Source organism: Hordeum vulgare, chromosome 4H, assembly GCF_904849725.1.
Source record: "Hordeum vulgare subsp. vulgare chromosome 4H, MorexV3_pseudomolecules_assembly, whole genome shotgun sequence".
NCBI lineage: Eukaryota > Viridiplantae > Streptophyta > Magnoliopsida > Poales > Poaceae > Hordeum > Hordeum vulgare.
The window spans coordinates 1,965,402-2,037,490 of NC_058521.1; the positions used below are offsets into that span (position 1 = coordinate 1,965,402).

At 43.6% G+C, this 72,089-nt stretch overlaps 3 protein-coding genes and 1 pseudogene across 3 annotated transcripts; all 4 read right to left on the reverse strand.

Annotated features, from left to right (window-relative positions):
- Nucleotides 1–7,620: 7,620 nt before the first annotated feature.
- On the reverse strand, nt 7,621–11,838 carry LOC123446833 (probable leucine-rich repeat receptor-like protein kinase At1g35710). Its single transcript, XM_045123373.1, has 2 exons — nt 8,287–11,838; nt 7,621–8,135 (listed from the first exon to the last, which is right to left on the reverse strand). The coding sequence occupies exons 1-2, from the start codon at nt 11,792–11,794 to the stop codon at nt 7,789–7,791; spliced, it is 3,855 nt and encodes a 1,284-aa protein (XP_044979308.1). The 5' UTR covers nt 11,795–11,838; the 3' UTR covers nt 7,621–7,788.
- A 10,144-nt stretch (nt 11,839–21,982) lies between these two features.
- Nucleotides 21,983–25,862, reverse strand: LOC123446834 (annotated as a pseudogene).
- Nucleotides 25,863–34,147: 8,285 nt separating this feature from the next.
- On the reverse strand, nt 34,148–38,111 carry LOC123446835 (probable leucine-rich repeat receptor-like protein kinase At1g35710). The gene is made up of 2 exons (XM_045123374.1): nt 34,831–38,111; nt 34,148–34,681 (listed from the first exon to the last, which is right to left on the reverse strand). The coding sequence occupies exons 1-2, from the start codon at nt 38,057–38,059 to the stop codon at nt 34,329–34,331; spliced, it is 3,582 nt and encodes a 1,193-aa protein (XP_044979309.1). The 5' UTR covers nt 38,060–38,111; the 3' UTR covers nt 34,148–34,328.
- Nucleotides 38,112–40,598: 2,487 nt separating this feature from the next.
- Nucleotides 40,599–45,142, reverse strand: LOC123446836 (uncharacterized protein At2g27730, mitochondrial). The gene is made up of 3 exons (XM_045123375.1): nt 44,868–45,142; nt 42,165–42,203; nt 40,599–41,057 (listed from the first exon to the last, which is right to left on the reverse strand). Exons 1-3 carry the CDS (start codon nt 45,009–45,011, stop codon nt 40,839–40,841), a joined length of 402 nt encoding a protein of 133 aa, XP_044979310.1. The 5' UTR covers nt 45,012–45,142; the 3' UTR covers nt 40,599–40,838.
- Nucleotides 45,143–72,089: the final 26,947 nt, after the last annotated feature.

A 72,089-nucleotide genomic window follows, 5' to 3' on the forward strand; every position in this document is an offset into this window, starting at 1 on the left:
ATCATAACCTTTTTATTCATTACCACAGGTTTTCTCTTCTTGGGGAAGTGGAATATTTTTCAAATAGGGTATTCGTCATATTAGGACATCATTTTCTTCTTTTCATAGTTCGCCATATTACACTGTGCAGCAGTATGTGGCTCCCCCTTATGTAGAAATTATACATCATTATCATCATTTTTGCATCATCTTAATCTGTCACTTTAGATTTCCGTTCGTCCAAAACTGAAATGAATTTATATCGTATCGTCAACAGATAACAGTAGCATTTCGAACATTTCATTATTACAGGATAGTTTTTGTTGCGTTATGTACCTCAAACAACAACGGACATGTGGAAATCGAACAATTTATAATATGTTTTGTACCATTTCGAACCATCATGGCATATTTTTCACTTTTGTGAAACTGAAAATTTGTTTAAGTAGCGAAATTGAGATATGCTATCAGTCCTGCTTCATTTGTTGCTCTCAAAGTTGTCTCTGCGGCACTATGTAGCTCCTCCAAAAACTTATTTGTACAAATGATATAATTTTAGCACATTTTCATAACCTTTTCATTCATTACTTTAAACTTCCCTACCGTGTAAACTGAAACATTTTTCAAATAGAATAGAAGTCATATTACAACAACCTTTCCATCATTTCATTCTTCGGGTTTAGTCTCTGCCGGCTCCTCTTATATAGGAATCATACATCTTTAGCACCATTTTCGCACCCTCTTGATTCACTCTAGATTTTCACTTCATCTGAAAATGAAAACTTATTTATATATCATCTCGACATATTCCACTCGCCTTTCCATCAATTCAATTTTCAAGAGTAGTTACCCTTGCATTATATAACTCACACAATGACTTACATGTGGAAATCGGACAATTTGTAATATTATTCGTATTGTTTCAGTCCATCATGGTATATTTTTTCCTTATGTGAAAATAAAAAGTTGTTTACATAGACAAATCGACATATGCTGGTAGTCCCACTTCATTTCTTGCTTCCAAATTGTCTCTACAGCAATATGTAGCTCCTCCAACAACTTATATGTGGAAATGATATAATTTCAACACTTTTCTCGGGCATAGATCATAATTTCCAAGCTTATTCTCAAGATTAACATCATTTTAACAACATTGATGTAATATTAAAAATGATACCATTGTTAACGGATGATACAAATTTTGATTGCACATATAAATTCCTAAATAAATTTCAATGTTATTTATCCAACAAACTTAAATATTACTGTATTAGTCATGGAATTGTTTTTTTGAACATAGTGCAAACATATACGCTCATACATACGCACACACACTCATTCCCTATGAATGCTCGGGCATGCACATCCTATCCATTGAACGCATATCGCCGAAAGGTCTGAAATAAATCCACGACTTGAACCCTCGTGAGTTGGCTCCATCGCAAAGAACCTAGCCGTCTGAGCTACGCTCAGTTCACTTAATAACAAAATATTGGGCATTTTTCTATATAAAAGTGCACATAATACCAAAATGCCTATTGGAGCTCGGGCTCCATGGCACCGTGTTTTTGAAAACCCCAAAACTCATCAAAATTTATATTTTTACATTTAAAAAAATCTAAAAAATACGAATATACATGGAGACATAACACATGTGTGCACATTTTTAGAACAAAATACGTTGAAACGAGGTCTGTGTAAAAAACACAAATTTGTGGCTTTTTACACACATGATACTATTCATCCCAAAAGTTCATGAATTTGTTCTTTTTACACAGATTGCATCTTAAGGCATTTCATCCTGAATTTTTGCACACATATACATTTCATCCTTGTATACCTGTATTTTTTTAGAATTTTTTGAAACCGAAAAATTGGAATTTTGAAAATTTCAAAAATAAAGGGTGGCATGGAGCCCGAGCTCCAAAATGCCCTACTCCACAAATTATTATCATACTGAAACCTTTGAAGGCAGAGAAAACTTTTTTTAAAACTAAAAGACACATTTGGCTCAAAGACCATCCGAAAGCACTCATATCATTATATTATTATTTTCTGTACATAAGTAACTAACGATAAATTATGCAATTTTTTATCGAATTTAGAACAATGCATGGAATAGCAAAATACTCTAAATAAAAAAAACATGGTGAAATTAGCAAAGCGTCCAAAATTCCATTCTGGTAATCTGGTCCAATTGCAGGCCTCGGCCATGAGAACGGCATCTTGGGCTTAGCCGGTCGAGCAGACCGAAGCCTAGATCTCGTTCTCTGGCCCGATTCTCCAGGCACATGTGGCGTGAGAGGCGATGACGGCTAGCCTGGAACCATGGCGGCACGGCTGACCTCTTCGTTGGTGCGCGCGTGCCTCGATGGCTCAATGCGTGCGGATCCGTCAAACTCGCCCGACCGCGTCGCCACCATGCCCCAGAGGGTGGCGAGGAGGATGCAGTTGATGGCTTCGTACAGAGGATCGACGGCCCCGCGCCCGGTGAGCCCGAGGCCATCGGGGACGGTGCACCAGCCTGGAGCGCGAGGAGGAGCAATAGCCGCTTTATTATTGGGTATATATAGATTTTTATGGTTATGCTTTTTTCTTTCCTTTTTTTTTACTTCTTGAAACAAATTCTCAGTTCGTTAACTGTTTTGAAATATGGAATACAATTGTAAATTCTTGATTTTTTTGGAATACAGGAACAATATATGAAATTCAGAACATTTTTTCAGATTTGTGAACATTATTTGAAATTCACAACATATGTTAGATCCGTTAACATTTTTTTAGATTGCTGAAAATTTTATGAAATTTTGAACATTTTACAAGTACAAATATTTACAATTTGTTTTCAAAGCTTCATGAAGGTTAAGTTAACTTATATTTGAACAATGACGATTGGGAACATTGGTTCAAGTGATAGCCAACATTGAGAACAACCCAGTGGTTGGCGTTAGAGTTATAATACAACTCATGTACCCTTTTGTATTTATCCCAATATATAAGGGGTTTTCCTGCATATAGTCCATAACATGTACATGTATATATATTGGCCTATGGCCTCATGGGAATACTAAGTTGCTTATTCCTAACATGGTATTAGAGCCTTAGGTTATTTTTTCGCACGCGCAACTCGTGCTGATCCAATCCCACGCCGCCGCTCAGATCGAGCTCCTCCCTCCCGCTCGGTTCATCCTGCCCTCTGCAGGCCCCGCTCGATCTCCAGCCTGCCCCCCTCACTGCGTCGGCTGCCCTCTGCAGGCCCCGCTCGATCTCCAGCCCGCCCCCCTCGCTGCGTCGGCTGCGCCCCGTCACGCCGCCTCGTCTCCCGTCGCTGGTCAGGGCGCCCCGGCCCGCCCCGATCCCAGCGGCTCCAGGCGACGTCCCGACTCGAGGCCGCCGCCTCCTCCTGACGCGACCCGCCACGATCCCGTTGCGGTGCTGGATCTTGCCGCCTCGGCCTGTCCCGATCCCAGCGGTTCCAGGCTGTTAGAGGCACAGGCGGCTTCCACCAGCAGAGGCGGCCGCGTCCCATCTCCTCAGATTGCGCCGCCCCTGGCCCTCGACTCCATCCGCGCCAGATCGCGTCCTGTTGTCTGACGCGTTTCGTTGACCAAAAAAAATAAAAAAATGTCTGCTGCATCCGGCTACGTTGCTGTTCCTCGTTGTCCAGTGATTTTTGATGGCACTAACTACACCGAGTTCACTGGCTTCATGCGCATTCACATGCGTGGCATCCGCCTATGGGGCTTTCTTTCTGGCGAGGTCTCTTGTCCGCCATGTCCGGTTCCTCCCATGGCTCCCACCCCGCCGATCCCACCGGCTCTTCCCGCGGATGCTTCTCAGGCCGCAAAGGATACGACTCAGCTTGCTGATGAGGCCGCTGTGAGTGCTTATGATGAGAAGGTCTTGGCTTATGAGGAGGCTCTTCAGGTGTATCGTGATGCTCTGTCCGGTTACACCCAGTGGCTTGATGATGATGCTCGTGCTGCCGCTGTTCTCACTGCTAGTGTTCTGCCTCAGTTTGCTTCTGAGTTTCTGGGCCTTCCTACTGTCTTTGAGATGTGGACCCGCCTTCGTCAGCGCTATGAGCCCTCTGGTGATGCCTTATACCTCTCCGTGGTCCATCAGGAGCATGCTCTTCATCAGGGTGACTCTACTGTGGATGACTTCTATGCACAGAGTTCTGCTATCTGGCGCCAGCTTGATTCTCTCCGCAGTGCTGGTTGTCGTACTTGCCCCTGTTGCCAGGCTGTACAGGCCGACTTGGAGTTTCATCGCGTCTACGAGTTCCTGTCTCGGCTTCGTAAGGAGTTTGAGCCCCGGCGTGCTCAGTTGTTTGCTCGTGGCCGTATTTCTCTCATGGAGGCGCTTTCTGAGATTCGCGCTGAGGAGACTCGCTTACGTGGTGCTGGTTTGCTGGAGGTTCCCTCGGCGCTCGCTGTCCGGACTTTTTCTACACTACCTGCTGCACCGACCCCTTCTCGCTCGACTGCTCCGCCGCTCTTGCCTACTCCTTCTGGCGGCTCAGGTCGCCCCCGTCCACATTGTAACTACTGCAACAATGATGGTCATATTGAGCCGAACTGCTACACGAAGAAGAAACACTTGCGCAAGGCGCGATCACCATCTCCAGCGACTTCGTCATCTACCTCGACAGCTTCAGCCATCGCCTTGACTGAGCAGGATATTCTGAGACTTAAGCGTCTGCTCGCTGCTTCAGGTTCTTCCTCAACGGGTACTGCTGGTTCTGTGACTGAGGCTTCCCGCACTGAGCAACCACCTTCTACACAGTCAGGTACATCCCCATGGGTTCTGGACTCTGGAGCTTCCTTTCATATGACTTCTAATTCTTCCACTCTGTCCTCTCTTCGTTCGCTTGATTCTCCTGTTCATGTCCTCACCGCTGATGGTACTCCCCTTCCTGTCGTTAGTAGAGGCACTCTTACCACTCCTTCTTATTTTGTTCCTGATGTTGCTCATGTTCCTCGACTTACCATGAATTTGTTTTCCGCTGCTCAACTCGTTGATTCTGGTTGTCGTGTCATCCTTGATCTTGACTCTTGTTCTGTCCAGGACCGTCGCACGCACACTCTGGTTGGGGCTGGCCCTTGCCGCCGTGATTCTGAGGGCCTTTGGGAGGTGGACTGGCTTCATGTTCCTTCCTCCGCCCATTCTCTCGCCAGTTCTTCCGCTTTGGTCGCCTCGGCTACTGGCTCTTTCCAGCAGTGGCATCATCGCCTTGGTCATCTGTGTGGTTCTCATTTGTCGTCGTTAGTTCGTCGAGGTCTTCCGGGGTCTGTCTCAGGAGATGCCTCCTTAGAGTGTCAGGGTTGTCGTCTTGGCAAGCAGATTCAGTTACCATATCCATATAGTGAGTCAGTGTCTAAGCGTCCTTTTGATTTAGTCCATTCCGATGTATGGGGTCCGGCTCCCTTCGATTCGAAAGGGGGTCATAAATACTATATTATTTTCATAGATGACTTCTCTCGTTACACATGGCTTTATTTCATGACTTCTCGTAGTGAGGTGTTGTCCATTTATAAGCGTTTTGCTGCCATGGTTCATACTCAGTTCTCTTCTCCCATTTGTGTGTTTCGTGCTGACTCCGCTGGCGAGTATATCTCTAAGATGTTGCGTGGTGTTCTTGCTGAGCAAGGGACTCTCTCTCAATTCTCTTGTCCTGGTGTTCATGCTCAGAATGGCGTGGCTGAGCGCAAGCATCGTCATCTTCTTGAGACGGCTCGTGCATTGATGATTGCTGCCTCTCTCCCGCCGCATTTTTGGGCTGAGGCCGTCTCCACCTCCACCTATCTCATCAATTTCCAGCCTTCCGCTGCTCTACAGGGTGGTGTTCCTTTCGAGTGTCTTTTTGATCGGTCTCCCGATTATTCGACGCTTCGCTTGTTTGGTTGTGTTTGCTATGTTCTTCTTGCCCCCCGCAAACGCACCAAACTGACCGCTCAGTCTGTTGAGTGTGTCTTCTTAGGCTATAGTGATGAGCATAAGGGTTATCGTTGTTGGGATCCTATCGGTCGTCGGATACGTATCTCTCGGGATGTGACTTTTGATGAGTCTCGTCCCTTCTACCCACGCATACTAAGTTGCTTATTCCTAACAGTTGGATGATTAGGAAGTCAGTAATACCCCCAACCCACCAGCCACCAGGGATCAGATCTCAGGTTGGGCGCTTTGGTTTTTCATAAATGCAGATTGTCGATTCAGTGGAAAACGATGTTTCCATGGATAGTGAGGCGCCCGCGCTCACTTATTCAATTTCGAAGCTCCACTACCTCGACCCGATCTTTGAGTAGGTATTGTATAAGCAGCGGTGGAGGCAGACCCGGCTAGTTTCCTTTGTGTACTGTAAACACGGTAGCTACAGTGCACAAAATGTTGTCTGGGATGGCCTGGGGCTTCACCTAATCCTAATGCCGCCACTGTTTGTGAGTACGTGCATGTGTTGTGGTGTGCGTCTATGTTGTAATCGATGTTTCTAAGAAAACATTAGCATAAACAATGGGAAGTGCATGCATTTCAATGCGTAGGAGACAATGGATTCCTGGCAAATTAATAGACCTTTTGGTATTAAATTTGGGCACTAGAGTTATCCTTAACAATAATATCAGTACTAAGATTGGCCAAAATTATAATTTTTATTGTCATTCGAATTGACATCAATAAGAAGAATGACAGCCACATTGGAAAAGACATTAATATTAACATGAATATATCGTCAAATTTTCCTAAATAATGAACTTTAGATGGCAAAATAACATCAAAATTCTCCAAGTAATATTTTTGTACCAAACCTATCAAATATTAATATTGTCATAAAAATGAGAATTACATGTTGGTCATAATCTCATTAGCATTATTTAGGGCACCCCCTCCCCAATTTAAGCATCAGGCTACATTATTACTCTCTCTGTCCTGTAATTTAACAGTGTTTTTTTACACTGGTGTAGTGTCAAAAACAATCTTATATTATGGGACGAAGGGAATATTAAGCATCAATGATACTTGCCAAACGTACGGCCAAAACCTTATTTTCACATCTGGCCACACATATCTACCGTGCGAAGCGGTGTTGAAAGCCGAAAACATGGGCACCCAAGAATCATAAAAAATATATGGGATCGTTCCGTGAAAATAAATCTGTCAAATAGGATGCCTCAAAACTTGCCCCCCCCCCCGGGGGGGGGGGTCAAGATCCATCGCTTTTCTTGTGTGTATATGAATATTTACAAAATACATGTTCAAGTTTGCTTCAAAAAAATTAGTGAGCACTTTTCCAATATAGGGCGAACAATTTTCTAGATTTGTTCATGCAATTTTTAATAAATATTTACACATTTTAAAAAGTGATATTATATTTTTAGAAATATTCATTCTTTTAAAAATCTCCATATAATTAGAAACTGTTTACGTATTCTTATTATGCTCCTCTCTCTGAAGGTGAAGGAGGAAAATAACCATGGAGATAACTGATTTATCCATGACCAAATTACTCAAAGACTACCCGTCAGTGGAAACTTGTTTTGCACTAGTGCATTAGTTGTCTCTTCATACAATTGTTGAAAGTAAACCATATACACCATCAGATGTTACAGTAGTACCACATTTTTGCTTGTTCCATAATCCATATACACCAAATTAAAGTGGTTTATAATGATACAATAGTAGCACATTTTTTCTTGTTCCATAATCCATACACACCATCAGATGTTACCTTTCTTATCAGTTACAGAGAAAACCACACTTTTTAACCAAGTAGCTAGGTAGGTAGCTGAGCAGAAAGCATAGCCACAGGAGCTACATCGCAGGAAAGGTAATGCCGGTGTGCAAATAATCAACATGATCTTCACAAGATTTACTTGTAGATAGCTCGTCGCGTCTTGCCGTTGGCCTGCGGGATGGACTCGGCTCCAGACACCGAACTGCAACGCTGAGCATGCGGTATATTTCTCTAGCGGTCTCAGCATCCGGCAGCACGAGCCTGGTGTCCAGCAGATCGTGCAGGCGCACAACATTGTTCTTGATGGCCAATGATAGGGACGAGAGCAGATCGCCTGGATGAGATCCCATAAATAGCTCCAAAACAAGCACTCCCAAGCTGTATACATCACATTTTTCCGTCACATTTTCTGTATATGCTAGCTCTGCAATTAGTACAAATTAATTAGTGTATATGTTGCAGCCATAAAGTTCGAAGTTCATAAAGATTATTAGATTACATCAAACTCTACATCTACGTACATATTCATTGCCAAAACGGCGAAACTACTAGTTAAGGTTTTATTTTTTGTTTACCTGGGGCAAGATAGCCTTTTGTTCCAGCAAGCTTTGTGAAATTCTGGCCACAAATATTGAGAATTTTAGCCGTACCGAAGTCAGAGATGCAAGCTCGGAATTCTAGATCAAGCAATATGTTGTTGCTTGTTATATCTCTATGGACTATTGGTGAAGAACAATCATGATGCATGTATGCCAAAGCATGAACCACTTCCAACACAATATGTATCCGCCTTCTCCAATCTAACTCAATCGCCCTTTCATTGTCCTTCAGTGTTTTTGCCAAGTCTCCTCTCTCCATATATTCATATATAAGAAACCTGCCTTGGCTAGAGGAACAATACCCATGTAGCCTTACAATGTTTCGATGACGAATCTGCACCAATGCCCTGATTTCACGATTGAACAATAGCTCGTTCACAGAACACTCGTCTTCTATCATGTGTATCTTCTTCACTGCAAATATTTCGCATGTTGCAAGTCCAGCTTTGTAGACAGATCCATATCCCCCAGTTCCTATGCAATGCATCTCGCTAAAATCATTGGTTGCTTCAACGATTTGCTTGAACACATTTGCCCCGTCAAAACTCCAAATAGAGAATACTTTTGCTTGTGTTACTTTATCGTTGCCAGTTGCCCTGATTTTGTTTCTTTTATGCCGAAACATCAATATCAGCACAATAAGGACAAGACATATGAAAGGTAGAACAGTGGCTAGTACAAGTATTTTGTATCCTTTCCTCTTGCCTTTGCTCTGAGTTACACTATTACAAGGGGGTAATCCATTCACCACACCACATAGCATCTTATTATGCTTGAACCACTGGTTTGGAGATCGTTGGAAGACCTTACTCTCCGGGACCGGCCCTTCCAATTCATTATAAGATACATCAATGGATGTCAAGCTTTCCATATTCTGAAATGATGATGGGATGGAACCATTTAGTTCGTTGTGTGAAAGATTCAGAGTATCTAGCATGATCAAACCACTAAGTTGGCCAGGTATTGCCCCAATAAATGAATTTTCACTTAAATCCAGTTCATGTAAATTGCCCAATAAGCCTAGCTCGGCATGGATGTTTCCTACGAAGTTATTGTGATTCAACTTCAAAAGGCGAAGCTTCAAACAATGCTCAACTGAATCTTGTACCGAACCATTTAGGTTATTTGGTGACAAATCCAGTAACTCCAGACTTGATAGTGCTCCGATTTCTTGTGGAATGCTTCCGTGGAAAAAATTGTCCGCGAGGCTCAAGTTGAACAATTTTTTTAGATTGCCTAGTGCACTTGGGAGCACTCCTTCAAGCTTGTTTGATGAAAGGTCAAGTAACCCTAGTTGAGATAGTTGCCCCATACTTGTGGGTATTTCCCCTGTAAGGTTGTTGTTTGAGATTCTTAGCATCTGAAGATTATGGCAACCCCCCCAGTGATAAGATAACTGACCAAATAAATTGTTTGAGCTCATATCTATGTAGACAAGGTTTGGATAGACCCCCATCTCAGAAATATCTCCTTCTATTTGGTTCCTTTCAAGACGAACACGGACAAGGCTTCTGCAGTTTACCAAACTTGATGGCAAAGGGCCATTGAGATTGTTGTCAAATGCGGTTAATGTCTTGAGCATGCCGCCAACACACAAGTTAGGTGGCAATTGACCAGAGAGATTGTTACTATCAAGTTGTACATATTGGAGATCCATTAAGGTACCAATTTCTTGTGGAACATGTCCGGAGAATTGATTATCATCAAGGTATAAGGTATTGAGCTTGGTCATATTTCCAAAGGTATTGGGGATGGAACCCTTGAGTTTGTTTTTGTCAAGTTCCAGGTCTTCTAGATTCACCAAGTAACCGAGTTCTCGAGGAATGCCCCCTGAAAGTTGGTTTTGCCCTAGGTTCAAGGTAGTGAGCTTGGTCAAGTTTCCCAAGGCATCGGGGATGGAACCCAAGAGTTTGTTTTTGTGAAGTTCCAAATCTTCTAGATTCACCAAGGACCCTAGTTCTCGGGGAACATGCCCGGAAAGTTGGTTATCATATAGGTACAAGGTAGTGAGCCTGGTCAAATTTCCAAAGGTATTGGGGATGGAACCCAATAGTTTGTTTCTGTGAAGTGTCAAGTCTTCTAGGTTCACTAGGGAACCTAATTCTTGAGGAACATCTCCGGAGAGTAAGTTACGGTGAAGGTACAAGGTAGTGAGCTTGTTCAAATTTCCAAAGGTATCGGGGATGGAGCCCGTGAGTTGGTTGTTTTGAAGCAACAGGTGTTTGAAATTCAGCAAGGAACCTAGTTCTCGAGGAACAAGTCCAGAGAGTTGGTTATCATATAGGTACAAGGTAGTGAGATTGGTCAAATTTACAAAGGTATTGGGGATGGATCCCGTGAGTGTGTTGTTGCTAAGAGCAAACAATTCTAGATTTACTAGGGAACCTAGTTCTTGTGGAATATGCCCGGAGAATTGGTTATCATGTAAGTACAAGGTAGTGAGATTGGTCATATTTCCAAAGGTGTTGGGGATGGAACCGGTTAATTGGTTGTTGTGAAGCGACAACACTTGCAAATTCACAAGGGAACCTAGTTCTCGAGGAGCATGTCCAGAGAATTGATTACCATGGAGATACAATGTAGTGAGCTTTGTGAAATTTCCAAAGGAACGTGGGATAGAACCCGTGATTCTGTTTTTGGAAAGTTCCAAGTCTTTCAGATTCACCAAGGAACTAAGTTGTCGAGGAACATGTCCAGATAGTTGGTTATCCCATAGGTACAATCCGGTGAGGTTAATCAAACTCCCAAAGGTATCGGGGATGGAACCCATGAGATTGTTGTTGCTAAGTGCTAACTCATGTAGTTTCACCATGTAACCTAGTTCTCGAGGAAGGTATCCGGATAACTGATTACCATCAAGGTACAAGATAGTGAGCCTAGTGCAATTCCCTAGGCTTGTTGGAACGGAACCCGTGAGGTTGTTGGTGGAAAAATCTAACCTGGTGAGCTTCTTTAGGTAACCTAGTTCAGTGGGTATAGGACCAGACAAGTGGTTGTTTGACAAGTCCAATCCAACGAGACTCTCTAGTTGTTTTATTTGCGTGGGTATTTCACCGGAGAGTTCATTCCCCTGGAGCAGCAGGTGCCGCAGGTTTGGCAAGGATGATGCTAAAGCGGGTGGAAAGGGGCCCCTTATCTGATTGTAGGGTAGTCGGATGCTCGTGAGAGTATGCAACACCGTGAAGTTGAGGGCGTCCAGCTCCGATCTCAGTCGCAACCCCCTTAGAGTGATCTCGGTGATGCTTGCTTGATGCTCGCCACACCTGATGCCATACCAGCCGCATGGCCGTGTTGTGGTGTTTCCCCAGGACCGCAGCTGGGCCGGGGGGCTCTCTATGGTGGCTTTCCAGGCGAGGAGGGCTCCTGCCTGTTCTTCTAGGAGGCGTGGGGGTGGTGCCGCCATGGCCCCGGGACCGGGAGACGAGGCTAGGAGGAGGAGGGCGAGCCAGACAAGCTTTAGGTGAGGGGAGGTCTCCATGTCCATGGCGGCTGGAGTAGCTAGCTAGGTTATTGGTTCTGTGCCAGCTGTTAAACTGAACTGATCCGTGGGAGTGTTGATCTTATGTAGGTGCACCTCTCATCGATCATGCTTAGGTGAGAGAGACTAGCACGGTAGCACCCAGTCGTTCCAACAAGACGGCAACAAGAATGCTGTACGTACGCTGACTGGTCTATGGCGTCTATGGCTGGAATTCTGTTACTCTCTCTCAACTAAACTGCTCAAGTATCAAAAAAATGTGTCCACGCAAAAATGGATCCTGGAATTAATTTTTGTCTGTGGGCTGCGGCGTAGATTTATTGGCCTATCGCTGTTAGTGGAGAATCGAGAAATTAAGTCGCTGGTTGATTCCCTGCTGAAAAATACACTGCCGATTTATTGGACTACTTGTGAGTGATATGGTTGGACTCTGACTCGAGGCTACAACACTTGGACAGCAGATGTTGTGCTTCCGGCAGCATGCAAAGGGAATATATATATATATATATATATATATATATATATATATATATATATATATATATATATATATATATACAACAACATGCCGACATGCATGTTTCTCGATCGAGTTTAATTTACAAGTAATGTATACGATTGTGTTGTACTACCACGTAATCTGTCATCTGTGTGCTTGAAGAATGTTACTATTTATTATTACTAGATGATGCCCCGCGCGTTGCCGCGGGAATTTTGTAGCACATGATGTTAAGAAATAAATGCAAAACTATTAAGTTGAATAATACTGGATGATGGTATTGGATACAAAATAAACTTCTGACGTCTCACTCGATATCACATTTCTCTAGGTTTACAAAGTATATATAAACCGTCTAACAAACCACTTGTATTACCCTAATGATGTCCAACATGATGTAAATCAAGGCATGCTAATGAAAAATTGGATATACTGCTTGATAATTGAAGCGCCTCCTAGGTGATATTTTATAGTGACATAACTGCCTTATTGTAGCCAACGCTTGCTATTTTGAACTATATTTATAGTGACATAACTGCCTTACTGTTAATAATTTTCGTTTATGTGTCATAACACTTCTTAACTGGATTATATGGGTATGTAGAGTAGAGATGGCCAAAGTATTTTCCATCTGAGCATATATGGCAAATCAAGACATGTTTGCATCTTTTCTGCACCTTTCTGTAGACATCCATGAGCGTGTATGGCAAATGTGAGATATATGTATTTAAATGTGGGATACCAACTGTCCGGAGGAATAATAGAGGAAACTCTCTCATACATGAACACTGCAATGCAATTTGAGAATACACAAAATTAATGCAAAATCAAACAGAATATTGTTGATCAAAATCTATAGAAAATTTGTCCTATATGCCTTTGTTGAAGTAAATAAGTTAACTAACCTGCAAAGGAAAAAAATAAGGATACACAAAATGGATGCTAAAGCAAACTGAATACTGTTGGTCAAAATCTATGGTAAAATTGGTCTATGTCTTCGTCGAAGTAAATAAGTTAACTGACCATTCACAATCTCCTTAGTAGCGTCATCTTGGTAAACTGTAACTGTGCACATCATATACTGAACCATACTATGATGGGTGATGTGTAAAACAATTATTCAGTATATATCAAGTATATAGATGAGTATTGTACTTGATTCTTGGTTCTATTAATCCTGGGGAAAATTTAAATGGTATTCTTTCCCGTCCACATCCTCTGAAATAACAATGAAGGGTTAAATAAATAGAACCTTAGTCCAGTTATTTTGTGTGTAGAGGTCATCGCTATTATATGAACCAAGTGAGTAAGCAAACACGATTACTTTGTTTCCTGAAATTTTATTTACAGCCCACAACATGCCAATGTCATGGCAAAAATTCTGAACGGAACACATCTTCAGAAGAAAAAAAGAAAGATCAGGATCTCTCACCTTGTCATATGCCAATGCTCACAATTCCATCAATTTTGGACGACAGAATAGAAACCCACAACATGAGGGGAAATAAATAGGAAAAAAGCAGAAATGCATTTTTTAGAGGAAATAGATGGTACTTTCTCTATTCTGTTGAAGAAAACGAAGAGGGAATGAGCAGGGATCTGGGCGCCGCCGGGCTGAAAAGCTAGTGATGTTTACCTTGGTTCCCAGATCTGACCGCCGTGAATAAAACGAAACTCGCCTGTCAAATAGGTCTCAGATTGTTATCTCCTTGATCTCCTCATGGATTCTTCGTCCTTGTGAAAGCCAGGAACATTGTTTGGGAATGGGAGTGATGCACATGTGGTGGGGCTTTAATAAAAATAACGATCCGAAATCAATGGATAGTACTCCTTTTGGCCCTAAACACCTGAATTGTGTGAGAGTTGAGACTTCAGAAGTTAGAACATTGCTTGAACATCTTTGTAGAAGAAAGTAACACTGAAAAAGAAAAGATAATAAGGCAGATCTAGCTACTTGTTCGGTGCGTGTAGTAGCAGCTAGCAACGTATGACATAACTAATCTCAAGTCCAAATAAGAAATCATCTAAATTCGGAGAAAGACGTATAAGTAATTAAGGGAAGAAAACGCCATGGCCACCACTACCAAATAATTCAATTTGAAAACGCAAGCATGTGTTCAGATGCGAGCAGCCAAAGACCTGATGTTGCAACCTCACAATGATGTAGTTGACGTACCGGAGTGAAAGCTAGGAGATTGACATTCATAGTAGAATTCACCGGCGGTAGGCAGAATGCGGGAACAAAAGTGGACGAAGACTTGTGCAAAGGGAACGCTATGAAGCATGTGCGCATTGGTGGTGAATGGTTGATGAACCGATGGGCGGCCGATCGACTGCCTCGTTGCTTTAATGTGTGTGGGAGCATAGGAGGATGAAACGGCTGGAGTGGGTCGGGCGATAAATGAAACGATGGAAACTTACAGCATCGTGAAAAAAGGACGGAGTTTTCCCAAAAAAAATATGATGACATCATCTGATGATGTGGCTTCACCAAAACGCAGGAAAATTACATAGTGGGAGGCATCTATTTAGGAATAGAGGATAAGAAAAATAAAATACGATTATATATTATGGACGTTTCGAAGGGTGCCTGTATCTAGGTCTGCTCAGGAAAAATATCTAGGTTTGCTTTAATTATGTGCTTGAAGCTTTTCTACCCACGCTAACTATTTTTTTTCCTCTACAGAAACAAAATTTTGATCTGCGATGATAATAATGTGATACAAACCACTCGAGTCCAATCATTTTTCTCTACGCCAAATATTCCAGGCGAAAGGAAAATTCTTGGGTTCTAAACCGTCTGTTTTGATGGGGTCAAATCACTATGTTCCATCTTGTTCCAATACATTCCGTAAAAGTTTATTTATGTAGGTAATTGTTACAACCTTCTGCATGATGTTTTTTTCGATAAAGGATATTTCATTGAATAGATATATTGAGGTGATACAATCGCATCGAAAGAAAGATCGGCATCTGCATAGCTTGATGCACACAGCCAAAAAGTCCAAACTACCCAAAAAGAAAATTCGCTTTACACCTAAGAAAATAAATCAAGTCCAGCCTAAGGTGTGGCAGATCCTGTCCGGAGATCACACCGTCATCCATGGGGGTAGAAAACCTCCCTGACCGTACGCTCCAGCCATGTAGACGCCATCATAAAAAGGTCCTTGTCCTCCGGCCTCTGCAGGATAGACCAAGTACGGAGCCATTGTGTACATACGTGAATAACCTGCATTGGAGATGAGACACGTTTACTATTAAAAATCACATTATTCCTGGTAAGCCACAATGTCCAGCATAAGGCAGCTGCCCCACAAGAATATGTGCAGAATATTGTTTATCAATACCCCACAACCAGTTGCCGAACATGTTACGTGCACTACGTGGTGGGTATAAATTTGAAGCTACTTGAACTATGGCCCAAACTGCCCGAGCAAACTTACACTCAAAAAATAAGTGTTTAATAGACTCGTCATGTTGGCAAAAAACACATATCTTGTTACCATGCTATGCTGCGTCGTGCTATATTATCTCTAGTTAAGATGACTCCTTTATTTAGAAACCAGAGGAATATCTTCACTCTTAGAGGAATTTTGAGCTTCCACAATTTCCTGTTATCTATCGGAACATCACAATGAACCATTGCATCATACATGGATTTGACTAAAAATTTTCCATTCTGATGCCACGCGAGGACCTAAAAGATCCCTACGAAAAGAAATATCAGGGTTTTATTTTCCCAAAACTTGTTTGATCGTGAGAAATTTATATCTGATGATCCTATACAAGCTCGGGTATTGCACCATGAGTGGGTTGGTCCCGAGCCAGGTGCCTTCCCAGAATCGAACATGAGAACCGTCCCTAACCGAGAAGGTTCCAAATTGGAAAAAGAGTTCCTTGGCCTTCATCACGCGACACCAAAAATGTGAATCCCCGGGTTTCCAATGAACTTGAGAAATGGCTTTGGATCCCACATACTTGTTACGAATGATTTCCTGCCACACCCCATTCTGAGTGAGTAGTTTGTAAACCCATCTGTTGATAAGAGCAATGTTTTTAATCTCAAGGTCTTGAATTCCCAGTCCCCCTTGACCAAGGCACTGAAGAACCCCTTTCGGGAGGTGGAAGAATGGCAACATGTATAAAGCCTTGTTGCCGAGAACAGAATTGATCAAGATCAATCGCCCCCGTAAGACAATAGTTTGGCCTTCCAGCTGGCTAGTCGTTTCTCAAGTCTCTCTTCCACATGCCTACACTAAGCGATAGTTAAATGTCGATAGTGTATGGGAATAACCAGATATTGAATCGAGAACTGCCCGAGCTGGCATCCAAAAATCTCAGCATACACAGGTGCTAATTCTGGATCATCTCCAAAGCAAAAAACTTTGCTCTTATGAAAATTAATTTTGAGACCAGAAAGTTCCTCAAAAGCACATAAAAGCAACCTGAGATTTCTTACTTTATCTAGATCATGATCCATGAAAAGTATAGTGGCATCCGCATATTGTAGAATAGATAGACCATCTTCTACCAAATGTGGAATGACACCGCTAACTTGACTGGCCAGCTTAGCCCGCTCAACAAGGGTAGCTAGCATGTCGGCCACAATGTTAAACAAATTAGGGGATGCGGGGTCCCCTTGGCGAAGCCCCTTCCTTGTCTAAACATAGTTGCCAACATCATCGTTAACTTTGATAGCCACACTACCTCCAGAAACAAAGTTCTCGACCAAGCGACACCATTTTGGCGAAAGCCCCTTCATGCGTGTAAAGTTTTCAACAGAAAGGGCCACTTAACTTTATCATAGGCTTTTTAAAAATCTATTTTAAAGATGACTCCATTCAACTTTTTATGGTGAAGCTCATGTACAGTTTCATTCAGTTTCATGCAGCACAACAACTCCATCTAATATGTTGCGGCCCTGCATTAATGTTGTTTGAGTGGGTTTGATGAAATGGCCAGTCACCCCGTTCAACCGATTAGTTGCGACCTTTGTAAAGATTTTAAAACTTACATTTAGAAGACAAATCGGACGATATTGTTGAATACGACTAGCCTCCTTAATCTTAGGCAAAAGGATAATTTCCCCATAGTTTAAATGAGAAATATCAAGGTCTTCAGTATGCAGTTGGTTAAACAACTGAACCAAGGATGCCTTAATCACGTCCCAAAAACATTGATAAAACTCTACCTGAAAGCCATTCGGTCCCGGAGCCTTGTTGTGTTCCATTCGGAACACCGCGGTTCGAATTTCCTCCTCAGAGAACGGAGAGGTTAAGAATTCATTTTTCACTTCCGAAACTTGAGGAATGTCATCATTTAGACTCGTCCAGCTGAAAAGTTGTTTCAGCTGAAGGTCCAAAAAGCTCTTTGTAATACTTAGTAATAAAATTTCTGAGTCGTGCATCCCCCTCGATTCAGCCTTCCTCCTGGTCAAGAGAGAATATACGTTTCTTTCTGTGTCTGCCATTGGGTTCTGGATGATGTGATCACAACCTAATCTATCACGTTGTTCTTAAACCGATATAGGTGACATATGTGGTTTCAAGCAACATTTTAGTAAAGATTTCATTTCTCCAATGATGGTGTGCGCGCCGTCGGCGCTAATGAGGGGCTGGCAAAAAGAAATATTAATCTGAAATGGGTCTTTTGAAATAATTGGAATCTACCTTTTGAAATTGTTCTTGTCAATAAATTATAATCAGTCTTTTGAAACAAATAGAAATCTACCTTTTGAAATCAGTCTTTCCATAAATCCGGGCACGCTCATTAGCTACTCCAAGAGAAAGGTGTGATAGCTCCCGGGTGCCTAGGCACCCTCTATGAACAGTAAAATTAAAAAAATCTGAAACTTTCCAGCATTAACGATGATCAAACTTTGTAGGTTCCTACAAGTTTTCATGTCAAAATATCATGTAGAGAAAGATGTACAAACAAGTTTCAGATTACAGCTAAAAAGTGCTCAAAACTTCAAGCATTGAAATATTTTCCGTGTGTAGAGCTCCTCGAATAGTTTTTTGGCATGAAAACTTGCAAACACCTACAAACTTTCATCATCTTTGATGCAGCAAAGTTTCAGATTTTTCCTATTTTGTTTTCTATTTCTTTTGATTTTACTGTTCATAGAGGGTGCCTAGGCATCCGGGAGCTGAAAATCCACTCTCGCTACTCCAATGACCCGGAGCCTCTCCATGCTTATACCGAGCAGGAGTCTCCTGAATACAACGGCCTTCTCAAAGGACACCGGGGCTGTGCCGAACTCCTCTACAGCCATCAGCGCGCCGATAACCTCCTCGGCCAGCGACATCAGCCACCCGCTCATCCCGAACTTGACGTTGCCGTGGTGGAAAAATGTCCACCTCGGCGGCGAGGGGAAACGTACTCGTCTTTCGTCGTGGGATCTCCGATGGTGTGACAATAATGGAAGAGGAGAGGAGGGGCAGCGACGGTTCTAGATTGGGCGACAGGGGCGGCATGCTGGGAGAGGAATATGAGAGGCGGCGAGGGGGAAATGATGGACTAATTTTCCCTTGACTTAAGAGAATGACTTGCACAAATTCCAGCACAGACTCCATCGATATTAGTAGCGAGTACTTATGAAGTAGAACAACCAAGTACTAACAATTTTATCACCTTTAGATCAACGTCAACAAACGAACGAAAAAAATGCCAACCACTGTAAAACTTGTAATTTAAGGTGCCTGCACGGAAATTACTCCATCCCTCATCCGGGAAGGAGGCTCAAGTTGAACTGTTCATTGAGAAAGTCTTTATTGGTACAAGTCATGTGCACTGATCTGATGGTCATACTTTGGTTAATGTCTCATTTAATTCATGTGCTTTCATTGTGTCACTATATGCTCGAGTGTCCTAATCGCACGAAATTACAGCCATAACTTTTGTATAAGAAAAGTATGGGCTCCAGGTGAGAAGGTTCAATTTGAACCATTCCTTGAGCGAGTCTTCGGTAGAAGTCATGGTGCGCTGATATAATGGTTATTCCTTGATTGATTCCTCACTTAATTTCACTACTTTGATTGTATCGTTGTCACTGTTTTCACTTTCAGTGTAATTTTGTTGAATTTCATTAATTTTGGTACATACTGCAATAATTGTCTTTCGGTCGAATTCAAATATGTGTTAAGTTATTTTCAGCATTTTCAAAATATTTGATTGGATTCAGTCAAATTCAATTGGATAAGTCATATTCAGTCAAATTCAAATATGTGTTAAGTTCAATACATTTTTGAAAATTCATGAACAAATTTTTGACATTCAGAGGATTTTTTGATATCCCAAACTTTGTTTTTCAAATTTCAGAATCATGAACAATTCTCGAAGAAAAAAATCCAAATATAAACAGAATAGAAAACATTAAAGAAGAAAAAAAAATCCCTCACATGGGTCGGCCCAAAATGCACGCAGGGACGCAAATGGGTTCACAGTTTGGGAAATGAGAAGAGTGGGTTGGAGAAATGTAGGTTTCTAAGGCACAATGTTGTTCATTGATGATGCTGAATAGAGGTTAGCACCTTTGTGAGCATCATAATAAACATCCGGCATGAATACACTTGCAATTGTCAGAATAAATACATGCTTAATTGTTATTCTACCACTATAGACAAAGATGAAAATGAAGATTTGTAATTACATTATAGACTAATAAGTAATGTTGTTTCGAGTATCATCATATGACATAAGAATATATGCTCATTATTTCCCTAATCAAAGCTTCATGAAGGTTAAATTAACTTAAATTTGAACAATGACCATTGGGAACATTGGTTCAAGTGATAGCCAACATTGAGAACAGTCCACTGGTTGGATGGTTAGGAAGTCACTGATACCCTCAACCCATCAGGGATCAGATCTCAGGTCGGGCGCTTTGTTTTTTCATAAATGCAGATTGTTCTTTCAGTGAAAGACGATGTTTCCATGGATAGCGAGGCGCTCGCGCTGACTTCTTCAGTTTCAAAGCTCCACTCCTTCGACCCCATTTTTGTGTAGGTATTGTGTGAACAGCAGTGGAGGCAAACCTGTCTAGTTTCCTTTGTGTATTGTAAACACTGTAGCTACAATGCACAAAGGCTGTCTGGGATGGCCTTGGGCTTCGCCTAATCCTAGAGCCGCCACTATTTGTGAGTACGTGTGTGTGTGTGTGGTGGTGCGGGTCTGTTTTTTTTAGAAAAGGAGGATGACCCCGGGCCTCTGCATCTGGAAGATGCATGCGGCCATTTTATTGATTATTCTCGAGGACCTTACAAAGTAGAACAACAATATGTCTGAGTCCGCCATCTTGGCAACATCTGCCGCTACCCTATCCATATGATGAAGGGGTGCAAGTCGGGCCATATACCCAGACCGAGCCATCTACCGGGAAGTGGTGGGAGTCTGTGTATGTGTCTATGTTGTAATCAATGTTTCTAAAAAACATTAGCATAAACAATATGGGAAGTGCATGCATTTCAATGTGTAGGAGACAATTGATTCCTGGCAAATTAATAGACCTTTTGGCATTAAATTTGGGCACAAGAGTTATCCTTAATAATAATATCAGTAATAAGATTTGCCAAAATTATAATTTTCATTGTCATTGGAATTGACATCAATAATAAGAATGACAGTCACATTGGAAAAGACGTTAATATCTTCAAATTTTCCTAAATAATGAACTTTGAATGGCAAAATAACATCAAAATTTCCAAGTAATATTTTTGTACCAAACGTATCAAATATTTGACATGAAAATGATAATTGTCAAATGCACTGCCAAAACCTTATTTTCCCATGTGGCCACACATATCTACCACGCGGAGCAGTGTTGGAAGCCGAAGACATGGCCAGTGAAAAATCTTAAAAAATATATGGCGTCGTTCAGTGAAAATAAATCTGTCAAACAGGATGCCTCAAGACTTGAGGGGGCATCATTTTCGAAAGTATTCTCAAGATCCATCATTTTACGATTTTAATATGATACTAAAAAGTGATGATCATTTAAGAAATGTCATAAAAACTGACAACAAAACTAATACTCCTTTCCGCCTAAATTAAATGATGCAGACTTAGTACGTACATACTAACTTTGTACTAACTCCGCGGAAATTAATATGGATCAGAGACAGTACCACATAAATAAAAAAAATTACTAATTCATGTTTGTCGTTTACTTAAATATTAGTAATCACAGATTTTTCGGGCGCTTACATGGCTTAAAAATTTATTAAACATAGCCATAAATCCTTACTTTCTAGAGGGGAACCATAAATGCTTTTTTTTCTAGAGGGGAACCATAGATTTGAAGGAAGAGAAAAGTGTTTAAAATTCAGGAAAGCCCAAAAATGACTCTTTTATAGACTCTTTTCTGGTCCACGATGGCCACGGGCCGAACAGAATCGGCGAGCCGTACAAAGCCTAGCCCATTCTCTCACCTCCCAATGATTCTTCCGGCGTCCGAGAGGAGAGAATGGATGTTCGCCACAAGCCTGTTCGCCAGGTATATATGCATGTATGCTAGGCAATCCTCTTTCAGGTATATATGCATGTATGCTAGCAGGTTAGCAAGTACGAGTATATATGCTCCTCTCTGAAGGAGTGAAATAACCATGGAGATAACTGATTTATCTATATATCCACGACCAAATTACTTATGGATCCGTCGGCGCAGACTTGTTTTGCAGTAGTGGATTGTCTCAATGTCAAGAGCAAACCAAAGCGGTTTATAACGATACAGTAGTACTACATGTTTGCTAGTTCCATATACACCATCACATCTTCACTTTACTTACTGACCGCTTACAGAGAAACCAACTACGTTTAAACCACTAAGTAGGTAGGTATCAGAGAAGAAACCACATGGTACGATTTCATCCTCCATAGCAGGGAATAGGAACTACAATGCAGGGAAGGTGATGTTGGCGTGCAAATAATCGACATGATCTTCACAAGCTTTAATCCAGGATAACTCATCACTCGCACGTCGTGCCGTTGGCCTGTGTGATGGACTCGGTTCCAGGCACCGAACTGCAACACTGAGAATGTAGTATATTTGTCTAGCGGTTTCAGCATCTGGGAGCACGAGCCTGAAGTCCAGCAGATCATGCAGGCACACGACATTGTTCTTGGTGGCCAGCGAGAGGGATGAGAGCAGATTGCCTGGATGAGATCCCATAAATAACTCCAAAACAAGCACTCCGAAGCTGTATACATCACATTTCTCTGTCACGTTTTCTGTATATGCTAGCTCTGCAAATAATACAAAATAATTAGTGTATATATTGCAACTAAACGGATCATCATAGTTATGAGATTACATCATCTACATACATGTGTACTGCTTAAACTAGTAACTGAGCTTATATTTGTTTTTACCTGGGGCAAGATAGCCTTTCGTCCCAACAAGCCTAGTGAGATTCTCGCCATAAATATTGAGAACTTTAGCTGTACCGAAGTCAGAGATGCAAGCTCTAAATTCTTGATCAAGCAAAATGTTGTTGCTTGTTATGTCTCTATGGACTATTGGTGACGAACAATCATGATGCATGTAGGCCAAAGCATGAATCACATCCAACACAATACATATCCGCCTTCTCCAATCCAATTCAATTGCCCTTTCGTTATCCTTCAGCGTTTTTGCCAAGTCTCCTCTCTCCATATATTCATATATAAGGAACCTGCCTTGGCTAGAGAAACAATACCCAAATAGTTTCACGATGTTTCGATGACGAATCTGCACTAACGCCTCGATTTCACGAATGAACACATGTTCGTTCATGCAACAGTCATCTTCTATCATGTGTATCTTTTTCACTGCAAATATTTCGCATGTTGCAAGTCTAGCTTTGTAGACAGATCCATATCCCCCGGTTCCTATGCAATGCATCTCGCTAAAATTGTTGGTTGCTTCAACGATTTGCTTGAACACATTTGCCCCATCAAAACTCCAAATAGAGAAGAATTTTGGTTGTGTTACATTATCGTTGTTAGTTGCCTTGGTTTTCTTCCTTCCATGCCAGAACATCAATATCACCGCAACAAGAACAAGAGATATCGTAGCAGGAACAATGGCTAATACAAGTATTTTGTATCCTTTCCTTTTCCCTCTGCTCTGAGTTGCACTACTACAAGGGGGCAATCCTTTAACCACACCGCATAACATCTTATTATGCATGAACCGCTGGACTGAAGCTCCTTGGAAGAGCTTACTCTCTGGGACTGGCCCTTCCAATTCATTGTAAGATACATCAATGGATGTCAAGCTTTCCATGCTCTGAAATGATGACTGGATGGAGCCAGTAAGTTCATTGTGTGAAAGATTCAGAGTATCTAGCATGCCAAGACCAACTAGTTGGCTTGGTATTGCCCCGGTAAATGAATTGTCACTTAAATCCAATAGGTCATTTAAGCTTCGCAATAACCCTAGCTCGATAGGGATGTTTCCTTTGAAGTTATTGTGATTCAATTTCAAAAGGCGAAGCTTGAAACAATGCTCGATTGAATCTTGTATCAAACCATTTAGGTTATTTGATGACAAATCAAGCAACTCCAAATTGGATAGTTCTCCAATTTCCCGTGGAATGCTTCCATGAAATAAATTGTCAGCAAGGCTCAGGTTGAACAATTTTTTTAGATTGCCTAGTGCACTTGGAAGCTCTCCTTCAAGCTTGTTTGATGAAAGATCAAGCCACCCTAATTGAGATAACTGCCCCATACTTGCGGGAATGCCACCCGTGAGGTTGTTGTTTGAGATGCGTAGCATCATAAGTTTCTGGCAAACCCTCCAGTGAAAAGATATTTGACCAAACAAATTATTTGATCCCATATCCATGTATACCAGATTAGGATAAACCCCCATCTTAGAAATATCACCTTCCAGTTGATTCCTTTCAAGACGAACTCTGACAAGGCTTCGGCAGTTCACCAAACTTGATGGAATATGTCCATTGAGATTGTTGTCATATGCGGTTAAGTTCATCAGCATGCCTCCGAGGCACAATTCAGGTGGCAAGGGACCAGAGAGATTGTTACTTTCAAGTGAAAGATGTTTGAGATCCATTAATGTGCCGACTTCTCGTGGAACATGTCCAGATAATTGATTATCACCGAGGTCTAAGGTAATGAGCTTGGTCAAATTTCCAAAGGTATTGGGAATGGAACCCATGAGTTTGTTTCCGCTAAGGCCCAAGCTTTCCAGATTCACGAAAGAACATAGTTCTTGAGGAATAAGCCCTGAGAGTTGGTTATCCCATAGGTACAAGGTAGTGAGTTTGGTCAAATTTCCTAAGCTATTGGGCATGGAACCCATGAGTTGGTTTATGTTAAGTTGCAAGTCTTCTAGGTTCACCAGGCTACCTAGTTCTCGAGGAATGTTTTCGGAGAGTTGGTTGTCCCATAAGTACAAGAGAATGAGCTCGGTCAAATTTCCAAAGGTATTGGGAATGCAACCCATGAGTTTGTTTACGCTAAGGTCCAAGCTTTCCAGATTCACCAAATAACCTATTTCTTGAGGAATAAGCCCTGAGAGTTGGTTATTCGATAGGTACAAGGTAGTGAGTTTGGCAATATTTCCAAAGCTATTGGGCATGGAACCCATGAGTTGGTTTTTGTTAAGTTGCAAGTCTTCTAGGTTCACCAGGTTACCTAGTTCTTGAGGAATGTTTCCGGAGAGTTGGTTGTCCCATAAGTACAGGTGAATGAGCTTGGTCAAATTTTCAAAGGAACTGGGGATGGGACCCTTGAGTTTGTTTTTGCTAAGGTCCAAGCTTTCCAGATTCACCAAATAACCTATTTCTCGAGGAATAAGTCCTGTTAGGTTGTTAACCCATAGGTACAAGGTAGTGAGCTTGGTCATATTTCCAAAGGTATTGGGAATGGTACCCATGAGTTGGTTTTTGTCAAGTTGCAAGTCTTCTAGGTTCACCAAGGAACCTAGTTCTGGAGGAATGTTTCCAGATAAGTGATTTTCTCTAAGGTATAGGGTAGTGAGTTTAGTACAATTCCCTAGAATTCTTGGAATGGGGCCTGTGAGGTCGTTGCTTGAAAAATCTAACCTGGTGAGCTTCTTTAGGTGGCCCACTTCTCGTGGGATGGGACCATACAAGTGGTTGTTTGAGAAGCTCAGCCCCACTAGACTCTCTAGTTTTCCTATTTGGCTCGGTATTTTACCGGAGATGTTATTGCCTTGAAGCATCAGGTGCCGTAGGTTTGGCAAGGACGATGCTAAAGCAGGTGGAAAGGGCCCTCTTATCTGATTGTAGGGTAGCCGGACACTCGTGAGTGTATGCAACGATGTGAAGTTGAGGGCCTCCAGCTTCGCTCTCAGCCGCAATCCCCGGAGAAAGATCTCGGTGATGCTTGCTTGATGCTCGCCGCACTTGATGCCGTACCAGCTACATGGCCGTGTTGTGGTGTTTCCCCAGGACCGCAGCTCGGCTGGGGGTCTCTGTATGGTAGCTTTCCAGGTGAGGAGGCCATTGCCTGTTCTTCCAGGAGGGAGGGAGGTGGTGCTGGCATGGCTTGGGGAAACGAGGCAAGCAAGAGGGCGAGCGAGACGAGTTTTAGGTGAGGGGAAGTCTCCATGGCTAGTCGCATGGCAGGAGTAGTAGCTAGCTTCTTGGTTTTGTTTGTCCCTGTGAAACCTCATAGAGTCTTATATAGCTGGTGCACTCACATATACCTCTCACCATGGGACCGGAGGTGAGATTAGGTTTTGTTGGACTCGTCGTGTACACAATTTGATTTTAAGAAAAATACGTATTTGTTAAACAAGAGATGACAGGTCGTGCGTCCACTGATAAGGTGATAGGTCACCCAGACAGGCAGGCAGATATCTCTGTAGACATGATCTGGGAAGGAGGCTCAAGTTGAACTGTTCCTTGAGCAAGTCATTGGTACAAGTCACGGCGCACTGATCTGATGGTTATTCCGTGATTGATGCCTCATTCAATTCCTCTGCTTTCGTTGCATCACCATATGGTTGTGTGTCCTAATCTCAAGAAATTACAGCCATAACTTCTGTATATGAAAAGTATGCGTCCCAAGTCATGGTGCACTGATCTGATGGTTATTCCGTGATTGATGCCTCATTTAATTCCCCTACTTTGATTATAGCATTGTCAGTGTTTTCACTTTTGGTGTAATTTCCTTGCAATTTCATTAATTTTTATACATACTGAAATAATTGCCTTTCGGTTAAATTCAAATATTTGTTTAATTATTTTCAGCATTTTCAAAATATTTGATTGGATTCGGTCAAATTCTATTAGAAATTACAGTCCTTCGGCCGAAATGAAAACCGAAATTGGCAACCTCTGAAATATTTTTGAAACTGGAATTTATAGCCATGATCATTGTATGGTTGGGTGTCCTAGCTAATTGCAAGGAATTTCAGCCATGAATTCTGCATAGGAAAAGTATACATATCCCAAGGAAGGAGGCTCAAGTTGAACTGTTCCTTGAGCAAGTCTTTGAGGCACGCGGCCGTCGTATAGGAGCTCGCTCTCTCGCTCTCGGCATCCGCCGGTGTTAGAGGAGAGAATGGCTGTTCACCACAGACCACAGCGGCACAGCTGACTTGTTCGCTGGCGTGCGCGTGCATCTATTGGACAGTTCGCACAACTCGGTCGAAGTCGCCCGACCATGTTGTCACCATGGTTAGCACTGGCCGGGAGCATGAGGAGCTGATGGCGACTCGCATAGCAAGAAGGCCTGACGCCTTCAGGCAAGTCCCCAGTCCTGTTTGTTTAGGTTTTCAGCAGTAATTCTGGCAAACGGCAGGAAATGCACATATGCTAGTAGCAGGATAGCTGGTATATCCTCCCTCCGTTTCAAAATAAATGTATCAACTTTAATACAAAGTTGTATTAAGCTTGAGACACTTATTTTAAGATGGAGGAAGAATATGCTCCTCTCTCTAAAGGAGGAAAATAACCGTGAAGATTGTTAGACTTAGAGATATATTCTTGTTGTAATCTCAATCTATCTCTATCTCCTCCTTAAACAAGTCCTAGTCTGTATTCCTTTCTTGTAATCCAAGGCAAGGGTTTTGCCCAATATAAATAGACACCGCGGCTCCTCTCGAGGAGTAGGAACGCTTTCATCTGACATGGTATACAGAGCCAACCTCTTCCCATCTATCTAGCCACACCAGAAACCCACCGATCGACAAAACCGATCGCCATGTCCTCTTCTTCGGCCACCGTCGCCCTAAACCTTGGAGCGCCGCCCGCCGAGAAGTTAACCAAGGGGAATTTCCTCCTATGGAAAGCCCAGGTAATGCCAGGCCTGCGAGGAGCGCAGGTCACCGGCCTCCTGGATGGATCCGATGCAGCGCCCGCAGAAACAATGGAGCAGCAGCAGACGGACAAGACAATGATCACGGTGCCTAATCCACTTTATGCACCGTGGCTGGCCAGAGACCAACAAGTTCTCAGCCATCTCCTCAATTCCTTATCAAAGGAAATCCTCGCCCAAGTTGTGAGTAAAGAAAATACCTTTGATCTATGGACTGCCATCATCACCATGTTTGCTTCGCAGTCCCAATCTCGGATTACCAATCTAAGAATTGCCATCGCCACCACCAAGAAGGGCTCCATGTCGAGCACCTCCTACATCGCCAAGATGAAAAGCCTAGGTGATGAACTTGCTGCCGCAGGTCGGCCTGTCTCTGATCCAGAGATGGTGGACTATGTCCTTGCCGGTCTAGATCGTGACTACGACTCGGTTGTGGCGGCGATCGGCGCCGTCAAAACCTCCATCACCGTCGACGAGCTCTTCGCTCGAATCTCCGCCTTTGATCAAAGGGTGGAGATGCTCGGCGATGGACCAGAAGCTGGCTACAACACCTCTGCAAATATGGCGTACAGGGGGCGTGGCCAGTCCTGCGGCAGAGGACGCGGGCGCGGCAGCAGAGGCCGTGGTCGAGGGAGACGCTCACCCTCGTCATCCTCTCCAAATGGCAACGGCAGGAGAGGCGGTCGGTCCCAGCAACAACAGCAGCGTCCACCGCACCGAGACTACCTTGAGTGCCAAATCTGTCTCAAGCATCATCGCGGAGGTGCCTGTGAATGCTGGGATCGCTATGAAGAAGATGAGTATGAGGACAAGGAGGCCAATATCGCCTCAGACTCCTACGGCATCAACACCAACTGGTATGCCGACTCTGGCGCCACCAACCACATCACAGGCGAGCTGGACAAGCTGACGATCAGAGACAAGTATCGCGGTCATGATCAAGTCCACACTGCAAACGGATCTGGTATGAAAACCACTCACGTTGGAAGTTCAGTTGTTAAAACCCCCATGAAAAACCTTCATCTTAACAAAGTCCTATATGTGCCCACAACATCAAAAAACCTTCTTTCTGTTCATAGGTTTACTCTTGATAATCGTGTTCTCATTGAGTTCTATCCTTATTTCTTTTTGGTAAAGGACTTGGACACGAGGAAAATACTTCTTAGGGGCAAATGCGTGGGAGGTCTCTACCCACTCATATCTTCATCAACACCATCCAATAAACAAGCTCTTGCTGCTGTCAAGCCCTCTTCATCAAAGTGGCATAGTAGACTAGGTCATCCCTCCTTAGTTATTGCCAAATTTGTTCTTAACAAGAACAATCTTCCTTATTCTCATGAGTCTAGTGTTGAGTCTGTTTGTGATCCATGTCAGCAAGCTAAAAGTCATCAGCTACCATACCCTATTTCTACTAGTATTTCCACTGCTCCTCTACAACTTGTGTTTTCAGATGTATGGGGGCCAGCCCCCACCTCTGTCGGCAGACACTCATATTATGTTAGCTTTATTGATGATTTTAGCAAATTCACATGGATCTATCTTCTCAAAAACGTTCTGAAGTTTTTCATGTCTTTAAGAACTTTCAGAAGCTTGTTGAGCGCAAGCTAACCACCAAAATCATTGCTATGCAAACAGATTGGGGAGGTGAATACAGAAAATTAAATCTTTTCTTCCAAGAGCTTGGTATATCACATCATGTTGCATGTCCCCATGCACATCAACAAAATGGCTCAACTGAGAGAAAACATCGCCATGTTGTCGAGGTAGGACTAGCTCTTCTTGCCAATGCATCCATGCCACTCAAATTCTGGGATGAAGCTTTTCTAACAGCCACCTACCTGATAAATCTTCTACCTAGCAAAGTCATCAACCTTGAGACACCCATCACTCGCCTTTTTGGCATCTCCCCTGACTACAAGTCACTTCGTGTCTTTGGTTGTGCTTGTTGGCCCAATCTCAGGCCATACAACACACGCAAACTTGCGTTTCGTTCAAAAAAATGTGTCTTTCTTGGCTATAGCCCCATTCATAAGGGAGTCAAATGCCTAGATGTTTCCACTGGCCGAGTTTATATCTCACGAGATGTGGTCTTCGATGAGTCAGTGTTTCCCTTTGCAATTCTCCATCCCAACGCCGGAGCACTTCTAAAACAAGCCATCCTTCTTCTTCCACCACATCTCCAAAATTCCAATCATGGGAGCGACAATTGTACTAATCCAACTGATGATTGTATTACCAGAGAGTTGTCTCCATGTGTGTAGGACCCTACAGGAGAAATCAGGGCAGAAAACGGTGGAGAAAATGATCAAAATTTTGCAGATTTGCCACCTATATTGCATGTGGCAGAAGAAGACGAAGGTGGCGCAGAGCACGAGAAAGATCTGGCGGCGGCGGCAGCACCTGGAACTCCTGTGCGCGCGCGAACCCGTACGCCTATCAGCGCCTCCACCACCCCGCACCAATCAGCGAGCTCCACGTCAGGCGGGAGCACACCGCGTCCCACGTGCAGGCCGACCGTTCCAGTGGCGCGCCTCACGAGCGAGCCGACCGCGCCAGGCACGACAGCGACGGCAGATTTGGTGGGACCCGCGTCGGGATCTCTGCCCCTGCGCGCATGCATGCGGCGGTTGGCAGCGGCGGATCTTCTGCGGCAACTTCGTCAGGGACATCAGCCACACCGCAGGCAACACAATCGTCCTCCGGATCTGCTATGAATGGCGATCTAGACAGGGGCTCGGGATCTTCTGCGAGCGAGACGGCTGCGTCATCTCCCGTACCTCAACCAGCGCAAATACGAAGAAGTAAAATCCAGCCGGCTGCAGCCGCAACTTCTCGTGTCACGACTCGGTCACAAAGAGGTATAAAAAATCCAAAGGTTCAAACTGATGGCACTATTCCATATGGCATGTTATGTGTAGCAGGGGAACCAGCAAATTTGGATGATGCACTCAGAGATCCGAAATGGAAACATGCAATGGATGAAGAGCACTCAGCGCTCATGAGAAACAAGACTTGGCATCTTGTGCCAGAAAAGAGAGGTAAAAATGTCATTGATTGCAAATGGGTTTACAGAATAAAGAGGAAAGCAGATGGCTTCATTGACAGGTATAAAGCTCGTCTAGTTGCAAAAGGTTTTAAACAGAGATATTGTTTGGACTATGAGGATACTTTTAGTCCTGTGGTTAAAGCTGCAACTATCAGACTTGTGTTAGCTATATCTGTATCCAGGGGATGGAGCTTGAGACAGCTAGATGTTCAGAATGCGTTTTTGCATGGTGTTCTGGAAGAGGAGGTTTACATAAGACAACCACCTGGGTATGTTGACAAAAAGGTACCTCATTATGTGTGCAGGCTTGAAAAAGCACTCTATGGTCTGAAGCAAGCACCAAGGGCATGGTACTCAAGGTTAAGTTCACAATTAAAACGTTTAGGCTTTGTTGCATCCAAAGCTGATATTTCTCTGTTCATTTACAACAAGGTAAACACTGTTGGGGAACGTCGCATGGGAAACAAAAAATTTCCTACGCGCACGAAGACCTATCATGGTGATGTCCATCTACGAGAGGGGATGAGTGATCTACGTACCCTTGTAGATCGTACAGCAGAAGCGTTAGTGAACGCGGTTGATGTAGTGGAACGTCCTCACGTCCCTCGATCCGCCCCGCGAACAATCCCGCGATCAGTCCCACGATCTAGTACCAAACGGACGGCACCTCCGCGTTCAGCACACGTACAGCTCGACGATGATCTCGGCCTTCTTGATCCAGCAAGAGAGACGGAGAGGTAGAAGAGTTCTCCGTCAGCGTGACGGTGCTCCGGAGGTTGGTGATGACCTTGTCTCAGCAGGGCTCCGCCCGAGCTCCGCAGAAACGCAATCTAGAGGAAAAACCGTGGAGGTATGTGGTCGGGCTGCCGTGGAAAAGTCATCTCAAATCAGCCCTAAAACCTCCGTATATATAGGTGGGAGGGAGGGGACCTTGCCTTGGGGCTCAAGGAGCCCCAAGGGGGTCGGCCGAGTCCAAGGGGGGAGGACTCCCCCCCCCCCCCCAAACAGAGTTGGACTTGGTTTGGTGGGAGGGAGTCCCCCTTCCTTCCCACCTCCTCCTCTTTTTTTTCTTTTCTCTTGATTTTCTTTTCTTGGCGCATAGAGCCCTTTTGGGCTGTCCCACCAGCCCACTAAGGGCTGGTGTGCCACCCTCAAGGCCTATGGGCTTCCCCGGGGTGGGTTGCCCCCTCCCGGTGAACTCCCGGAACCCATTCGTCATTCCCGGTACATTCCCGGTAACTCCGAAAACCTTCCGGTAATCAAATGAGGTCATCCTATATATCAATCTTCGTTTCCGGACTATTCCGGAAACCCTCGTGACGTCCGTGATCTCATCCGGGACTCCGAACAACATTCGGTAACCAACCATATAACTCAAATACGCATAAAACAACGTCGAACCTTAAGTGTGCAGACCCTGCGGGTTCGAGAACTATGTAGACATGACCCGAGAGACTCCTCGGTCAATATCCAATAGCGGGACCTGGATGCCCATATTGGATCCTACATATTCTACGAAGATCTTATCGTTTGAACCTCAGTGCCAAGGATTCATATAATCCCGTATGTCATTCCCTTTGTCCTTCGGTATGTTACTTGCCCGAGATTCGATCGTCAGTATCCGTATACCTATTTCAATCTCGTTTACCGGCAAGTCTCTTTACTCGTTCCGTAATACAAGATCCCGCAACTTACACTAAGTTACATTGCTTGCAAGGCTTGTGTGTGATGTTGTATTACCGAGTGGGCCCCGAGATACCTCTCCATTCACACGGAGTGACAAATCCCAGTCTTGATCCATACTAACTCAACTAACACCTTCGGAGATACCTGTAGAGCATCTTTATAGTCACCTAGTTACGTTGCGACGTTTGATACACATAAAGCATTCCTCCGGTGTCAGTGAGTTATATGATCTCATGGTCATAGGAATAAATACTTGACACGCAGAAAACAGTAGCAACAAAATGACATGATCAACATGCTATGTCTATTAGTTTGGGTCTAGTCCATCACGTGATTCTCCTAATGACGTGACCCAGTTATCAAGCAACAACACCTTGTTCATAATCAGAAGACACTGACTATCTTTGATCAACTGGTTAGCCAACTAGAGGCTTGCTAGGGACGGTGTTTTGTCTATGTATCCACACATGTAAATGAGTCTTCATTCAATACAATTATAGCATGGATAATAAACGACTATCTTGATACAGGAATTATAATAATAACTATATTTATTATTGCCTCTAGGGCATAATTCCAACAAACACAACTATATTTGTGCTAGTATATGTTGATGATATAATAGTTGCAAGCTCCTCACAAAGTGCCACCAATGCTCTCCTACATGATTTAAGTTCAGAGTTTGCCTTAAAGGATCTTGGTGATCTACATTTTTTCTTAGGCATTGAGGTTAAGAAAATTCAAGATGGCACAGTGTTAAATCAAGAGAAGTATGCCACTGAACTTCTGATTCGAATGGGAATGAAGGACTGTAAGCCTTCATCCACACCTTTATCATCCTCAGAGAAATTATCAGCTTTTGAAGATGAGCCACTGAAAGAAGAAGAGATCACAAAATATAGGAGTGCAGTAGGAGCACTGCAGTACTTGACACTGACAAGACCTGACATTTCTTTTGTTGTTAACAAAGTTTGCCAGTATCTTCATGCACCTACTAGCATACATTGGACTGCAATCAAAAGAATTGTAAGATACCTAAAACATTCTGTGAGCTTGGGTCTTCAGGTAAAGCACTCTAAATCCACTCTTGTTAGTGCATTCTCTGGTGCTGACTGGGCAGGATGCAGTGATGATAGAAGATCAACAGGAGGTTTTGCAGTATTCTTTGGTTCTAGTCTTATATCTTGGAGTGCCAGAAAACAAGCCACAGTGTCCAGGTCAAGTACTGAGGCCGAATACAAGTCATTAGCAAATGCAACTGCTGAGATCATTTGGCTAGAATCATTGTTAAAGGAACTAGGAGTTAAACAGCATCGTGTGTCATGCTTATGGTGTGACAATCTAGGAGCCACATATCTCTCTGCAAATCCAGTGTTTTATGGCAGAACAAAGCACATAGAGATTGACTTTCATTTTGTCAGAGAAAGAGTTGCATAGAAGAAGTTGGATATACGGTTCATTCCCTCCAGAGATCAAGTCGCAGATGGGTTCACTAAAGCCTTGCCAGTTAAACCATTCGAGGAATTCAAGAGGAATCTTAATATAGGATAGTTGAGATTAAGGGAGGGTGTTAGACTTAGAGATATATTCTTGTTGTAATCTCAATCTATCTCTATCTCCTCGTTAAACGAGTCCTAGTCTGTATTCCTTTCTTGTAATCCAAGGCAAGGGTTTTGCCCAATATAAATAGACACCGCGGCTCCTCTCGAGGAGTAGGAACGCTTCCATCTGACAGAGATAACTGATTTATCCACGACCAAATTACTCATGGACATTTCAGTGCAGACATGTTTTGCACTAGTGCATTGTCTCTTTGTACAATGTTAAAAGGAAACCAAAGTTGTTTATAATAATGATATATACTACAGTAGTACAGTTTTGCTAGCTCCATATACACCATCAGATGTTACATTTCTTATCAGTTACGTACAGAGAAAACAACAATTTTTGACCAAGCAGCTAGGTAGGTAGTAGTAGAGAAGAAGCTGCACGGTACGATTTCATCCTCATAGCCATAGGCACTACAGTGCAGAAAAAGTGATGCCAGCCTGCAAATAATCAACCTGATCTTCTCCAGCTTTAGTCGCAGATAGCTCGTCGCTGGCGCGTCGTGCCGTTGGCCTGTGTGATGGACTCGGCTCCAGGCATTGAACTGCAACGCTGATTATGTAGTATATTTCTCTAGCGGTTTCAGCATCCGGGACCACGAGCCTGGAATCCAGCAAATCTTGTAGGCACACAACATTATTCTTGGTGGCAGAGGAGAGCGACGAGAGCAAATCGCCTGGATGAGATCCCATAAATAGCTCCAAAACAAGCACTCCGAAGCTGTATACATCACATTTCTCGGTTACATTTTCTGTATATGCCAGCTCTGCAATTAATACAAACAGATTAGTGCATATGTTACAGCTAAGAAGTTTAAGGTCTATCATAGTCATTAGATTACATCGACTTTACATCTACGTACATATTTATTGCCAAAACTGCAAGAATAAAAGCTAAGATTTTAGTTTTGTTTACCTGGGGCAAGGTAGCCTTTCGTTCCTGCAAGCCTTGTGAGATTCTGGCCACTGATATCGAGAATTTTGGCCGTGCCAAAGTCAGAGATACAAGCTCTGAAGTGTGGATCAAGCAAAATGTTGTTGCTTGTTATATCTCTGTGGACTATTGGTGATGAACAATCATGATGCATGTATGCCAATGCATGAACTACATCCAACACAATATGTATCCGCCTACTCCAGTTCAATTCAATTGCCATTTCATTGACCTTCAGTGTTTTTGCCAAGTCTCCTCTTTCCATGTATTCATACATAAGGAACCTTCCTTGGCTGGAAGAACAATACCCAAACAGTCTTACGATGTTTCGATGACGGATCTGCACCAATGCCTCAATTTCACGACGGAACACTTGCTCATTCACACAACACTCATCTTCTATCTTGTGCATCTTCTTCACTGCAAATATTTCGCATGTTGCAAGTCTAGCTTTGTAGACAGATCCATATCCCCCGGTTCCTATGCAATGCATCCCACTAAAATTGTTGGTTGCTTCAACGATTTGCTTGAACACGTTTGCCCCGTCAAAACTCCAAATAGAGAAGAATTTTGCTTGTACTACTTTATCGTTGTTAGTTGCCTTGGTTTTCTTCCTTTCATGCCAAAACATCATTATCACCGTAACAAGCACAAGAGATATCATAGCAGGAACGATGGTTAATACAAGTACTTTGTATCCTTTCCTTTTCCCTATGCTTTGAGTTGAACTACTACAAGGGGGCAATCCTTTCACCACACCACATAGCATCTTATTATGCATGAATGACTGGATTTGAGCTTCTTGGAAGAGCTTACTCTCTGGGACTGGCCCTTCCAATTCATTGTAAGATACATCAATGAATGTCAAGCTTTTCATACTCTGAAATGATGACGGGATGGATCCATTAAGTTCATTGTGTGAAAGATTTAGAGTATCTAGCATGACAAGACCACTAAGTTGGCTTGGTATTTCTCCAGTAAATGAATTACCACTTAAATCCAATAGGTCTTGTAAGTTGATCAATAACCCTAGCTCGAAAGGGATGTTTCCTTTGAAGTTATTGTGAGTCAACTTCAAAAGGCGTAGCTTCAAACAATGCTCAATTGAGTCTTGTATTGAACCATTTAGGTTATTTGATGACAAATCTAGCAACTCCAGACTCGTCATTTTTCCAATTTCCTGTGGAATGCTTCCATGGAGCAAATTATCCGCGAGGCTTAGGTTGAACAAATTTCTTAGATTGCCCAGTGCACTTGGTAGCTCTCCTTCAAGCTTGTTTGATGAAAGATCAAGTATCCCTAGTCGAGGTAGCTGCCCCATACTTGCGGGTATTTTCCCCGTAAGGTTGTTGTTTGAGATGCGTAGCATCGTGAGGTTTTGGCATCGTCCCCATTGATAAGATAACTGGCCAGACAAATTATTTGAGCTCATATCTATGTAGACCAAATTTGGGTAAACCCCCATCTCAGAAATATCTCCTTCTATTTGGTTCCTTTCAATACGAACTCTAACTAGGCTACTACAGTTTATCAAACTTGATGGTAGAGGTCCGTTGAGATTGTTGTCATATGCAGTTAACTTCTCTATCATGCCTCCAGCGCACAATTCGGGTGGCAAGGGACCAGAGAGGTTGTTACCATCAAGCTGTAGATATTTGAGATTCATTAAGGTGCCAATTTCTTGTGGTACATGTCCGAAGAACTTATTGTCATCGAGGTACAAGGTAGTGAGCTTGGTCAAATTTCCAACGGTATTGGGGATGGAACCCGAGATTGTGTTGTTGCTAAGATCAAACAATTCAAGATTTACTAGGGAACCTAGTTCTTGAGGAATATGCCCAGAGAATTGGTTATCATATAAGTACAAGGTAGTGAGCTTGGTCAAATTTCCGAAGGTGTTGGGGATGGAACCCGTGAGTTTGTTTCGTTCAAGTGCCAAGCCTTTCAAATTCACAAGGGAACCTAGTTCTTGAGGAATATGCCCAGAGAATTGGTTATCATATAAGTACAAGGCAGTGAGCTTGGTCAAATTTCCGAAGGTGTTGGGGATGGAACCCGTGAGTTTGTTTCGTTCAAGTGCCAAGCCTTTCAAATTCACAAGGGAACCTAGTTCTTGTGGAATATGCCCGGAGAATTGGTTATCATGTAAGTACAAGGTAGTGAGATTGGTCATATTTCCAAAGGTGTTGGGGATGGAACCGGTTAATTGGTTGTTGTGAAGCGACAACACTTGCAAATTCACAAGGGAACCTAGTTCTCGAGGAGCATGTCCAGAGAATTGATTACCATAGAGATACAATGTAGTGAGCTTTGTCAAATTTCCAAAGGAACGGGGGATAGAACCCGTGAGTCTGTTTTTGGAAAGTTCCAAGTCTTTCAGATTCACCAAGGAACCAAGTTGTCGAGGAACATGTCCAGATAGTTGGTTATCCCATAGGTACAATCCGGTGAGGTTAATCAAACTCCCAAAGGTATCGGGGATGGAACCCATGAGATTGTTGTTGCTAAGTGCTAACTCATGTAGTTTCACCATGTAACCTAGTTCTCGAGGAAGGTATCCGGATAACTGATTACCATCAAGGTACAAGATAGTGAGCCTAGTGCAATTCCCTAGGCTTGTTGGAACGGAACCCGTGAGGTTGTTGGTGGAAAAATCTAACCTGGTGAGCTTCTTTAGGTAACCTAGTTCGTTGGGTATAGGACCAGACAAGTGGTTGTTTGACAAGTCCAATCCAACGAGACTCTCTAGTTGTTTTATTTGCCTCGGTAATTCACCGGAGAGTTCATTCCCCTGGAGCAGCAGGTGCCGCAGGTTTGGCAAGGATGATGCTAAAGCGGGTGGAAAGGGGCCTCTTATCTGATTGTAGGGTAGTCGGATGCTCGTGAGAGTATGCAACGCCGTGAAGTTGAGGTCTTCCAGCCTGGCTCTCAGCCGCAGCCCCCGAAGAGTGATCTCGGTGATGCTTGCTTGATGCTCGCCACACCTGATGCCGTACCAGCCGCATGGCCGTGTTGTGGTGTTTCCCCAGGACCGCAGCTGGGCCGGGGGGCTCTCTATGGTGGCTTTCCAGGCGAGGAGGGCTCTCGCCTGTTCTTCCAGGAGGGATGGTGGTGGTGCCGCCAGCGCCATGGCATGGGGAAACGACGCTAGCAGAAGGAGAGTGAGAGAGATGAACTTTAGGTGAGGGGAGGTCGCCATGGCTAGTCGCATGACAGGAGTAGCTAGCTAGAAGCTAGGTAGGTTCTTGGTTTGTGGGTGCCCATGAAACTCCACGGAGTCCTCTTATATAGTAGGGCGCACCTCCATATATAGGTGTACCTCGATCGATCTCACCATGGGACAGGAGGCGAGAGACAGCTCCGCGTACGACCCGAGACTATCACTTCCATGGAGTCATCGCAAGATGAAGACGACGTTCGAGATTCGATGCGTGGAATGGTATACGCAAATAAATTGGTGTATGTATATGCCGTGAAGGATTGGGCTCTCGTATCGTCCATGCGTATGTACGTCAAACATTCTATTATTACTCTGACTCGCTGATTGTATCTGTGTCAAAAACACACTGTGTCAAAAACACACTGTGTCCACGTAAATTGGATCCTGAGAATCATATATATATACTACAAGAGTAGATTTTTTTGGACTGGTATAAACGCTGATCCAGACAGGTCGTACGATGCCCTGGAGCTCCATGGTAGGTGGGGAGGTAGGTTATTATCGGGTTTGTGCCGGTGGAGCTCCATGCATGGAGTGTCGATCTCTTCTTATAGGGAGGGCCTCTCATCATGGGGCCTGAGGGGAGAGACAGCCGGAGACTAGCACTTTCATGGAGTCGTGGGAGGAAGAAGACGAGACTCACTCACTCCGTGCGTCCGACTCCGACGCTGCGTGGATCGTCGTCGTATGCTTGCGTGGTATACGCGCGCGGACTGGTGTATGCCGTACGTGAAGGGCTGGGCTCCACGCCTCCGTTTTGGTGATTCAAGTAATCTTTGGAACAAGACAGCTGCCACATTAATTAGTACTATCATAAAGAAAAGAAAATTAAATATTACAAAAAATATTATATAGGAAAAATGATTTGTTCTGAAAATTGGTCACAATTTTATAGTAATATTTATTTTGGTCAATAATAATTCCTATTTTTGAGCGGGGGAAACATCCACATAGGTGCATTGCCAAAAAACAATTGTTTCACAACGCCCAATATCATGGGCCATGCAGAGCGGTGTGGAAATGAAAATGGGTCACCATTAAAACGCACCAAAATATACCACCTTCGACCCATGATCAAAACATTTCAAGAAGAATGCTCAGAAAATGAACCTCATCACAATTGCTTATGGAACTGCTGCTGGTCGGTGGAAAGGCTAACGGTAGGAGGGGGATCGCTGTTGGTCGAACCATCACGACGACGGCAGATCTCCCTTTAATAGTAGAGAGATATATATGTGTGCAACAAAACTCACGAGGTTAGTAGTTGGGTTTGGTGGACGCACAGCCTCCACGTCTCCTCCATGGTCGTGGCTAATTGGATTTCTGACGATTCATTTTGTTTGTTGGACACATAATTTAGCGCCGACTTTGCCGTTTGTGACTGCTTCATTAATTAACTAACTCCCAACGTCTGAAAATATTTATCATAAAAATAAATGTATGCAGATGTATTTTATTTTTAGATACATCCATTTTTATCCATTACGACATGTTATGAAACTTATCAAGTTTCTGCTAGCATGGCATAGTTCGTGTTCTTGTCGGTCGACGTGCTTGTTGCAGATGCTGACGCAGTCGAACCGCCGCCTGTCTGCTGCAAGGCTTGGGGTGGACGGAGCTTGCTCTCCCGCGCTGAATAGATGGACTAAGGCAGTGGCATACCTAGCGGTTGTGCCTGGTGTGCCCCGGCAGACCCGGAATTTTGGGAAACAATTTTCACCATGTAATAACAGTTAGTTTTCAAGGCCACCCCAAGCCAATTGAAAGAGACCTTTTTTTTTCTTTAAGTGTGTACACCCTCTGTTTTATTTCTGGATTCGTCACTGGAGGAAGGAATTGGCTGGATGGCCCGAAATTACGAATAAGGTTGTTTTTCATTCAGCTACTGTATATTCACTTTTAGGTCATCTCTGCATTAGAGGCGACTGTTTTGAAATTTTGTTGGTTCAAGGTTCTCACTAAAGGGTGAAGTCACCTACAAGGCCATATCTGCCCTGTTCATTAAGATCAATATGCGCCGAGTTCAATCTAATTTGATTGGGCGTTTGACTTGATTGTTGTGGTTCATCTTTCTCATGTTGTGTGTGGACTGCAATGAGTTTATGGAACAAGAAGTGAGACAGTGACACAAGTTATCTGCAACGAGAACAAAGGTTGGCGGGTCACGGGTCGCATCTCATCAAGCAAGATTCAGTTCATGGCGAAGAAAGAAAGAAAGAAGGAAATGGATATCATTGCATTGGCTGTGATGTACAAATCCAAGAGCAAGATTGCAACATGAGTCATGACATTTCTAGTTGCATCATGCAAGGTCATCAGCAGTCTGTTTACCCGAAGGTAGCAACATAGTGTTATATATCACAGCTTAACTGCAACCGCCCAAGGAAAATCACCAGATTGACCAAAGATATAACAAAGAATCACAAACACTCTTGACCAAAGATAACGAGCAAACAAACAAGAATCTCGAAAGAATCCACATCAGGAAACCACGCATTTCCACAGACATCCAAAAGGACCAAACCGCGTATAATCCAAAATGCCTTCTTTCTCTTTAACCACCATCACAGCATACCATGCCAACCAGAGGTACCAACTGCCATCATAGCAAAAACAACTACGCACTACAGTTCACCATCATCTCAGTCTCAGATTCTCAGAAAGCAGCTAACAAGGCGGACATGCAGTTCGGCGACATAGGAAAACTTATTATCATCATCATCGTCATGTGCAGCAAGGAAGTAAAGCCAGGACGGGACCGACCCATGCATCAGTCGACCACCTCCTCCGTCTTCTTGGGCTTCGACAGGAGGTACCAGCCCAGGGCGCTCAGCCCGGCAATGGTGCCTGCCAGCACCGCGTAGTTCCTGTTCTTGTCGGTCGACGTGCCTGCTGCGGATGCCGACGCAGTCGAACCGCCAACGCCAGTGTTCACGTCCCCTGCTGCAGCGCTTGCGGTGGACGGAGCTTGCTCTCCAGTGCTGGGACCCTGCAACAGTTCACAGCAGCACTCCTCAGTTCCACAAACCACACACACAGGACATATTTATTTAGTAGTGTATCTCAACTTACAACAATTTACAGCACTTGTAAGCTTCAGAAACCACACAGAACATATATAGTACAGTATTGCATTTCAACAATTTAAAGCACTTGTAATTTTTGCAAACCACACAGGACATATGTAGTATTGTATTTCAACAATTTACAGCACTTGTAAGCTTCACAAACCACACAGGACGAATATAATATTGTATTTCAACAATTCACAGCACTTGTAAGTTTTGCGACCCACACAGAACCATGCACAGTATCTCAACTTAGGAACTTAGGAACACAAGACAAGCATATCTAGAGGACATGTGTAAATTTGGTAAATAAGGATGTCAAAACAATAAGTAGGCTAATTATCTGTACACGACAAAAGAACAATTTACATCTCTTGTCAATTTCGTGGCCAACACAGAACTTGGTGTATCTCAACTTAGAAAGCTAAAGCATACGCATCCAAACAATAACAAAGCCTTTAGTCCCAAACAAGTTGGGGTAGGCTAGAGATGAAAGACATAAGATCTCGCGACCAACCAAAGCATACGCATCCATTCGACAAAATGACTTTGTTAATAAGGATGCTAATTTGTTGTACACGACATCACAGAATTTACTTCTCCTGTCAGTTTTCATGAGCCACACAGGACTAGTGCATCTCATGTTAGGAGCTAAAATACTGGTATCAATTGGACATATATAACTTTGTTAATAAGGAAGCTAATTTGCTGTACACACACAGAGAACTAGAGCTACTCAACTGAAAGCTAAAACATAATTATCCATTGGACATATATAACTTCTGTTAATAAGGATGCTAATTTGCTGAACACAAAATCAGTCAGGACATTTCATCAGTTTCATGACCCTCACAGAACATATATATTAGTGCATTTCAACTTATGGGAAGCCAAAAGATACATATGCATTGGGCACACATAATTTTGTCAATAATGATGCTAATTCACAGGCAGAGAAGAACTATGGACATAAAACATCAAAGTCCACTGGCCAATTCATCGGTTCAAGAAACTGAATGTTGGCATACCTTGCGTGCGAGCTTCTCCAGCTTCTCTTGTTCCATTTTCTGCAGAGACAGGTCAGAAACAGGTCATCAGGCATGTTCTTAAGTATTTAACAAAGCATCACATATAAGAAAGGCCACTTATGCCAACAGTATAGTTTGTATTAACAAAGCATCAACAAATACACAAAAGCACCCCGTATGCCAACAGTATAGCTTATATTAACAAAGCATCAACACGTGCACAAAAGACCACTCATGCTGACAGTATATCTTATATTAACAAAGCATCAGCACATGCACAAAAGACCAACTTATGCCGACAGTATCGCTTATATCAGAGTCAGAAACAGGAAAAACCGGTACTTCATAGTTTATCGCTTATATTAACATAGGACGGTTTGTAAAGCCTATTGGATACAATTCACATCTATCAGTCCAGGATGTCCTGACTAATTTCAAGTTTTCATGGTTGAATTTGTACTCTGGATGAGCCCAGTGCTTCATTCGTCAACTGAACAGAGGTAACAGGGTATAACACCATACATATAGCCGAGTGCTTCATTCATCAACTGTACAGAGGTAACAGGGTATAACACCATACATATAGCCTAGTGCTTCATTCATCAACTGTACAGAGGTAACAGGGTATAACACCATACATGAAGTGATAAATACACAAATATGAGCATACTACTGTCCAAGCAATATTACCACTGAGATGAACATTTTATTGTTCAAGGCTTCAACTGGAAGCAACTAACAAGGTAACAGATAGAATTCAAGGATTATATATGTAAGATAAGACAAGCATTATCTGAAGCAATGGATGCATCAAGAACAGGTTAATTAATGTGCTGCAGAAAGAAGTATCAATTATATCTACCGGTACAACTGTTATCAAGGATTCCTAGCTGAATTTTTATTTCTGACAAGTCTAGTGCTTCATTTGTCAACTCAACACAGGATATACAATGGCATATATTTTTTTGAAAGAAAGGGGTTTCCCCCCCTGCCCCATTTTATTGAAGCAGAGCAAAGCCAGAACATACATCGCATCGAAACGATTACAACTGTTATCAAGGATTCCTAGCTGAATTTTTATTTCTGACAAGTCTAGTGCTTCATTTGTCAACTCAACACAGGATATACAATGGCATATATTTTTTTGAAAGAAAGGGGTTTCCCCCCTGCCCCATTTTATTGAAGCAGAGCAAAGCCAGAACATACATCGCATCGAAACGATTACGTCTTATCGAACCTGTAGGTCATCTCCCTACAGCCACTTTTCCTAGGAAAGGAAAACAAGTACTCAGCCCAGCTACAATTTAAACCACCGAAACACAACTCTTATATATTACAGCCAGGTGGAGAAAGCGAAGAATCAGCTTTGGTACAATTTATGGTTGACGACTTAAACAGAAAACTACTAATAAGGTAACAGTTCCAGTTCAATGATACATATGGTAAGACAAGCATAATTTGAAGCAATGAAGTGTTGTATCAAACACAGGCTTTCTATTGGCGTTCTGCAGAAATAATGAAATAACAATGGTTCTCAGGATACTAATAAACAGAAAACACACAAAACAAGCAAGTAGCATAGTGGTAGAATATTTCTACTCGAACCTAATCATCTAATTGCACATTCCCATGATGAACAATAAAATCGATAAACATAACTGATGAGTTCACAAGAGTCACAGCAAAACTTATAGCCCAACTGGGCCACAAAATGAAAGAAAAAGGTTCAGGGCACAACGTGGCAAGAATTTCAATCCCCAATTCCAACCGAACTAACACATATCAATGGCAGTGCCTAATGATAGTACTTGCATGCAATGCTATCTGTATATCCAAATACCAATCCCCAATTGCAACCAAACTAACACATATCAATGGCAGTGCCTAATGATAGTACTTGCATGCAATGCTATCTGTATATCCAAATATCAATCCCCAATTGCAACCAAACTAAAACCCCATATGACAGCAACCATCCAACTGAATCTCCAATGGTAGAAAAAGCATGATGATTGATGAGCAAATAAAATCAGTTCAGAGGGCAGGTTTGAAGAGATCCCCGATTCCACCACTACACCAGCAGAACAGATCTCATGTCAGAAGATTCACATGATCACAAAGAGGCTAACATTGACAGGTTGTTGCCCGTTCATGCTAGTATGATTTGCACTTCCTCAAATAAATCCACCTAAAACTTCACACCAGAGCAACCAATCCACTCGGACAAATAAAATCAGTTCAGTGGCAGGCTTGAAGAAGATCCCCAAATCCCCCTAATCTAGACGGACAGAAGAGCTACCAACCATACATCAGATACAGGACGCAAGCAAGCACAACGGGGCAGAGACGCACAGGACCAGCACGGCTAACCTAGAACGTCCCTTCGTCCGACCAAGGTCGCCTCAAATCACCAACCAGCGCAGGGCTCGGCACCACCAAGGCGTGGTGTCGAGCCCTGCGCCTCAAATCGCCTACCGTAGCGCAGGGTACGTACCACACCGTCGTCTTCCTGGAACCACACGACATGGCAACAACTACGCGACCCATGAAAATAACGCGAGCATCTCGCCGCAAGCGCGCGGATCGCGCGGGGCAGACGAGACGAGACGGGGCCGACCCGCATCGCGTCCACGAAAAAACATCTCGCGCCGGAGCGGGGGGGAAGGAGGAGGGGGAGGCGGGCGCAGGGGCATGATATGATACCTTGATGTAGACGTTCTCGGCGGCCTTCTCCTCCTCGCCGAGCACCTTGCCGCCGGAGGAGCGGAGCCTGGTCTGCACGAACCGCGCCGCCGCCCTCCCCGGGGCCCTCGTCGCTGCCCTCGCCGCCGCCGCCGCCATCGACATCTCCTCCTCCGCCTTCGCCGCCCGCGAGATAGAGAGAAACCCTAGACGGCTCTGGATCCCCTTCTCTGGAAGACTCTCGAACCCTCTCTCTCTCTTCTCTCTTCTCTCTTCTCTCTGGAAATGACGAGGAGGAAATGGAAACAGGGTGGGGTGGGGGGGTATGAGTAGGCCCGTGCCGTTTTTGCGATTACGCCCCTCGAGACCAAAGCGCGCATTTCCGCAACTCTATCCGTTTCTGCTTCCTTTTTTTGCACTTTGGTCCGTTCCATCAACCTCCGCCCCAAGAAAAGGATTCTGGCTACGGTGCGGTGCGGTGCCCCCGCATACGAAATTCAAATTTCAAATTTCAAATGGCCTTCCCTTCCACCACGGCAACGCGCGCAGCACCCTCCTACATCGCGGCAACAAATAGATCTTTTCTTTTGTGACCAAATGGCAAATAGATGTTCCGTTGTTTCTCCCAAAAAAGCTTAGGGCGCCTCCGAAGCGGGCCCTGACTGTCCGGATTGCGTGGGCAAGAGGGCCGCCGGGCCAGACGTCATTTTCCGGTAAACGGGAAGCAAAGGGGGGCTTCGCGGGAGTCGGACAGCAGCCTCGTAGCACCCGACGCCTCCAGCGCATTTAATACTCCTTCCGGACCCGCGTCCACATCCTTTCGTATTTCTCTTTATCTGCTTTCTCTCTTGCCGACGTCGCCGCTCCACCATCGTCGACCCGCCCCCGTGCTTTTCGAAACTCCACGACCCCGTCACCTCCATCGCTACACCCGGGCTCCACGCCTCTTGTCCTCCGCCACCGGCCTACACATCTCCTTCCGCCGCACACGCACCATCCGTCGCTACGGTAGTCACCACGCTTGGCAATTCTTTGGTGAAATGCTCGTGCTAAAAAAATTGTCCCTTCTTCTTTAATGGATTCGGATATGGAGTACATATATAAGCATTATGTTGTGTCGTCACAAGAGGAGGACATAGACAATCATTTTATAATATACGAAAAGATATCACGACACAACTCTAGACACAAATAAAATAATATAAGTTTTATATTACAAGCCACAGCCAAGGGCTCGAATACATAGGCTCGAGTGCAAACGAGTCAGCAGAGGTAACAATATTTGAGTACATACATAAGTAAATAAATTTGACTTAAGAAGGCTAGCAGAAACAACAACATCTGGATCGAAAAGGCGCACACCTCCTGCGTGGGAGCCTCCTATCTATTGTTGGTCGTTGGTGGCCTCCACGTAGTAGTACGCTTCGTCGGGATGGTAGTAGTCGTCAGCGGGACCAACTGGCTCCTGGGCTCTGTCATCTAAGCACGGCAATCGTATCCATACCTGGCCAAACGGGCCGGCCCGACATGGCACGTCACGGCCCGTGCTAAACGTGCCTGGCCTAGCACGGCCCGCCGAGACATGTTTAGTAATCGGGTCGTGCCATGCCAGCCCGTGGGCTGCGCCTCCAGGCCCAGGCACGACCCGGATACTAAACGGGCCGGCCTGTAGGCCCGATTAGCACGCTGGGTGATGACCCACAAGTGTAGGGGATCAATCGTAGTCCTTTCGATAAGTAAGAGTGTCGAACCCAACGAGGAGCAGAAGGATCTGACAAGTGGTTTTCAGCAAGGTAAAATCTGCAGGCACCGAAATTGTCGGTAACAAATGATTGTGTGGTGAGATGATTCGTAGCAAGCAACAAGTAACAAAAGTAGCAATGGTGCAGCAAAGTGGCCCAATCCCTTTTGTAGCAAGGGACAAGCCTGGACAAAGTCTTATAGGAGGAAAACGCTCCCGAGGACACACGGGAATTTCTATCATGCTAGTTTTCATCATGTTCATATGATTCGCGTTCGTTACTTTGATAGTTTGATATGTGGATGGACCGTCGCTTGGGTACTGCCCTTACTTGGACAAGCATCTCACTTATGATTAACCCCTCTCGCAAGCATCCGCAACTACGAAAGAAGAATTAAGACAAAGTCTAACCATAGCATTAAACTAGTGGATCCAAATCAGCCCCTTACGAAGCAACGCATAAACTAGGGTTTAAGCTTCTGTCACTCTAGCAACCCATCATCTACTTACTACTTCCCAATGCCTTCCTCTAGGCCCAAATAATGGTGGAGTGTTATGTAGTCGACGTTCACCTAACACCACTAGAGGAAAAACAACATACAACATAATAAATTACCAAACGAATACCAAATTCACATGACTACTATTAGCATGACTTATCCCATGTCCTCAGGAACAAAAGTAACTACTCACAAAGCATAATCATATTCATGATCAGAGAGGTAATGAGTACCATCAAGGATCTGAACATAAACTCTTCCACCAAACAATCCAACTAGCATCAACTACAAAGAGTAATTAACACTACTAGCAACCTTACAAGTACCAATCGGAGTCGCCAGACGAAGATTGGTTACAAGTGATGAACTAGGGTTTGGAGATGAGATGGTGCTGATGAAGATGTTGATGGTGACGAGTCCCCTCCGATGAGAGGAGTGTTGGTGATGACGATGGCGATGATTTCCCCCTCCGGGAGGGAAGTTTCCCCGGCACGATCGTCCTGCCGGAGCTCTAGATTGGTTGTGCTCAAGTTCCGCCTCGTGGCGGCGGCGAATCCACGAAAAAGCTCCTCCCTGATTTTTTTTCTGGACGAAACCCTTCATATAGCAGAAGAGGGGGCCAGTGGGCCAGCATGCTGCCCACAAGCCCCCTCAGCGCGGCTAGGGGGGTGGCCGCACCAAGCAGGCTTGTGGACACCTGCTGGCGCCCCTCTGGCGCTTCTTCGGCCCAGTATTTTTTATAAATCCAGAAAAAAATCCTCGTTGATTTTTACGGCGTTTGGAGTTGCGCAGAATAGGTATCTCAACTTTGCTCCTTTTTCAAGCCAGAATTCTAGCTGCCGGCATTCTCCCTCTTCATGTAAACCTTGCAAAATAAGAGAGAAAAGGCATAAGTATTGTACCGTGAAGTGAAATAACAGCCCAAGAAGCGATAAATATCAACATGAAAACATGATGCAAAATGGACGTATCAACTTCCCCAAGCTTAGACCTCGCTTGTCCTCAAGTGAAAGCCTAGCTCAATAAATATGTCCACATGTTTAGGGAGAGAGGTGTCGACAAAACAAGATACGAACATGCATGCATCGTGATCATGATCAGAACAACCATACCAACATATAATCTCTCATGCTAAAGTGATAATTCCTTCACAAAGTAAAGCATGGATCAAGAACCTTACCGAGAAGTAACAACCGATAGCCTTTAGTCATTGAAGCAATTGCAATTGATCACAACATCAGAAAGAGTCAAATAAGAGCTTGTAAAGCAAATCCACATACTCAATCATTCTTTCGTTCTCTACAATTGCTACAACTCACGTGGTACTCATGAGATCAAAGTTTCAGCTGGACACAGAGAAAGATAGGGGCTTATAGTTTTGCCTCCCAACTGCTTACCTCAAGGGTAATGTCAACAATAATAATTCATGAATACTTACTTCCAAGTTGACATATGAATATAGATCTTTCCCAAGCATATGACGTTAGCCAAGATAAAGGCGAAATAAGGAATTGGTGAAGATCACCATGACTCTTTCAAGGGAAAAAAGTAAAGGTACAAGATAGGACCTTCGCAGAGGGAAGCAGAGGTTGTCATGCGCTTTTAAGGTTTGGATGCGTGTCCTCTTGGTGCGGAGGAACGTCACTTTATATTGCCTCCTATGATAAAGAACTTTAGTATGCAGTCTGTCGCTTTTATGTCTTCCTCATCACAGGTTCGTACAAAGCTTATTTTCCACACACTATATTAGAGAGCAATTTTTATTGCTTGCACCAATGACAACTTACTTGAGGGATCTTATTCAATCCATAGGTAGGTATGGTGGACACTCATGGCAAAACTGGGTTGAAGGTTTATGAATGCATGCTACTTCTCAAACAACAGCGCCAGAAATTGACACGTTGACGGAGACTGGGCTTGCGTTGGTTTTTCCCTTGAAGAGGAAAGGGTGATGCAACACAGGAGCAGTAAGTATTTCCCTCAGTTTGAGAAGCAAGGTATCGATCCAGAAGGAGGGTCTCGTCAAGTTCAGAGTACGTGCGCAAACACAAACAAGCTTGCACCCAACGCTTCAAAGGGGTTGTCAATTCCTTCAAGATTGTTTGCAAAGTGAGATCTGAAGGCGGAAAGTGCAACGAAGTAAAAAGTGTAAGGCTGAAAATATGGTGTGGAGTAGACCCAGGAGCCATAGTGTTCACTAGAGGCTTCTTTCAAAATAGCAAATATCACGGTGGGTGAACAAATTACTGTCGAGCAATTGATAGAACCGCGCAAAGTCATGACGATATGTAAGGCAATGATCATACATATAGGCATCACGTCCGAGACAAGTAGACCGGTACTTTCTGCATCTACAACTATTACTCCACACATCGACCGCTATCCAACATGCATCTAGTGTATTGAGTTCATGACGAACAGAGTAACGCCTTAAGCAAGATGACATGATGTAGAGGGATAATCTCAAACCAATGATGAAAACCCCATCCTTTTACCCTTGATGGCAACAACACGATGCGTGCCTTGCTACCCCTTCTGTCACTGGGTGAGGTCACCGCACGGTATGAACCCAAAACCAAGCACTTCTCCCATTGCAAAAATCATAGATCTAGTTGGCCAAACAAAACCCACAACTCGAAGAGAATTACAAGGATATAAAATCATGCATAAGAGAGATCAGAAGAAACTCAAACAAGATTCATAGATAATCTGATCATAAATCCACAATTCATCGGATCTCGACAAACACACCGCAAAAGAAGATTACATCAGATAGATATCCTTGAAGATCATGGAGAACTTTGTATTGAAGATCCAAGAGAGAAAAGAAGCCATCTAGTTACTAGCTATGGACCCGTAGGTCTATGGTGAACTACTCACGCATCATCGGAGAGGTCATGGTGTTGATGAAGAAGCCCTCTGTATCCGAATCCCCCCTCCGGCAGGGCACCAGAACGTGCCCCAGATGGGATCTTGCGGAGACAGAAGCTTGCGGCGGCGGAAAAGTACTTTCGATGATCTCCTGATTTTTTTGGGATTTTTAGGGAATATGTAGGCGCAACCCCTAGGGCAGAGGGCGTCCAGGGGGCCCACAAGCCTGTGGGCCGCGACCTCCCCCTCGCCGCGGGGTGAGGTCTTGTGGGGCCCCTAGGGTCGCCCTGCCATGGCTCTCAAGTCTCCTGATCTTCTTCCGTTACGGAAAAATTCTTTTCAGGGATTTTATTCCGTTTGGACTCTATTTCAAAATATCCTCTGAAAGGGTCAAAAACATGGAAAAAAACATGAACTGGCACTTGGCACTGGGTTAATAAGTTAGTCCCAAAAAATATATAAAAGGCATGCAAAACATCAAAGTCTGACAAGATAATAGCATGAAACCATAAAAAATTATAGATACATTGGAGATGTATCAAGCATCCCCAAGCTTAACTCCTGCTCGTCCTCGAGTAGGGAAGTGATAAAGAATGAATTTTTGATGTGGAATGCTACCTAGCATAGTTGTCCTTTGCAACTTCTTTCACGTGACATGAATGTTCAGATCCATAAGATTCAAAACAATAGTTTTCTATTGACATGAAAACAATAATACTTCAAGCAAACTAGCAAAGTAATCATGAACTTTCAAAATAACAAGGCCAAGGAAAGTTATCCCTACAAAATCATATAGTCTGGCTATGCTCCATCATCCTCACACAACTAATGTAAATCATGCACAACGTCGGTATTGACCAAGTAATTGTTTTCACACTCTTACTTTCTCAAACTTTTTATAACTATCACGCAATACATGAGCGCGAGCCATGGATATAGCACTATAGGTGGAATAGAGTGTGGTGGTGGTTGTGAGAAAAAAGGAGGAGATGGTCACATTGACTCGGTGTATCAAAAGGCTATGGAGATGCCCATTAATATATATCAATGTGAATGAGTAGGGATTGTCATACAAGAGATGCACTAGAGCTATAAGTATGTGAAAGCTCAAAAGGAAAACTAGTGGGTGTGCATCCAACTTGCTTGCTCACGAAGACCTAGGGCAACTTTGAGGAAGCCCATCATTGGAATATACAAGCCAAGTTATATAATGAAGATTCCCACTAGCATATGGTAGTGACAAAGCAAGAACCTCTCAATCATGAAGAACATGGTGCTATTATGGAGCACAAGTGTGGAAAAAGATAGTAGCATTGTCCCTTCTCTCTTTTTCTCTTTTTTCAATTGGGCTCTTAGGCCTCCCTTTTTTCCCCCTTTTTTGGACTCTTTGGCCTCTTTTTATTCATTTATTTATTTGCTCACATGGGACAATGCTCTAATAGTGATGATCATCACACTTTTATTTACTCACAGCTCTAAATGATGATGACTCTATAGGAAATGCCTCTGGCAGTGTACCGGGATGTGCAACGATCTAGCATGGCGTATGACGTTGAAACATCTCGCTAGCTATCTTATGATCATGGAATGGCAATATGAGACTATGAGAGTGACGACACAAGTCATGAGACGGAACGGGTGGAGTTGCATGGCAATATATCTCGGAATGGCTATGAAAATGCCATAGTAGGTAGGTATGCTGGCTATTTTGAGGAAGGCATATGGTGGATTTGTGCACCGGCGAGAATTGCGTGACACTAGAGAGGCTAGCAACGGTGGAAGGTGAAAGTGCATCTATACCATGGACTCACATTAGTCATGAAGAACTCACATACTTGGTGCGAAAGTTTTTATTAGTAATCGAAACAAAGTGCTAAACGCATACTCCTAGGGGAAGGGTTGGTAGGTGTTAACCATCGCGTGATCCCGACCTCAACACAAAGGATGACAATCAATAGATCAATCATGCTCCGACTTCCTAACATAGCGGTTCATCATACGTGCATGCTACGGGAATCACTAACTTCAGCACAAGTATTTCTAGATTCACAACACCCTACTAACATAGCTCTTAATATTACCAAATCCACGTCTCAAAACTAATTTAGAGGAATCAAAACTTCTCTTTCTACTCAATGCACATGAAGATGGAGGTTTTTGCATCCTCTTTGGGTACCTATCACATTTGGGACTACTTTCATAGCATAAGCCAACTACCAAATCACGCACCGCCGTGCTCTAAAAAGATATAAGTGAAGCACAAAGATTAAAAGTATCTGGCTCAAAGGATATAAGTGAAGAACTATGAGCAAAAGTATCTAGCTCAAAAGATATAAGTGAAGCACTATGAGCAAAAGTATCTAGCTCAAAAGATATAAGTGAAGCACTATGAGCATTCTAGCAAAATCACGATGAGTGCATGTCTCTCTCTCAAAAAGGTGTGCAGCAAGGATGATTGTGACACAACAAAAAGAAAAGACTCCTAAGATACAAGACGCTCCAAGCAAAACACATATCATGTGGTGAATAAAAATATAGCTCCAAGTAATGTTACCGATGGATTGAAGACGAAAGAGGGGATGCCTTCCCGGGGCATCCCCAAGCTTAGGATTATTGGTGTCCTTGAATTTGGCTTGGGATGCCTTGGGCATCCCTAAGCTTGAGCTCTTTCCACTCCTTATCTCTTTGTCCATGAGAACATCACCCAAAACTTGAAAACTTCACAACACAAAACTTAAACAGAAACTCGTGATAACATTAGCACAAGAAAACAAACTACCACTTATTTTGGTACTGTAGCAAACTTGAATTCGATCTATATTGGTGTTGGGCTACTGTATTCTCACTTTTCCATGGCTAGTACCATAGTTTCATCAAAACAAGCAACCAACTCAACAAAAACAAAATCTGTTAAAAACAGACCAGTCTGTAGCAATCTGTATACTTCATATACTTCTGGTACCTCAAAAACTCTGAAAACTTACGACGGACTGGGAGAAAGGCATATCAACCAGCAGAAAAAAGAATCAGCTCAAACTCTCTTTCTGAATAAAAATGAAAAATCATCTCGTGAGGGAAAAGTTTCTGTCTTTTCCAGCAGGATCAAACAACCATTACCAAGACTAGTCATAAAGGTTTTGCTTGGATCAAACACAAAAAGAAACACAAAAACCACAATCACAACAGAATTGTGATGGTGTAGATGAAACAAAACATAAAGAAATAGATAAATTCATTGGGTTGCCTCCCAACAAGCACTATTGTTTAACGCCCTTAGCTAGGCATAAAAGCGGTAGAATCACGTATCATCGTCTTTGGTGCTCAAACCATAAGTAGCGCGATCACTTATCATCTTAAGGTTTTCATCTTTCTTGCTAGATGATTCACCACTATTTTTGGGAGCAAAAACAGATTTGGTGACCTTATTGTGGGCAAAGTTTGGAGTATTCTGCACGGCGGCAAAAGCGGAACCCAAGTTGGTTATAACATCCTCTAGTTTGCCAATCCTAGCGGAATCATGACCTAGTTTTTCGTTAACTATGGGTTCCTTCTCCTTTAAATTTTTTAAAACCATTCCCACCTTGGATCCGTACCGAGTGATTTGATTGTGGATCTTTTTATCCAAATTCTCAATGAGTTCTATCGTAGCAACTTTAGTTTCAATGACGTCTAGCCTACGCATCACATGTTCCAGAGTTAAGGTAGTTCCATTAACCATGAGTGGGGGTGAGCCTACCAAAGTTATTACAGCTCCGTAAGAATCAACGGTATGGCTACCCAAGAAATTTCCACCTACGATGGTGTCAAGAATATACCTATTCCAAGGAGAAACACCCACATAAAAACTGCGAAGCACGACGGTTGGGATTGCTTATGAGTAGATCTACTATGAGCATTGCAAATCCTATACCAAGCGTCCTTTAAGTTTTCTTCCTCAATTTGTTTGAAATTGAGGACTTCGCTCTCGGGGGTATCGTTCGAAGTGGTGGATCTAGCCATCAGGCTAGACTATCCCACACATACGAACAAAAAGTAAGCGAGAGAAAAGGGCGAACGAAAAGGCAGACGAAAAAGGCAAACGAAAAAGGCAAATTGTGAAGTGGGGGAGAGGAAAACGAGAGGCAACTGGCAAACAAGGTAAATGCAAGAGATGAGTTTGCGACACCTACTTGGATGAGTTCTTGACTTGATCTTCCTCCCCGGCAACGGCGCCAGAAATCCTTTTGCTACTTCTCAAACAACAGCGCCAGAAATTGACACGTTGACGGAGACTGGGCTTGCGTTAGTTTTTCCCTTGAAGAGGAAAGGGTGATGCAACACAGGAGCAGTAAGTATTTCCCTCAGTTTGAGAACCAAGGTATCGATCCAGAAGGAGGGTCTCGTCAAGTCGAGAGTACTTGCGCAAACACAAACAAGCTTGCACCCAACGCTTCAAAGGGGTTGTCAATCCCTTCAAGATTGTTTGCAAATTAAGATCTGAAGGCGGAAAGTGCAACGAAGTAAAAAGTGTAAGGCTGAAAATATGGTGTGTGCTACTGCGACAACATACTTTCCCTGGTACGGCGCCAGGAATCATGCTGCTGCGGCTACGCCTTTAGGGACTTCCTTGGCAAATATGCAAAGGATTCCCCCGTGGCCTTGGAGCCTTGCCTTTGTGTTCCCTCGAAGCGGAAAGGGTGATGTAGCAGAGCGGCGGTAAGTATTTCCCTCAGTTTTGAGAACCAAGGTATCGATCCAGTGAAGGAGTATCATAAGTGCCTGCACAAACACAAAGAGCTTGCTCCCAACGCTATGAAGGGGTTGTCAATCCCTTATAGATTGTTTGCCAAGTGAGAACTGGAAGCAACAAAGTAACAAAGCAAAGTAAAAGCGGAGGTGTAAACGATAGGTGTGAATAGACCCGGGGGCCGTAGTATTCACTAGTGGCTTTTCTCATGAAAGCAAGTAGACGGTGGGTGAACAAATTACTGCCGAGCAATTGATAGAACCGCGCAAAGTCGTGACGATATCTAAGGCAATGATTATATCTATAGACATCACGTCCAAAACAAGTAGACCGATACTTTATGCATCTACTACTATTACTCCACACGTCGACCGCTATCCAGAATGCATCTAGTGTATTAAGTCCAAAAGAAAATACTAACGCCTTAAGCAAGATGACATGATGTAGATGGACAATCTCATATCTACGACAGAGCCCACCTTGTTACCCTTGATGGCAACTACACGATGTGTGCCTTGCTACCCCTACTGTCACTGGGAAAGGTCACCACACGGTAAGAACCCAAAACCAAGCACTTCTCCCATTGCAAGAATCATAGATCTAGTTGGACAAACAAAACCCAAGACTCGGAGAGACTTACAAGGATATCAAATCATGCATATAAGAAATCAACAAAGACTCAAATATATCATAGATAATCTGATCACAAATCCACAATTCATCGGATCTCGACAAACACACCGCCAAAGAAGATTACATCGGATAGATCTCCATGAAGATCATGGAGAACTTTGTATTGAAGATCCAAGAGAGAGAAGAAGCCATCTAGCTACTAACTACGGTCCCATAGGTCTGAAGTGAACTACTCACGAGTCATTGGAGGGGCGATGATGATGATGAAGAAGCCCTCCAACTCCAAGACCCCTCCGGCAGGGCATCGGGAAGGGTCTCCAGATGAGATCTCGCGGAAACGGAAGCTTGCGGCGGCGGAAAAGTGTTTTCGTGGACGCCCTGATTTTTTCTGCATTTTTAGGGAATATATAGGCCAAAGACCTAGGGCAGGGGGGCGCCAGGGAGGCCACAAGCTTGGTTGCCCCGGCCTCCCCCCTTGTCGTGGCAACAGGGCTTGTGGGCTCCCTGTGGGCCCACTTGCTTGGCCCTCAAGCCTCCTGATCTTCTTCCGTTCTGGAAAAAATCATTTTGGGGATTTTATTCTGTTTGGACTCCGTTCCAAAATTAGATCTCAAAAGAGTCAAAAACACAGAAAAAACAGGAACTGGCACTTGGCACTGAGTTAATAAGTTAGTCCCAAAAAAGATATAAATGGTAAACAAAACATCCAAAGTTGACAAGATAACAGCGTGAAACCATCAAAAATTATAGATACGTTTGAGACGTATCAAGCATCCCCAAGCTTAACCCCTGCTCGTCCTCGAATAGGGAAGTGATAGAGAATGATTTTTTTATGCTTTCATGCTACCTAGCATAGATGTGCTTTGTAACTCCTCTTATGTGACGTGAATGTTCAGATCCATTAGATTCAAAACAATAGTTTGCTATTGACGTGGAAACAATAATATTTCAAGCAAACTAGCAAGCTAATCATGAACTTTCGAAACAACAAGGCCAAAACAAAGTTATCCCTACAAAATCATATAATCTGGCTATGCTCTATCATCATTGCACAACGAATTTAAATCATGCACAACCCCGGTATTGGCCAAGTAATTGTTTTCACACCTTTACTTTCTCAAACTTTTTTCAACTCTCACACAATACATGAGCATGAGCCATGGTTTTAGCACTATAAGTGGTGGAGATTGCAAGTCAAACAAGGAGAAGATGATCACATTAACTAGGCATATCAATAAGCTGTGGAGATGCTCATCAATAGATATCAATGTGAACGAGTAGGGATTGCCATACAAATGATGCACTAGAGCTAAGAGTGTGTGAAAGCTCTTAAAGAAAACTAGTGGGTGTGCATCCAACTTGCTTGCTCACGAAGACCTAAGGCAATTTTGAGGAAGCCTATCATTGGAATATACAAGCCAAGTTATATAATGAAAATTTACCACTAGCTATATGGTGGTGACAAAACGAGAGACTCTCAATCATGAGGATCATGGTGCTTAATATGCACAAGTGTGGAAAAGTGGTAGCATTGTCCCTTCTCTCTTTTTCTCTCATTTTTTTTGAATGGGCTCTTTGGCCTCTCTTTTTTTATTTTGGTGGGCATCTTTGGCCTCTTTTATTACCTCACATGGGACAATGCTCCATCAATGATGATCATCACACTTTCAACTCAAAACTTAGAGCAACGATGACTCTATATGGAATGCTTTCGGTAGTGTACCGTGACAATGATCTAGCATGGCATAGACATAAATGGAAACATCATGCTAGCTATCTTATGATCATGCAATGGCAATGTAGACGTGGTGGCACATGTCATGGTGGTAGTTGCATGGCAATATATCTCTGATTATGAATAAGGTGTTGTTGCTTGATAACTGGATCACGTCATTGGGAGAATCACGTGATGGACTAGACCCAAACTAATAGACGTAGCATGTTGATCGTGTCATTTTGTTACTACTGTTTTCTGCGTGTCAAGTATTTATTCCTATGACCATGAGATCATATAACTCACTGACACCGGAGGAATGCTTTGTGTGTATCAAACGTCGCAACGTAACTGGGTGACTATAAAGATGCTCTACAGGTATCTCCGAAGGTGGTAGTTGAGTTAGTATGGATCAAGACTGGGATTTGTCACTCCGTGTGACGGAGAGGTATCTCGGGGCCCACTCGGTAATACAACATCACACACCAGCCTTGCAAGCAATGTAACTTAGTGTAAGTTGCGGGATCTTGTATTACGGAACGAGTAAAGAGACTTGCCGGTAAACGAGGTTGAAATAAGTATACGGATACTGACGATCGAATCTCGGGCAAGTAACATACCGAAGGACAAAGGGAATGACATACGGGATTATACGAATCCTTGGCACTGAGGTTCAAACGATAAGATCTTCGTAGAATATGTAGGATCCAATATGGGCATCCAGGTCCCGCTATTGGATATTGACCGAGGAGTCTCTCGGGTCATGTCTACATAGTTCTCGAACCCGCAGGGTCTGCACACTTAAGGTTCGACGTTGTTTTATGCGTATTTGAGTTATATGGTTGGTTACCGAATGTTGTTCGGAGTCCCGGATGAGATCACGGACGTCACGAGGGTTTCCGGAATGGTCCGAAAACGAAGATTGATATATAGGATGACCTCATTTGATTACCGGAAGGTTTTCGAAGTTACCGGGAATGTACCGGGAATGACGAATGGGTTCCGGGAGTTCACCGGGGGGGCCACCCACCCCGGGGAAGCCCATAGGCCTTGGGGGAGCCACACCAGCCCTTAGTGGGCTGGTGGGACAGCCCACAAGTGCCCTATGCGCCAAGGAGAAGAAAATCAAGAGAGAAAGAAAAAAAAAGGAGGAGGTGGGAAGGAAGGGGGACTCCCTCCCACCAAACCTAGTCCAACTCGGTTTGGGGGGGGGGGGGGGGGAGAGTCCTCCCCCTTGGCTCGGCCGACCCCCTTGAGGGTCCTTGGACCCCAAGGCAAGGCCCCCTCCCTCCCACCTATATATACGGAGGTTTTAGGGCTGATTTGAGACAACTTTTCCACGGCAGCCTGACCACACACCTCCACGGTTTTTCCTCTAGATCGCGTTTCTGCGGAGCTCGGGCGGAGCCCTGCTGAGACAAGATCATCACCAACCTACGGAGCGCCGTCACGCTGCCGGAGAACTCTTCTACCTCTCCGTCTCTCTTGCTGGATCAAGAAGGCCGAGATCATCGTCGAGCTGCACGTGTGCTGAACGCGGAGGTGCCGTCCGTTCGGTACTAGATCGTGGGACTGATCACGGGATTGTTCGCGGGGCGGATCGAGGGACGTGAGGACGTTCCACTACATCAACCGCGTTCTCTAACGCTTCTGCCGTACGGTCTACAAGGGTACGTAGATCACTCATCCCCTCTCGTAGATGGACATCACCATGATAGGTCTTCGTGCGCGTAGGAAAATTTTTGTTTCCCATGCGACGTTCCCCAACAGTGGCATCATGAGCTAGGTTCATGCGTAGATGTCTTCTCGAGTAGAACACAAAAGGTTTTCTGGGCGGTGATGTGCGTTTTGCTGCCCTCCTTAGTCTTTTCTTGATTCCGCGGTATTGTTGGATTGAAGCGGCTTGGACCGACATTACTCGTACGCTTACCAGAGACTGGTTTCATCGTTACGAGTAACTCCGTTGCTCAAAGATGACTGGCAAGTGTCAGTTTCTCCAACTTTAGTTGAATCGGATTTGACCGAGGAGGTCCTTGGATGAGGTTAAATAGCAACTCATATATCTCCGTTGTGGTGTTTGCGTAAGTAAGATGCGATCCTACTAGATACCCATGGTCACCACGTAAAACATGCAACAACAAAATTAGAGGACGTCTAACTTGTTTTTGCAGGGTATGATTGTGATGTGATATGGCCAACGATGTGATGTGATATATTGGATGTATGGGATGATCATGTTGTAATAGAAATATCGACTTGCACGTCGATGGTACGGCAACCGGTAGGAGCCATAGGGTTGTCTTTATACTAACGTTTGTGCTTGCAGATGCGTTTACTATTTTGCTAGGATGTAGCTTTAGTAGTAATAGCATAAGTAGCACGACAACCCCGATGGCAACACGTTGATGGATGATCATGGTGTGGCGCCGGTGACAAGAAGATCGTGCCGGTGCTTTGGTGATGGAGATCAAGAAGCACGTGATGATGGCCATATCATGTCACTTATGAATTGCATGTGATGTTAATCCTTTTATGCACCTTATTTTGCTTAGAACGACGGTAGAATTATGAGGTGATCTCTCACTAAAATTTCAAGACGAAATTGTGTTCTCGCCGACTGTGCACCGTTGCTACAGTTCGTCGTTTCGAGACACCACGTGATGATCGGGTGTGATAGACTCAACGTTCACATACAACGGGTGCAAAACAGTTGCACACGCGGAACACTCGGGTTAAGCTTGACGAGCCTAGCATGTGCAGACATGGCCTCGGAACACATGAGACCGAAAGGTCGATCATGAATCATATAGTTGATATGATTAGCGTAGGGATGCTTACCACTGAAACTATACTCAACTCACGTGATGCTCGGACTTGAGCTAGTGTAAGTGGATCATGAACCACTCAAATGACTAGAGAGATGTACTTTTTGAGTGGGAGTTTAGCAAATAATTTGATTAAGTTAAACTCTAATTATCTTGAACATAGTCTAAGTCCACTTTGAATATATTTGTGTTGTAGATCATGGCTCACGCGACAGTCATCCTGAATTTTAATACGTTCCTAGAGAAAGCTAAGTTGAAAGATGATGGAAGCAACTTTGTAGACTGGGCTCGTAATCTTAAGCTAATCTTGCAAGCTGGGAAGAAGGATTATGTCCTTAATGCTACGCTAGGAGATGAACCACCCGCTACGGCTGATCAGGATGTTAAGAACGCTTGGTTAGCACGTAAGGAGGACTACTCAATAGTTCAATGTGCAGTCTTGTATGGCTTAGAACCGGGACTTCAACGTCGCTTTGAGCGTCATGGAGCATTTGAGATGTTCCAGGAGTTGAAGTTTATCTTTCAGAAGAACGCCCGGATCGAGAGGTATGAGACCTCCGATAAATTCTATGCTTGCAAGATGGAGGAAAACTCGTCTGTCAGTGAACATGTGCTCAAAATGTGTGGGTACTCAAACCGTCTAGCTGAACTGGGGATTGAACTCCCGCAAGAAGCTATCACTGACAGAATCCTTCAATCACTGCCGCCAAGCTATAAAGGCTTTGTGTTGAACTACAACATGCAAGGGATGAACAAGTCTCCCGGCGAGTTGTTTGCGATGCTGAAAGTCGCAGAGTCTGAACTCCGTAAAGAGCATCAAGTGTTGATGGTGAGCAAGACCACTAGTTTCAAGAGAAACGGCAAAGGCAAGAAGGGAAATTCGAAGAAGAGCGGCAAGCCTGTTGCCAATCCGCCGAAGAAACCCAAGGCTGGACCTAAGCCTGAAACAGAGTGCTTCTATTGCAAGGGTATGGGTCACTGGAAGCGCAATTGCCCCAAGTATCTGGCAGATAAGAAGGCGGGCAAAGAAAAATCAGGTATATTTGATATACATGTTATTGATGTGTACTTAACCAGCTCTCGTAGTAGTGCCTGGGTATTTGATACCGGTTCTGTTGCTCACATTTGCAACTCGAAGCAGGAACTGCGGAATAGACGAAGGCTGGCGAAAGACGAAGTGACGATGCGCGTAGGAAACGGTTCCAAGGTTGATGCAATCGCCGTCGGCACAGTGTCACTTCAGCTACCATCGGGATTAGTGATGAACTTAAATCATTGTTATTTAGTGCCTGCGTTGAGCATGAACATTATATCTGGATCTTGTTTATTGCGAGACGGTTACTCTTTTAAGTCAGAGAATAATGGTTGTTCTATTTCTATGAGTAACATCTTTTATGGTCATGCACCGAATGTGAGAGGATTGTTCATATTGAATCTTGATAGCGATACACATATACATAACATTGAGACCAAAAGAGTTAGAGTAAACAATGATAGCGCCATATTTTTGTGGCACTGCCGCTTGGGTCATATTGGTGTAAAGCGCATGAAGAAACTCCATGCTGATGGACTTTTGGAGTCACTTGACTTCGATTCACTTGACACGTGCGAACCATGCCTCATGGGCAAGATGACTAAGACTCCGTTCTCCGGAACGATGGAGCGTGCAAGTGACTTATTGGAAATCATACATACCGATGTGTGTGGTCCAATGAGCGTGGAGGCACGCGGCAGATATCGTTATTTTCTCACCTTCACTGACGATTTAAGTAGATATGGTTATGTATACTTGATGAAGCACAAGTCTGAAACTTTTGAAAAGTTCAAGCAATTTCAGAGTGAAGTGGAAAATCATCGTAACAAGAAGATCAAGTTCCTACGGTCTGATCGTGGGGGTGAATATCTGAGTTTCGAGTTTGGTACTCACTTAAGACAATGTGGAATTGTTTCGCAGTTAACACCGCCTGGAACACCACAGCGTAATGGTGTGTACGAACGTCGTAATCGTACTTTGTTAGAGATGGTGCGATCTATGATGTCTCTTACTGATTTGCCGTTATCATTTTGGGGTTATGCATTAGAAACAGCTGCATTCACTTTAAATAGGGCACCATCAAAATCCGTTGAGACGACACCATACGAACTGTGGTATGGCAAAAGGCCAAAGTTGTCGTTTCTTAAAGTTTGGGGATGTGATGCTTATGTCAAAAAGCTTCAGCCTGAAAAGCTGGAACCCAAAGCGGAAAGTGCGTCTTCATAGGTTACCCAAAAGAGACAGTTGGGTACACCTTCTATCTCAAATCCGAGGGCAAAGTGTTTGTTGCTAAAAACGGAGCTTTTCTCGAGAAGGAGTTTCTCTCGAGAGAATTGAGTGGGAGGAAGATAGAACTTGACGAGGTTATCGAACCTCTCATCCCTCTGGATGGTGGCGCAGGGCAAGGGGAAACCTCTGTCGTTGCGACGCCGGTTGAGGAGGAAGTTAATGATGATGATCATGAAACTCCAGTTCAAGTTTCTGTCGAACCACGCAGGTCGACGAGACCACGTGTTGCTCCAGAGTGGTACGGGAATCCCGTCTTGTCAATCATGTTGTTAGACAACAATGAGCCGGCGAATTATGAAGAAGCAATGGTGGGCCCAGATTCCAACAAATGGCTAGAAGCCATGAAGTCCGAGATAGGATCCATGTATGAGAACAAAGTGTGGACTTTGGAGGTACTACCTGAGGGCCGCAAGGCTATTCAGAACAAATGGATCTTTAAGAGGAAGACGGACGCTGACGGTAATGTGACCGTTTATAAAGCTCGACTTGTGGCAAAGGGTTTTTCACAAGTTCAAGGAATTGACTACGATGAGACATTCTCACCCGTAGCGATGCTTAAGTCCGTCAGAATCATGTTAGCAATAGCTGCATTTTTCGATTATGAAATCTGGCAGATGGATGTCAAAACGGCGTTCCTTAACGGTTTCCTTAAGGAAGAGTTGTATATGATACAACCCGAAGGTTTTGTCGATCCTAAGAATGCTAACAAGGTGTGCAAGCTCCAGCGATCCATTTATGGAGTGGTGCAAGCATCTCGGAGTTGGAACAAATGCTTTGATGAGGTGATCAAAGCATTTGGGTTTATACAAGTGGTTGGAGAATCTTGTATTTACAAGAAAGTGAGTGGGAGCTCTGTGGCGTTTCTAATATTATATGTGGATGACATATTGCTGATTGGAAACAACGTGGAGTTTTTGGAGAGCGTAAAAGATTACTTGAATAAAAGTTTCTCTATGAAGGACCTAGGAGAAGCTGCTTACATTCTAGGCATTAAGATCTATAGGGATAGATCAAAACGCCTGATAGGACTTTCACAAAGCACATACCTTGATAAAGTTTTGAAGAGGTTCAAAATGGAACAGTCCAAGAAAGGGTTCTTGCGAGTTCTACAAGGTACGAGATTGAGTAAGACTCAGTGCCCAGCAACTGATGAAGATAGAGAGCATATGCGCTTCGTCCCCTATGCTTCAGCCATAGGTTCTATCATTTATGCGATGCTGTGCACTAGACCGGATGTTAGCCTAGCCATAAGTATGGCAGGTAGGTTCCAGAGTAATCCAGGAGTGGATCACTGGACAACGGTCAAGAATATCCTGAAGTACCTGAAAAGGACTAAGGAGATGTTTCTCGTGTATGCAGGTGACGAAGAGCTCGCCGTAAAAGGTTACGTCGATGCAAGCTTTGACACAGATCCGGACGACTCTAAGTCGCAAACCGGATACGTATTTATTCTTAATGGGGGTGCAGTAAGCTGGTGCAGTTCCAAGCAAAGCGTCGTAGCAGATTCTACATGTGAAGCAGAGTACATGGCTGCCTCAGAGGCAGCTAAGGAGGGTGTCTGGATGAAGCAGTTCATGACGGATCTTGGAGTGCTGCCAAGCGCACTGAATCCAATAACCTTGTTCTGTGATAACACTGGTGCCATTGCCTTAGCAAAGGAACCACGGTTTCATAAGAAGACCAGACACATCAAAGGACGCTTCAACCTCATCCGCGACTACGTCGAGGGAGAGGACGTGAATATATGCAAAGTGCACACGGATCTGAATGTAGCAGACCCGCTAACTAAACCTCTTCCACGGCCAAAGCATGATCAACACCAGAACTGTATGGGTGTTAGATTTATTACAATGTAATTCACATGGTGATGTGAGGGCTAGATTATTGACTCTAGTGCAAGTGGGAGACTGTTGGAATTATGCCCTAGAGGCAATCATAAGTATAGTTATTATTATAATTCCTGTATCAAGATAATCATTTATTATCCATGCTATAATTGTATTGAATGAAGACTCATTTACATGTGTGGATACATAGACAAAACACTGTCCCTAGCAAGCCTCTAGTTGGCTAGCCAGTTGATCAAAGATAGTCAGTGTCTTCTGATTATGAACAAGGTGTTGTTGCTTGATAACCGGATCACGTCATTGGGAGAATCACGTGATGGACTAGACCCAAACTAATAGACGTAGCATGTTGATCGTGTCATTTTGTTGCTACTGTTTTCTGCGTGTCAAGTATTTATTCCTATGACCATGAGATCATATAACTCACTGACACCGGAGGAATGCTTTGTGTGTATCAAACGTCGCAACGTAACTGGGTGACTATAAAGATGCTCTACAGGTATCTCCGAAGGTGTTAGTTGAGTTAGTATGGATCAAGACTGGGATTTGTCACTCCGTGTGACGGAGAGGTATCTCGGGGCCCACTCGGTAATACAACATCACACACAAGCCTTGCAAGCAATGTAACTTAGTGTAAGTTGCGGGATCTTGTATTACGGAACGAGTAAAGAGACTTGCCGGTAAACGAGATTGAAATAGGTATGCGGATACTGACGATCAAATCTCGGGCAAGTAACACACCGAAGGACAAAGGGAATGACATACGGGATTATACGAATCCTTGGCACTGAGGTTCAAACGATAAGATCTTCGTAGAATATGTAGGATCCAATATGGGCATCCAGGTCCCGCTATTGGATATTGACCGAGGAGTCTCTCGGGTCATGTCTACATAGTTCTCGAACCCGCAGGGTCTGCACACTTAAGGTTCAACGTTGTTTTATGCGTATTTGAGTGATATGGTTGGTTACCGAATGTTGTTCGGATTCCCGGATGAGATCACGGATGTCACGAGGGTTTCCGGAGTGGTCCGGAAACGAAGATTGATATATAGGATGACCTCATTTGATTACCGGAAGGTTTTCGAAGTTACCGGGAATGTACCGGGAATGACGAATGGGTTCCGGGAGTTCACCGGGGGGGGGCACCCACCCCGGGGAAGCCCATAGGCCTTGGGGGAGCCACACCAGCCCTTAGTGGGCTGGTGGGACAGCCCACAAGTGCCCTATGCGCCAAGGAGAAGAAAATCAAGAGAGAAAGAAAAAAAAAGGAGGAGATGGGAAGGAAGGGGGACTCCCTCCCACCAAACCTAGTCCAACTCGGTTTGGGGGGGGGAGAGTCCTCCCCCTTGGCTCGGCCAACCCCCTTGAGGGTCCTTGGACCCCAAGGCAAGGCCCCCTCCCTCCCACCTATATATACGGAGGTTTTAGGGCTGATTTGAGACAACTTTTCCACGGCAGCCCGACCACATACCTCCACGGTTTTTCCTCTAGATCGCGTTTCTGCGGAGCTCGGGCGGAGCCCTGCTGAGACAAGATCATCACCAACCTCCGGAGCGCCGTCACGCTGCCGGAGAACTCTTCTACCTCTCCGTCTCTCTTGCTGGATCAAGAAGGCCGAGATCATCGTCGAGCTGCACGTGTGCTGAACGCGGAGGTGCCGTCCGTTCGGTACTAGATCGTGGGACTGATCGCAGGATTGTTCGCGGGGCGGATCGAGGGACGTGAGGACGTTCCACTACATCAACCGCGTTCTCTAACGCTTCTGCTGTACGGTCTACAAGGGTACGTAGATCACTCATCCCCTCTCGTAGATGGACATCACCATGATAGGTCTTCGTGCGCGTAGGAAAATTTTTATTTCCCATGCGACGTTCCCCAACACAGACTTCATCACATAGCGGTTCACCATACATGCATGCTACGGGAATCACTAACTTCAACACAAGTATTTCTAGATCCACAACACCTTACTAGCATAACTTCAATATTACCATAACCACAACTCAAAACTAGTTGAGATGAATCAAACTTCTCTAACTATTCAATGCACATGAAGGTGGAAGTTTTCGTATCCCTTTGGATAGCTACCCCTTTTGAGACTACTTTCAAAGCATAGATCAACTACCAAGCCATGCACCGCCGTGCTCTAAAAGATATAAGTGAAGCACATAGAGCAAAATCAACTAGCTCAAAAGATATAAGTGAAGCACAAGTGAGCTGAATTCTCTAACCAAAGGATATAAGTGAAGCTCGACAAAATCATGGTGAGTGCATGTCTCTCTATCTAGGTGTGCAACAATGATGATTGTGACACAACAAAAATAAAAGACTCCTACGATACAAGACGCTCCAAGCAAAACACATAACATGTGGTGAATAAAAATATAGCCCCAAGTAACGTTACCAATGGATTGAAGACGAAAGAGGGGATGCCTTCCCGGGGCATCCCCAAGCTTAGGCTTTTACGGCATCCTTGAATATCTTGGGGTGCCTTGGGCATCCCCAAGCTTGAGCTCTTGCCACCCTTTATCTTTTGTCCATAAGAACTTCACCCAAAACTTGAAAACTTCACAACACGAAACTTAAACAGAAACTCGTGATAACATTAGTATAAGAAAGCAAACCACCACTTCCTTAGGTACTGTAGCAAACTTGAATTCTACTTATGTTGATGTTGGGTTACTGTATTTTCAATCTTCCATGGCTAATACCCCCTGATACTATCCATAGTTTCATCAAAATAAGCAACCAACACAACAAAAACTGAATCTGTTAACAGCAGACCAGTGTGTAGCAATCTGTATACTTCGTATACTTCTGTTACTTCAAAAATTCTGAAAATTTACGCCAGTATGGCGAATTTGCGTAGCAATCAGCAGCAAGAAGAATCAACTCAATAGCTCTTACAAAAAAATGAAAATTCTTTTCATGAGAAGAAAGTTTCTGTCTTTTCCAGCATGACCAAACGATCACCCCCAAGACTAATCATAACGGTTTTGCTTGGCACAAATGCAAAAAGAAACACAGTAAACACAATCATAACAGAATTATGAAAGTGTGGAAAACACAAAACAGAAATAAAAAGGATAGATTCGTTGGGTTGCCTCCCAACAAGCGCTATTGTTTAACGCCCTTAGCTAGGCATAAGGTGATGGAATCACGTATAGTCATCTTTGATGCTCAAACTATAAGTAGCCCTCATCTTAGATTCATAAGGCAATCTTATTTTCTTTCTTGAAAAGTGCTCCATGCCCTTCTTTAAGGGAAATTGAAATCTAATATTCCCTTCCTTCATATCGATGATATCACCAATAGTCCTTAGGAAAGGTCTACCAAGAATAATAGGACATGAAGGATTGCACTCTATGTCAAGTACAATGAAATCCACGGGTACATAGTTCTTATTTGCAACAATAAGAACACCATCGATCCTTCCCATGGATTTCTTGACAGTAGAATCCGCAAGATGCAAATTAAGAGAACACTCTTCAATCTCATGAAAACCAAGAATATCACATAAAGATTTTGGAATCGCGGAAACACTAGCACCCAAATCACAAAAAGCATTGCACTCATAGTTTTTGATCTTGATTTTGATAGTAGGTTCCCACTCATCAAGAAGTTCTCTAGGTATAGAGACTTCTAGTTCGAGCTTCTCTTGAATAGATTTCATCATAGCATCTACGATATGCGCGGTAAAGGCTTTGCTTTGGCTATAAGCATGTGGAGAGTTTGCAATGGATTGCATCAAAGATATTCATTCAAACAAGGAGCAATTATCAGAATTGGATTCCTTGAAATCCAAAGTGGGAGTTTCATTACTACCCAAAATTTTGATTTCTTCTACTCCACTATCCACACCTTTATCATCCAGATAGGTGGACTCCGAATCATTGGGGCGTTTTTCAACCAAAGTGGATTCATATCCAGCCCCTTCATCAATAGGTTTGACACGCGAAAACAAAGATTCAAGAGGAGACACACCAAGCACTTTAAGATCTTCGTGATTTGCATCACTAGAGCGCACCCTTTTAAACCATTCATGCCTAGTGCGAATTTGGGCGGTTCTTTCTTTGATCTCATTCATGGAGACACGCATAGCTTTCAAAGTTTCATCCAAGTTGACCTTGGGGGGAGAACATCTAACTTTCAAAGCATCAATATCACAAGACATCCTATCAACGCTCTTAGCCAAATCATCAATTTTGAGTAGTTTTCCTCCATGGACGCATTCAAAATCTTTTGAGAGTTGATGAACTCTTTGATATTACTCTCTAAATCAGAGGGTAATTTGTTGTGATTTCCATAAGTGTTGTTGTAGGAATTGCCATAATTGTTAGAGGAGTTACTAGGGAAAGGCCTAGGAACATAGTTTCCTCTAAAAGCATTGTTGTTCCCAAAATTGTTCCTACCAACAAAATTAACGTCCAAAGTAGCGTTGCTACTCTCAATCAAGGAAGATAGTGGCATGTCATTAGGATCTAAAGGAGCGTTTCTACTAGCAACCAAATTCATCAACTCGTCCATCTTAGCACTAAGCGAGTTAATTTCTTCTATAGCGTGTACCTTTTTGCTAGAAGGTGACCTTTCAGTGTGCCACTAAGAGTAGTTGTTAATGATATTGTCTAGGAGTTTTGTAGCGTCTCCTAACATGATTTCCATGAATGTTCCACCTGAGGCGGAGTCCAAGATATTGTGAGAAGCAAAATTCAAACCAGCGTAAAAGATTTGTATAATCATCCACAAACTCAAGCCATGAGCGGGACAATTTCTAATCATAAGCTTCATCCTCTCCCAAGATTGTGCAACGTGTTCATGATCAAGTTGCTTGAAATTCATGATATCGTTACGTAAGGAGATGATCTTAGCCGGCGGAAAATACTTGGATATGTAAGCATCTTTGCACTTATCCCAAGAATCGATACTATTTTTGGGCAAAGAAGAAAACCAAGTTTTTGCGCGATCTCGCAACGAGAAAGGAAAAAAGCTTCAACTTAATCACGTCATTATCCACATCTCTTTTCTTTTGCATATCGCAAAGCTCAATGAAGGTATTGAGATGGGATGCAACATCTTCACTAGGAAGGCCAGAGAATTGCTCTTTCATAACAAGATTCAGCAAAGCTGCGTTGATTTCATACGATTCCGCACTAGTGGTGGGACCAATCGGAGTACTAATAAAATCATTATTATTAGTGCTCGAGAAGTCACAAAGTTTGGTGTTTTTAGCCATGATGACTTCAACAAACAAACAAGCACACAAGCAAGCAACAACACCGGCAAAGGAAAACGGCAAAGGCAAAAGAAAACGACAAAGGAGAAAGGCAAATGAAAATGACAAATGTGAAGTGGGGGAGAGAAAAACGAGAGGCAACTGGCAAAAAAGTAAATGCAAGAGATGAGTTTGTGAGACCTACTTGGATAGATCTCTCCTTCCCCAGCAACAGCGCCAGAAATTCTTCTTGCTACTGCGACAATAGACCTTCCCTGGTAAGGCGCCAGGAATCGTGCTGCTGCGGCTACGCCTTTAGGGACTTCCTTGGCAAATATGCAAAGGCTTCCCCCGTGGCCTTGGAGCCTTGCGTTGGTGTTCCCTCGAAGCGGAAAGGTGCTGGATATGAATAAAAATCTCTTTTTGAATAAAAATGAAAAATCATCTCGTGAGGGAAAAGTTTCTGTCTTTTTCCAGCAGGATCAAACAACCATTACCAATACTAGTCATAAAGGTTTTGCTTGGATCAAACACAAAAAGAAACACAAAAAACACAATCACAACAGAATTGTGATGGCATAGACGAAACAAAACATAAAGAAATAGATAAATTCATTGGGTTGCCTCCCAACAAGCGCTATTGTTTAAAGCCCTTAGCTAGGCATAAAAGCGATAGAATCACGTATCATCGTCTTTGGTGCTCAAACCATAAGTAGCGTGATCACTTATCATCTTAAGGTTTTCATCTTTCTTGCTAGATGATTCACCACTATTTTTGGGAACAAAAACAGATTTGGTGACCTTATTGTGGGAAAAGTTTGGATTATTCTGCACAGCGGCAAAAGCGGAACCCAAGTTGGTTATAACATCCTCTAGTTTGCCAATCCTAGCGGAATCATGACCTAGTTTTTCGTTAACTATGGGTTCCTTCTCCTTTAAATTTTTTAAAACCATTCCCACCTTGGATCCGTACTGAGTGATTTGATTGTGGATCTTTTTATCCAAATTCTCAATGAGTTCTATCGTAGCAACTTTAGTTTCAATGACGTCTAGCCTACGCATCACATGTTCCAGAGTTAAGGTAGTTCCATTAACCATGAGTGGGGGCGAGCCTACCAAAGTTATTACAGCTCCGTAAGAATCAACGGTATGGCTACCCAAGAAATTTCCACCTACGATGGTGTCAAGAATATACCTATTCCAAGGAGAAACACCCACATAAAAACTGCGAAGCAGGACGATTGGGATTGCTTATGAGTAGATCTACTATGAGCATTGCAAATCCTATACCAAGCGTCCTTTAAGTTTTCTTCCTCAATTTGTTTGAAATTGAGGACTTCGCTCTCGGGAGTATCGTTCGAAGTGGTGGATCTAGCCATCAGGCTAGACTATCCCACACATACGAACAGAAAGTAAGCGAGAGAAAAGGGCGAACGAAAAGGCAGACGAAAAAGGCAAACGAAAAAGGCAAATTGTGAAGTGGGGGAGAGGAAAGCGAGAGGCAACTGGCAAACAAGGTAAATGCAAGAGATGAGTTTGCGACACCAACTTGGATGAGTTCTTGACTTGATCTTCCTCCCCGGCAACGGCGCCAGAAATCCTTTTGCTACTTCTCAAACAACAGCCCCAGAAATTGACACGTTGACAGAGACTGGGCTTGCGTTAGTTTTTCCCTTGAAGAGGAAAGGGTGATGCAACACAGGAGCAGTAAGTATTTCCCTCAGTTTGAGAACTAAGGTATCGATCCAGAAGGAGGGTCTCGTCAAGTCCAGAGTACCTGCGCAAACACAAACAAGCTTGCACCCAACGCTTCAAAGGGGTTGTCAATCCCTTCAAGATTGTTTGCAAAGTAAGATCTGAAGGCGGAAAGTGCAACGAAGTAAAAAGTGTAAGGTTGAAAATATGGTGTGTGCTACTGCGACAACATACCTTCCGTGGTACGGCGCCAGGAATTCTGCTGCTGTGGTTATGCCTTTAGGGACTTCCTTGGCAAATATGCAAAGGATTCCCCCGTGGCCTTGGAGCCTTGCGTTTGTGTTGCCTGGAAGCGGAAAGGGTGATGTAGCACAGCGGCGGTAAGTATTTCCCTCAGTTTTGAGAACCAAGGTATCGATCCAGTGAAGGAGTATCACAAGTGCTTGCACAAACACAAAGACCTTGCTCCCAACGCTATGAAGGGGTTGTCAATCCCTTATAGATTGTTTGCCAAGTGAGAACTGAAAGCAACAAAGTAACAAAGCAAAGTAAAAGCGGAGGTGTAAACGATAGGTGTGAATAGACCCGGGGGCCGTAGTATTCACTAGTGGCTTCTCTCATGAAAGCAAGTAGACGGTGGGTGAACAAATTACTGCCGAGCAATTGATAGAACCGCGCAAAGTCGTGACGATATCTAAGGCAATGATTATATCTATAGGCATCACGTCCAAAACAAGTAGACCGATACTTTATGCATCTACTACTATTACTCCACACGTCGACCGCTATCCAGCATGCATCTAGTGTATTAAGTCCAAAAGAATAGAGTAACGCCTTAAGCAAGATGACATGATGTATATGAACAATCTCATATCTACGACAGAGCCCACCTTGTTACCCTTGATGGAAACTACACGATGTGTGCCTTGCTACCCCTACTGTCACTTGGAAAGGTCACCACACGGTAAGAACCCAAAACCAAGCACTTCTCCCATTGCAAGAATCATAGATCTAGTTGGCCAAACAAAACCCAAGACTCGGAGAGACTTACAAGGATATCAAATCATGCATATAAGAAATCAACAAAGACTCAAATATATATCATAGATAATCTGATCACAAATCCACAATTCATCGATCTCGACAAACACACC

What these genes read in the sequence shown, in the direction of transcription:
- LOC123446833 (XM_045123373.1), bottom strand. Translation starts at nt 11,794, where the DNA reads ATGGACATGGAGACCTCCCCTCACCTAAAGCTTGTCTGGCTCGCCCTC. An exon ending in AAAAGGCTATCTTGCCCCAG is followed by an intron (nt 8,136 to 8,286) that starts GTAAACAAAAAA and finishes TACTAATTGCAG; the next exon opens with AGCTAGCATATACAGAAAAT.
- LOC123446835 (XM_045123374.1), bottom strand. Translation starts at nt 38,059, where the DNA reads ATGCGACTAGCCATGGCGACCTCCCCTCACCTAAAGTTCATCTCTCTC. An exon ending in GAAAGGCTACCTTGCCCCAG is followed by an intron (nt 34,682 to 34,830) that starts GTAAACAAAACT and finishes TATTAATTGCAG; the next exon opens with AGCTGGCATATACAGAAAAT.
- LOC123446836 (XM_045123375.1), bottom strand. Translation starts at nt 45,011, where the DNA reads ATGTCGATGGCGGCGGCGGCGGCGAGGGCAGCGACGAGGGCCCCGGGG. An exon ending in CCGAGAACGTCTACATCAAG is followed by an intron (nt 42,204 to 44,867) that starts GTATCATATCAT and finishes CTGTCTCTGCAG; the next exon opens with AAAATGGAACAAGAGAAGCT. An exon ending in TGGAGAAGCTCGCACGCAAG is followed by an intron (nt 41,058 to 42,164) that starts GTATGCCAACAT and finishes GAACTGTTGCAG; the next exon opens with GGTCCCAGCACTGGAGAGCA.